This window comes from Meles meles, chromosome 18 (genome assembly GCF_922984935.1).
Source record: "Meles meles chromosome 18, mMelMel3.1 paternal haplotype, whole genome shotgun sequence".
Lineage (NCBI taxonomy): Eukaryota > Metazoa > Chordata > Mammalia > Carnivora > Mustelidae > Meles > Meles meles.
In genome coordinates, this window is record NC_060083.1 from 21,542,980 (window position 1) to 21,614,511 (window position 71,532).

At 46.5% G+C, this 71,532-nt stretch overlaps 1 protein-coding gene and 1 long non-coding RNA gene across 4 annotated transcripts; one reads left to right on the top strand and one right to left on the bottom strand.

Moving 5' to 3' along the window:
* Positions 1-20,677: 20,677 nt before the first annotated feature.
* On the bottom strand, positions 20,678-37,253 carry LYRM9 (LYR motif containing 9). 3 transcript variants are annotated; one of them, XM_045983807.1, is made up of 5 exons: positions 37,209-37,253; positions 31,566-31,785; positions 25,061-25,204; positions 23,365-23,457; positions 20,678-22,219 (listed from the first exon to the last, which is right to left on the bottom strand). In XM_045983807.1, the coding sequence occupies exons 3-5, from the start codon at positions 25,184-25,186 to the stop codon at positions 22,202-22,204; spliced, it is 237 nt and encodes a 78-aa protein (XP_045839763.1). In that variant the 5' UTR covers positions 25,187-25,204; positions 31,566-31,785; positions 37,209-37,253; the 3' UTR covers positions 20,678-22,201. The 3 variants fall into 3 exon arrangements, with proteins under 3 accessions (XP_045839763.1, XP_045839764.1, XP_045839765.1); XM_045983808.1 differs by lacking the exon at positions 31,566-31,785 and having other exon boundaries at positions 37,209-37,247; XM_045983809.1 differs by lacking the exons at positions 31,566-31,785; positions 37,209-37,253 and adding an exon at positions 25,796-25,945.
* A 29,028-nt stretch (positions 37,254-66,281) lies between these two features.
* LOC123929142 lies at positions 66,282-69,363 on the top strand. Its single transcript, XR_006815890.1, has 3 exons — positions 66,282-66,340; positions 66,956-67,139; positions 69,230-69,363. It is a non-coding gene; the product is annotated as an uncharacterized LOC123929142 (long non-coding RNA).
* The last annotated feature ends 2,169 nt before the right edge of the window (positions 69,364-71,532 follow it).

Here is a 71,532-nt window from a genome sequence, read left to right on the forward strand (position 1 = left end):
ATTTTCCAACCACATAATGCCAGGTGAATGTTTGCTCCTCCAAACAAAATCATTTGTAGCTGCTGCTGCTTTCCTTCTCCTTATGATGATGATGATGATAAATTATGAAGATGATGATATGATGATGATGATGATGATGATGATGATGATGATGATGATAAAACTCACATGGCATACCTACCATTTTTATTTTTGCCTTGGGTGCTAGGAAACTCAGAGTTAAAGTTCACGCTCAAACTATTTTATCCACATTCCTGATAGAATATTTCCTACTTTGCTATAATCGGCTTCTAGTCTCTCTTGAAACTCCTCATTTTCACTGTATTTAAAATTATAAAAGCCCCCACGTGTCCTTTTTTTTTATAAAGAGGCAGGATAAAATTGGTTAATTAAATCTGACTTCGGGGGTAAGGACCCATGTCATTTAAAAATAGAATTGAACACCTAATGTTCAGTGAAGCTTGGTGACTGCTATTGTTCAGAAAGAATTAGCTCTGGGTGGGGTTTGCATTACTGATTTGAATCTGTTTTCTTGGAGCTGATTTGAATTGATTGGTGAGGCTGAGGGATAGTCACTTCCTACCTCTTTTGTTTGAAAGGATTGTGTTTTGCATCACGGCCCAGGGCGGCAAGCAGGTGCAGAGGCTCAAAACAATCTTTTCTGCTCTTGGCAAAGCCCTTCTCAGAGCTGCACACATCCATGTTCTTACCTTTCAGCCAAACCTTGCTACAAGTAGCAGCTCTGAGAAAATCTCCATAGAACAAAAGGAGTCCAAGCCCTGGGAATTTAAAGAGGTTGGCTTCTTAAAAACAATTGCCAACTAACAAAGTAGCAGAACAGCTGAAGTATTTGGACTGGGCTCAGGTTTGGCTACAGGGAGGTGGGACTGTTTCTGGTTCATGGAATGAGTGAAAGCGGAACATGTTCACAGCGTTGTCTTAGGGCCCCATTATTTACCAAACCAATCTAGTGCAATTCAATCAGTCAGAACCCTCAGTTAATTGGAATCTTATCTACCCCATTCCTAAATGTAGATGCTCTATTTTTTAACCTAAAAGCCACATTGTTACATTTATGTCTGAGAGGTCACCAAAGTTCCAATATCCAGGGAATGTCCTCGACTCAACCCAAGTTCTCACATGGCAAACAGCATGGATATACTGAGCCTGCGGGTGTTACAGCATCCTCAGTCCCTGTAGGAGAAAGCACTTTTTTTCATTATCATTTTAGCAAGGGTTCAAAAGTGTGTCGACCAAAATAGAGTGGGCTTCTATTCAATTAAACCAAAAAGGGCAAGATGTCATCGCAATCTCTTCCATGAGCACTTCGGCCAAGCAAGCTTTGTGAAAATGCTTCCTTTCCAAATGCCGAAGGGTTCAAGTCCTTAAGGAAGTAATTAGGTCCTTGTAGTCCAGAGGAGTTACCGAGTATCGAGTATCGACTCTGTGTTCGGATGAAGGCAGACGGGTAAGACGTAGCACTGCTCTTTGTCCCCGCGGAGGACAATCAGGGCTGAACCCACAATGCCTAGAAGACCCTAGCAGCTCCAACCTCCTACACCGATGTTCACTGTGCACCTTCTATGTGCCAGGCTGGGAGAACAAACATGAATAAGGTGCTGTCCTGGCAGAGCCCACAGTCTAAAGGGACAGGCAGACATACAAACAGACCCCTATCTTCGCAGGAAAGTGCTCTGACCAAGGGTCCTGGTGCGGTGTGAGCACCGAGTGGGGCTGTCCTCCCACCCAGCCTGCAACTGGGGGTCAGGATGGCCTCTTGGAGGCAGAGACTGCGGGTTGAGGCTTAAATGCACCCCAGCAAAGTGCTGAGGGGCATGAGCTCTGGAGGCAGGGGAGGTGGGTTCAAACCCTCTGTCTACCACTTTTTAACCATGTGACCTTGGGCATGTTACTTAGCCTAACTTCTCCTTTCCCCATCCATAAAATAACAGCAGCACCCACCTCACAGTGTTGCTAAAGGATGAAATCAGAGAATCCACCAAGGCAGCCAGCACAGTGCCCAGCGCATAGTAGGAACTCGTAAACATCAGCTAGTCATACATTCGGCAAGGATTTAGTAAGTGCTATGCCAAATACTGTAATCCCTGCCTGGGACAGAATGGCAGGCAAGACACAGAAAAATCCCTGCCTTCTTGCTTGTATTGGTGTGGAGGACTCGGATGAAAAGGAAACAACTCAGGGAGCACACAGTCTGTTAGGAGGGGGTAAGTCTGCAAAGGAACACAAAGCAGGGCAGAGGGTTGGGAGTGCGAAGGGCTGTAGTTTTAAATTGGGGCATCGGGCAGGTTTTCATGGAGCAGATGAAAAATGAACAAGAAACAGGGAGGCGAGGGAGCAAATCATGCTAGCAGGAGGAGGGGACCATGCCAGCAGAAGGGACAGCAAGTGCAAAGGGCCTGTGTGAGATGTGCCTGGCTACATCAGAAAGAGCAAGGAAACGGGTATGGTTGGAGCAGAGGACAGGGAGAGTACTCTCTAGGAGATGGTGTGAGAGGTCATGGGGGCCAGATCACACAAGGCTCATGGGCATTTTAAGAACACTGGCTTTTCTCTGAAAAACACAAGGAGTCACTGGAAGGCCTTGAGCTGATGATCTGACTTATATTTTAAAAGAATCAACCTGGCCACTGAGGTCAAGAATAAATTATTAGGGAGGGGCATAAGGATCAAAGTGAGGAGAGGAGTTAGGAAGCTACTAAAATCATGCAGGTGACAGATGCTGATGGCTCGGGCCAAGGGGCAGCCGCAGAGGTGATAAGAAGTGGTCAGATTCTAGATATATTTTGCATGTAGAGCTAAGAAGAAATACTCATGAACTGCTTAGATACGGGGTACAAGAGAAAGAGAAGTAAGGAGCCTCCCCAAGGGTTTGGGCCTGAGCAACCAGAAGGGTGAAGGTGCTTGTAGCTGAGAAGGAGAACATAGTAGGCAGGTCAGGAGTGGGGAGATGAGGAAGTTGGATTCGAGAACCTCCTTAGTGGTGAGGAGGAAATGCCATCCAGGCAAGTACAGTGTGCTGGAAGGCAAGTGAGGGGTGGAGGGAGGGAGGGATTTGACGAACTGCTGCCATGGGTCAGCTAAGATAGGGACTGAGGACTAAGCATTGGATTCAGCAAAACGAGATCACTGATGACCTTCACGAGTCCACCACTAATTATTAAAGGTCACAGGCACTGTACCAACCAGGCTGGGAAATTCTGGTCCTGGGATGCAAAAGATGCTGGAAGGAAAAGCAAGCTCTTCACTCTGGCTTCTGCTGCTGTCTGAAGAGTCACAGAGGCGAACCTTATCCAGACCCACTAACCATAGATGCTGAATGTCCCATTGCTGCTACCAACAAGTCCATTTGTGTGAACACAGACAGGTAGCTGCTGGGAGTTCTGAAGCAGGTTCCCAGATTCCAAGTTCCCAGCCAATGCACTGGCTCCTAGAACACATCCTGAACACCAACCAACCAACCAATTTTTAACCATGTGAACCTGGGCATGTTACTTATCCTAACTTCTCCTTTCCTCATCCATAAAATAATAGCAGCACCCACCTCACAGTGTTGCTAAAGGATGAAATGAGAGAATCCACCATGCTCAGAAGCAAAGCAAAATAGTAGTGGAGAGGCGGCAGCAGTGACGTCACGAAAGTGTTAGGGACCTAATCCCTGTGACGTCCAGAAAGGAGCGGTAAGAATCATTACATAAGTTCCTGTAGGGCAGGCCACTCTGCTTCATGGCTGTACCCTGTGCCTGTCACCGAGCAGATGCACAGTAAATATTTGCTTGGTGACTCACTGCCATGTGCCCTGCATGTGATCTCATCTAATACCACACCTTGCAACAGAACAGGGGCCAACAGGAGGCATACTAAAATGACAGTTCAAACACACGGGCAGAGTACATTCTGGTGAATGTGGCCAACACAAAGGAGGAGAGGAACACACCACCTAACTCATTCTGAAGTTGAGATGGTATGGAAGAGGGGTAAGAGGCTATCGAGTAATGACAACACTTGTCAAGTGTCGTGCACCTAATATCGGCCAGGTGTGATGCCACGTGTCTGTAATTCCATCGCAATACTCCAAGGTCAGTCATATGATTCCCCATTCTACAGATAAGAAAAACAAGGCTGAATGAGACCGAGTTACTGATTCTAGACCAACGCACTGAACTCTGGCTGTACCTCAGAATACCTGGAAAAGTTATAAGACCATTAAAGTAGAAGACAGACTATCATGCAGGAAGAAGTCAAATAAAATTAAACCCTTAAAGGGTGCCTGGGTGGCTCAGTTGGTTAAGTGTCTGCCTTGGGCTCAGGTCATGATCCCAGGGTTCTGTTATCGAGCCCCACGTCGGGCTCCCTGCTCGGCGGGGAGTCTACTTCTCCCTCTCCCTCTGCAGCTCTCTCACTGCCACTCATGCTCTCTCTCGCTTGCTCACTCTTTCTCTCAAAAAAAAAAAAAAAACTTTAAAAAAAAAAAGAAAAAATAATTTTATGTTTATAGTATATTTAAAAGTTATATGAATATTAAATAAATTTTTAAAATTTACATCATTTAAAATATTCAGGAGGTTTTATTTATTCTAATGTTGCTATTTATTGCTGAAAACAATTTTCACTATATTGCCTTGTTGGCCTAGAGAAGCCTAGATAAAATGAATTAAATATTTTGAAATGAGGTGGTTGGCCATCATTACATGAAGAACGGGACTCTTCTAGGAAGAAGATAATGGTTTTATTTTTTTGCCTGTGGTGCCAGGATAAAATATTATTTTCACCACCAAATTTTTTTTTTTTTTTTTTCAATCTGAAGTTATCTTAGGATTCTTCCAACCTTAGACAGGAGGATATTGAGCACTCTGGTTTTTTTTTTTTTTCATTGATTACTTATTTATTTATTTATTAGAGACAGAGGGAGAGAGAGTATAAGCAGGGGGTTGGAACAGAGGGAGAGGAACAAACTCCCTACCGGGCAAGGAGCCCAACATGGGCTTGATTCCATGACCCTGAGTTCATGACCTAAGCCAAAGGCAGACAGACACTTAACCAACTGAGCCACCCATGTGCCCCAAGCACACTGTTCTAACATAATATAAATTATAATCTTAAAAATATTTACCTGTGTGAGAGGTACCTGGGTGGCACTGTGGGCTGAGCCTCCAACCCTTGGTTTCAGCTCAGGTCATATTCTCAGGGTCCTGAGCATGATCCCTGCATTGGGCTCTGTACATGGCCTGGAGTTGGCTTGAGAGTTTCTCTCTTTGTCCCTCCGCCCCTCCCACTTGTGTTCTCTCTCACTCTAAAAAAAATAAAAAATCTACCTGTGTATTTATAAAATTTATTTTCTTTTTTTAAAGATGTTATTTATTTATTTGAGAGAGAGAGGTATCACAAGCAGGGGGGCAGGCTCCCTGCTGAGCAGGGATCCTGACGTGGGGATAGATCCCAGGACCCTGAAATCATGATCTGAACTGAAGGCAGACACCTAACTGACTGAGCTACCCAGGCGCCCCTATAAAATTTATTTTCAATTCTTTTCTTGTACAGTACTTTATACTTAAAGCAGTTTGCTATTGGAAAAAATAATAGTACTTAAAAGGGCAAGAATCCCATTTTTTAATTTTTTTTAAGATTTTATTTATTTTAGAGAGAGAGCAGGGGGAGGAACAGGGGTGGGGTGGCGGTGGGGCAGCGGCGGGGCAGGGGTGAAGAATCTCAAGCAGAGTCTGCACTGAGCAGGGAGCCTGATGCAGGGCCTGATCTCATGACCGTGAGAGCAAGACCTAACTCACCCAGGTGCCCTTCATTTTTGAATTTTTATAAAAGCTTAGGAATGTGGAATGTTCTTCGATCTGCCTGTTTGTGTCCTGTTTAATACATATTGTCTTAATGAATTGGAAAATATTTCTAAAAATATGAAGAAAATAAAATCACCTTTTAAAAAATATCAGTAGCAGGCCTCTACCTACAAATTTCCATTGAACTGGTCTTGGGTGGGACCCAAGCCTCAGACTTCTGAAGCCCCTCCCTCTAGGTGATTCTAGTGTGTAGCCAGGAATAAAAACATTTGCAAGTAATATGGGGTAGCAAAGAACTCCCAAGCCTGGAGCCCGTTGCCCTAGTCCCTGCATGAGAACGTATGTTATCACACCATAATTCTAAAATTGTTTTTGTGGAGGCCAAGAAAAACAAGGCTGTACCCACCTCAAGTCTAGCCCTGACATAAGTGCAGCCATCTTGACGTTCCAGATTATCTCAGAATATTTCTTGGGTTCTGACTTTAAACAGTCCCTCTCTCCTTTAATTATTGATTTAAACCCCTGGACTGGAAAAGGGTTTTTTTTGTCAAATAGCAAAAAAACTTATTTGAGTTTCATTTTCTTTTTGTAACACTAATCATGTTTTGCTATTTTCTCCCATGTCTCCTCACCTGACTTCACCTCCTTCGCTGTCATAACTTCCACAGATGATCCTTTCCACTTGGGAAGATCACCTGAGCAGTGTCCCCTGGACTCAGCTGCCTCTGTCTTTCATAACTCCCCTACACATTCCCCAACTGACCAGTGTTGTCCCGAGTAGGTAGCAACAACTCTACGCCCCTATTCAGCAGGAAGAAGTTACAGAAGATGAGACCTTCCACCTTCAACAACCTTAAAGATACGAGAGTCAAATTGTTCAGGGGGGAATGATGCGGGAAACAGAGGCAGAAGAAAATCATTAAAATTCCTTACCTACTGACAAGCCCTCGAAACAGACAGAGTGGCTCTCCCCTGGGGACTCAACTACCCTCACCTTGAGGTTTTGCTAAGGACAATCCTAGCCTGACCGACCCCCTACTCCAACAGGTCCAACCAGGATCCTGTTAAGTCTACTTTAATAATTACTTTAGGAAACTTTACCTCTAAACCTCCAAGATAGTGTCAGCAATCATTCCCAAGCATATGACCCACTGATATACATCTAAAGGGTCTCAGGAGAAGATTTTTATTACTGGTAATAAATAACCTTTCTCCCAACAATAGCTAGCCCCTCAAGGTCCTGGAGACCTTGCTTCCAAAATTCCTTAGAGACTTACATCAACCCTAATCCCCTTTGTCCTCACCCACCGCAGAGTCCACTCCTACTCTGCCTTTAAAAACTCTGACTGTAATCCGGTTCAGGGTCCAAGTCCCTACTCCGCTGTGTCGGGTATATTGAGCCCAAGCTTAAGCTTGTTAAATAAACCCTCGTGTGGGGCACCTGGGTGGCTCAGTGGGTTAAGCCACTGCCTTCGGCTCAGGTCATGATCTCAGGGTCCTGAAATCGAGTCCCACATTGGGCTCTCCGCTCGGCAGGGAGCCTGCTTCCTCCTCTCTCTCTGCCTGCCTCTCTGCCTGCTTGTGATCTTTCTCTGTCAAATAAATAAAATCTTTAAAAAAAAAAACCCTCGTGTGATTGCATCGGTGTTGGCTCCTTGGTGGTCTCTCAGACGTGAAAACTCGAGTACAACAGTTTTGTGTGTGATTACCCCCAATAAGAGGCACTCCCCAGGGATAGGACTGGTGTCTGTTAGAATGTAGCAGGGTTCTGTCTATGCTAAACAGCTGTCTGATAACCAAATTTCTGTTCATGAAGACTTCCTCTGGGCTTGTCTTCAAATACCTGGCCACATTAGAAGGATCATAATCACCTGTAAGCATTACATGACAATGATCACAAGGAACGGTGGGAAGAAGTAGGGAGAACATCCTACCAGGCTATGGACACGGAGGGCTCCAGTAAGAGTAACAACTCAAAATTCCCTGCCCCTTATTCTATATGCACATATATTTCCAGAAGCTCCCTGGAGATTTTCCTGTGTGCCCATGGTTAAATCCTTTCCAGCTGAGCCCTGGCTTCTTCACAGAGCTGTCACAGGGCACCACCAGACACCACCACCACCTCCTGTCATAGCCAAGACCCAGGAACCCTGGAAGTACTATGGTGACAGGGTTTTCTGGTGCAAAGAGAAAAAGAATGCCTCTTTGCATTAACCCCTCTTTGCCTTACACTCCTTTGAGAGGGGGTTCCTAAGCAGTTCAAGGGAAACTGGGCAGGTGTGCAAATTTGAGAGATCATCAGAGTCTCTGCCCTATTTCCCTGCCTCAGTCATTCTTAAGGGCTCCTTTCTACCCATTCGTCACCTGTGGCTGTATCATCTTCACTTAGAACAAGTTCTCGGGGAGGTTCCATCCTTTGTGTAAATAGGGTTCTGGAAAGTCATCCCATTTGGTCTTCAAATATATCTGAACCCCAGGCTGGATTTCAGCCAGTATCACCACTCAAGTCACAGTCAGTATACACCAGTAACAGCTGTTGATAACCAGAGGGCAAGCAAGGTGCCTCCGGAATCTTAAGAGGCCCCTCCATGAGGCAAACTAATCAAATTGACACTTAATGGAAGGGATTGGCCATCTGTAAAAGCAATTTATTGACTGTATACTCCTTTCCCCAACCACCATCTGAATGTTAAGCATTGTGAAAGCAGGAATTTTGTCGGTTTTATTCGCTAATAGTCCCAAGACCTAGGACAGTTCCTGCACATAGCTGATACTTAGTCATTGATCTTATTGAGTAAATCCAATAAAGCAATATTCCAAAAGCAGGAGAAGGGAAGGAGGAGAAAAATGAACATTTCTTGAAGACGGCAGTTTTCCAAATATTTCATATAATTTGGCATTGAGTGCTCACAACACCTTCAGAGGTGGGTATAATCACCCCCATTTTACACATGAAGAAACAGAAGCTCAGAGAGATCATGTGGCTCAGATTTGAGCTCAGATGTTTGACAAGCACTGATCAATTTTCTGTCCTCATAGTTTCACTGTTTCCAAAATGTCAAATGGAATCAGTCAGCAAACAGACTTGAGTCTGGCTTCTTTGACTTAGCATAAGGCATCTGACTTTCACCCACGTTGTTGGGTGTATCAGGAATCCACTTGTTTTCATTGTGAAGTGGTATTTCATTGTATGCATGTGCCACAGTTCGTCTATCTACTGGTCACTCACGGACTATTTAGGTTGTTTCTAGTTTGGGGCAGTTACAAATAACACAGCTGTAATCATTCACATAAAGGTTTTGTGTGCTCCTCACGACCATTTCTGTAGGAGTGAGACTTCTGGGTCACGTGCTGGAGGCGTGTTAACTTTATAAGGAACTACCGAAGTGATTTCTAAAGTGGCTGTAGCATTTTTGCCTTGCCACCAGCAAGGTATAAAGGTTCCAGTTCCTCTGCATCCTCATCGGCAGTTGCATGGTCAATACTTTTTATTTTCATTTTACTTTTTGTATTTTTTTAAAGATTTTATTTATTTATTTATTTATTTGACAGAGATCATAAGTAGGCAGAGAGGCAGGCAGAGAGAGAGAGGAGGAAGCAGGCTCCCCGCTGAGCAGAGATCCCGATGTGGGGCTCGATCCCAGGACCCTGGGATCATGACCCGAGCCGAAAGCAGAGGCTTTAACCCACTGAGCCACCCAGGCGCCCCTACTTTTTGTATTTTTTAAGTAGGCTCCACACCCAGTGCAGAGACCAACACAGGCCCAAACTCATGACCCTGAGATCAAGACCTGAGCTGAGATCAGGAGTCAGCTGCTTAGCTGATTGGGCCACACAGACACGGCAGTATTATCAGTACTTTTTATTTCAGGCATTCTAAAAGATGGGTAGTCCTGTAACACTCTGGTTTTGATCTGCATTTCATTAATTACTAATGAAGTTGAGCATCTTTTCATGTACTTATCCACCTATCTTGCCATCCATATTTTTTGCCACTCGCACGCATATCTTTGCTGAAGTAGCTGTTCAAGTCTTTTGCCCTTTTTAAATTGTGTTGTTTGCTTTGTTACTGTTCAGTTTTTAAGAGACCTTTATCTACAAGTCATTTATCAGTTATGCAATCTGCAATGATTTTTCCCAAGTTTATGACTTGTCTTCCCATTTTGCCAACAGTGTCTTTTGAAGAAGTCCAATTGACATTTTTTTTTTCCCTTTTACAGATCATACTTTTGGTGTTGTATCTAAGAAATCTTTGCCTAACTCAAAATCACAAAGATGTTCTCTTACAATTTTTTCTAGAAGCTTTATAGTTCTACATTTTGCATTTTGGTTCCTGATCCATTTTAATTGGTGCAGATAATGAGAGGTGTAGATAGAGGTCCGACTATTTGTATGTAGATGTTCATTTGCCCCGGTATCATCCGTTGAAGACTATTGTCCATTTTGATCTAATACTACAGTTTTCCCCTTGTAAATTTCATCTTTCCTACCACATGCCAGTGGGTCACCCATTCATCCAACCATCATCATTCACTTCCTATTGCTTACCTGATTCCAACTATGCTGGTCCTCTTGCTGGTCCTCTAACACACACCTTAATGGACCTGCCTCAATGTCTTTGCGATTCCCTTAGCCCATTCTTCCAAATGCTGTTCTTCCAAATAGCCACATAGCTCACTTCCTCATTTCATTCAGGTCTCTGCTCAAATATTATCTTACTTAAAAGAACTTCTGGAAGACTCCCAATCCTACTACTACTTTACCCTGCTTTATTTCTTTTCATAGCATGTATCACAATCTGACATATTATACATTTATAGTTTATGTATTTGTTGACTGTATAGTCCTTTCCCCAACCACCATCAGAATGTTAAGCATTGCAAAAGCAGGAATTCTGTCTGTTTTATTCGCTAATAGATTCCCAGGACCTAGGACAGTTCCTGCACATAGTTGATATTTAATAGTCATTGATCTCATTGAATAAATCCAATTAAGAAATATTTACTGAGTGTCTCTTAGGTACCAGGCACAGTGCTAAGCTCTGGAGATACAATAAAGAGCAAAACAGACATGGTCTCTGCCTTCCTGGAGCTCACAGATCGGAAGGAAAGACTGACATTAAATGAACAATATGAAATAAATGGATACTAGCTTCTAGAAATAAAATGGATACTAGCTTCTGGGCCTGGAAGAACTACATGGTGCTGGGGAGCTTATAACCCAGTTGTAGAGAGTTGGTCCTGGACATCGGGGAAGGGTGCCCAAAAGGAAGTGGTTGACTGAACTGAGTCCTGAGGATTAAAAGTGGTTAATTAGGTGAGGAGAGTGGAGAATGGGCCTTCTAAGCATCTGGCAACCATGTACAAAGATCATGGGAGAGGAAGAAGCTTGGTATGGATGAGAAACTACAGAAAGGTAGATGTGCCTGAAGGTAGTGAGTCAGGTGAGGAGAGAGGAAGGCAATGAGTCTCAGAGTCATGCAAGGTGGCTGGTAGGAGGTTGCTCCTTCCTAAGAGCAAAGGGAAGCCATTAGAGGTTGGCTCTACCTTTTTAACCACCCTATGCACAGCAAACAAAATAAACACTCAAACACACTTGCGTATTGAAAATGCCCTTACACTTTGCTGACGGGAATGTAAACTGATCCAACTTTTACACAGGGCAATTTCACCATATTGGTTCAAAATTACGAAGGTATTTACCTCTTCACCCAGCAATTCCCTTCTAGGAACTTATCTTACAGATCGCCTTGCCCATGTATGTGATGGCATTTATCCAGGGTTAGTCACTGCAGCTGTAATAGCAGGAGACTGGAAGCAAACCAGGAGTCTCTCAATAGGAGATCACAAAAAATCATGATGTGTCCACACAGTGGACTAAAACCAACCATAAAAAAGAATAATGAGGATTTTTATGCAATTTTTGAAAAAATTCCAAGATTATTAAGTTTTTAAAAAAATGATGGTTCAGGATTGAGTTTATAAATGACTAACATTTATGTGAATAAAAAAAAAAAGCCCAGGAAAAAAAATGGGTATAGCTTTTCTGTGTCCAGTATTTCTCTGGAAAGAGGTGTAAGAAACCGGTATTGTTGCTTGCCTCCAGGCCTTGGGTAGGGGAGTGGATTGGAGGGGGATTTTTACAGTGTACCTCTTTAATTTTGAACCATGCAAATATCTTACCTATTCTACAACTTTAAAAATGTACATGATAATTATTAATTGATTAAATGAATTAGAAATTAATTCATTGGGGCGCTTGGGTGGCTCAGTGGGTTAAAGCCTCTGCCTTCGGCTCAGGTCATGATCCCAGGTCATGGGATCAAGCCTCACATCAGGCTCTCTGCTCAGCAGGGATAAACCTTTATATGTATATCTTTAATAAAGATATATATATATATATAATCTTTAATATAATAAAATAAAACCTTTAAAAAATAAAATCTTTTAAAAAAAGAAATTAATTTGTTAAATAAATGCCTTCCAATCAATACTCCCTTGTACTATTAGAGGAAAAGGAGTTAGGGAATCCTGGCTCCCACCCCACTTCCTGATTCCCAGCATGATCCTCAAGGGGAACCCACCAACAGAGGAATCCTTGGGGCCTTTGGAGCAGGCAGTGGGGTGAAAATGTTTATTTCATTCAATTGGCATCAGGGCCCCCCTCTTTGCCCCTGAAACCAGTGCCTTGTGGCTCCACAGAGACACATTCGTTTGGGGCTTTCTCGAGCTTGTTTAATTAGGTTCTTTGCTGAAAAGCTGCACCATTCGTCTCTGAAGTGGCAACTGGCCTCCAGAGATGCGATCTCCTCTCCACAAGAACTTTTATTAAAAAGGCTGATATTCATGCCATGCTTTTCTGCAAAAATAATAAGCATCCAAAAGTATTTGCGGTATCAGGGAAAGCAGCACAAGGGGGGGTAAGGCCAGAATGCCTTGAGCTCCCCATTTGCCACAACCCAAAGAGCTGGTCTGTGAGTCCTGATTAAATTCCAGTGGTTGACAGCGCAGGTTCATGTCCCGGACCATTCGATTTCATCACCCTGGCTTGATAACGAAGATGAAAGGGAGACCAAGGGGTTCGCCTCCAGAAGGAGTTCCCTGTTTCTCTGGTGCTAATGAAAGAAAGCAGCTGTGAGCTCTGCCCTGGAGTCCCCTCTGGCAAGTTAAGACGTGGACCAGACAGGTGGATCGGGGAGGGGAGGAGTCAGGGGAGGAGAAGAGAAAAGAATGAGGACAAGGTGGAATAGGGATCTCGGACTCCCCGTCTCTATTTGTGTTGTAATGCAGTTATTTCTCTAACAACCCTACGGAGAAAGATTACTGTCCTCTGCCCTACCCCATTCTACAAAGGAGGAAGCTGGGGCTCAGAAAAGTGCAGTACTTTGCCTAAGGTCTCACAACTAGCCAAGTGCCCAGGTCGGGATATGAGCCCAGACCTCTCTGATGCTATGTTCTTGCTTTCGGGGTGATGTTAGTATATCAGAAGCACCCTCTTTTAAAATCAGAAATGAACCTTTAAAAACCTATGCCATTTTGGGGCTGCCCGGGTGGCTCAGTTGGTTGAGCATCTGACTCTTGATTTCAGCTCAGGTCATGAGCTCAGGGTGGGGAGATGGAGCCCTGTGTTGGGCTCTACGATCAGCAGGCAGTCTGCTTGAGATTCTCTCTCCCTCTCCCCGTGCACTGCACCCCTACCCTGGCTCATACTCCCCTGTCTGTCTCCAAAATAAATACATACATCTTTAAAAAAAAAAACTGTGCAATTTTTCTTTTCAATATTGCATCTCAAAATAATATTTGGCATCTGTAAATAACTTCTATTCCAAAAACAAAGATGACAAATTCTTCCTTTTTTTTTCCCCTTTCCTTCTCAATGAGCTGAATGGGGAGCTCTAGTTCTTTTAACAGTCAAAAAGACAAAGAGGAGGCCAATGGTGTGCCGAGCAACACAGCTACCTTTTATTGTGACTACTGTGACCCATACCTCACCCTGGACGTTCCGTCTGTGAGGAAGACATGCTGCCACGGTAGAAACACAAAGAGAAGGAGAAAGCCTGCTATCAGAAATGGATGGAAGAGCAGGCTCAGAGCCCGACCAACAAAACGACTGCTGCATTACCGCAAGGAAGGACTCCTCCACCATTCTCTGCTCCTCCTCCTGCAGGGCAATGATCCCACCTCCCCCCAGTATCCCCTGTCCTCCTTGCCCTGGTAGGATGCCAGCACCCGCTATGGGAGGCCCTCCTCCTGCTGGGATGATGCCAGTGGGACTAGCTCCTGGGATGAGACTGCCTATGGGAGGCCACATGCCATTGATACCTGGGCCCCCAATGATGAGACTGTCCCATGATGGTGCCAAGTTGACCAGGAATGACTCGACCAGACAGATAAGGAGAGAAAGGGGCCTCTTTAAATCCATTTTATATTATTTGTTCCACTTCCCCAGGAGACCACGGTGCAATGACTCTGCGTGTTTCCTAACAGCATGACAAGGAAGACTTGCTCCCCCTTGAGAGAACGGTTTTGGCAGGGCAGTAGTGGGACAATAAAAAAAATTTTTTTCATTTGCATTATGAAATGTGAAAATAAAATTGCCAACTGTTTTACTTAAAAAAAAAAAAAAAAAAGACGAAGAGGAAATAACCAGGAGCCCCAGTGCAGGCAGAGCCCCTCCTAAAGCAGAATCCTGTTGCTTGGGATACTTGGGCCATTCCAACCCACTGAGCCACCCAGGCGCCCCGTACTTGGGCCATTCCAAATGGCAAAAGCTTTCCATGGGGACATTTGGAGTCAAGATGAGGATACCTTCCATGGTGGGACTTTCCATAAAGTGTTTCTTTTACCTCTTCTGAAGACCAAACCCAGAAAAACAACCTCATATTACCAGTGTATGGACTTAGGTTAGATATAAGCAAGAACTTTCTGACAAGTGATGGATGTTGGTTCATAAAATGGGTGATGAAGAAAAGACAGGCTAGGAATAAGTCGGCAAGATACCAGACATATAATCCAAACTCGGGATGATGTCTGCTTGATTTCTTGACTATCTCTCACCATCTCCTGCAAACACTCTGCCACCTGGTCTGAGTCCCATCACAGCCCTGCATCTCTTTATGCCTCTGAGCCTTTGCTCTTGCTGATCCCTCTATGTGAAATGCCTTTCCCTTTCTCTGACTGTCCTAATTCTGTTTACCTTTCAAGATCTAGCTCAAGTTCCTGGATCTGCTTAAAGCTTTTTCTGTCCACTCCAACCCATATGCCTCTACCCTGCTTGGAATTCTAGATAGTCTAGAGCTTAGTCATGATCATCTGGCTAGAGGATAGCTGGTCCCTGCATCAGGTGGGAGGGAGGGAAAGGCTTATGGGCAGCAGAAGCAGCAACTGCCACAGGTGTCCACTCTGCTGAGAGCCGGCCATACCACCCACCTGGCGACTGGTCACGCTGCTGAAAGCCACCACGTACAACCCTCAGACCATCATCTGCATTCTCTGGTCCCCTTTCCTGGGGCAAGAGTGCCCTGAAAGCACACGCAGATATCTGCCAACTACATTTCCCAAATCACACTCAATTATGAAGCTGATGTTCTGGGACAAGCCAGTTGTACGTTGATTTGGAGCACAGCCCTCATAAAGAGCCGTGTCACCATAGGAAGGATGCTCTCACACTTGTTTGCATTTCATCCTCATAACAAGTCCATAAAGCCCATTTCATAGGTAAGAAAACTGAGGACTGGGCAGGGCGAATGGTTGGCAGCAGCTTACGTGGCTAGAAGAGAGCAAGAATGGCACTAGCGGCAAACCTCTCAGACTGTGGGCCGGGGTACTTTTCAACTACTGGGATGGGTCCATGGTGGACATGACCCAAGTTGTCAGTTGACAAATGACTAGCTGCCAACCGACGTCAGTACCAGTTAAACTTCAGTCTCTGATCCTGACATAGAAACCCTCCTTCTCACTCATGTCTTGGTCTTGCGTTTGCATTCTACCGTCCACAGACCTGATACAGGCGTATCCGGGTCACCTCCAGCATCTGCTGCAGTTCACGCCAAAGGCAAGAGACAGACGGGCTCGGCAATGGACGTCCCTGTGTGATGTGCCTCCTGCCATTTCAGATGAGCTGAGAAATCCCAGAGCTGTCTGTCCCCTGGCCCCCTTGGATTATCTCCAACCTGCCCTCCTTCAGCTCCTTCTCTGCCAGACCCTGAGAACTTGGCTCCAGAATGCTCCACAAAGTACTACCTCCGTTCTCTGGTCTTCCCAGAACCTGACTCTTGGGTTTCTCTCATTGACTTTGACTTTGTCTTGCCTCCTGGTACTGGAAAATAGGAGTGGATTAGAATGGGTCTTTTTGTAAATTAATTAATGTTTGTAAGGTACTTAGAACAATGACTGGCATTGTAAGTACAATGTAAGTGTTTGCTATCATCTTCAGCGCAATTATCCTAATGATCATCTACTACCTGCTTAGTATAACACATTCTGACCACTTAAGCCAGCTTTCCTGATGCCTTGGGATAAAGTCCCAAATCCATAGCATAGCTCCTGTTAGGCTCTCCTAGGTCATCTCCTATGACTCTCCCCCTTGTGATCCAAGACACCTGGACTTCCTTTAAGCTTACAAATATGCCAAGCTGTATTCTCCACTGAAGTGCTCTTTGTTTCCTATCCTCCTCACCTTCCAACCCCCATCCCCCCACAAATCTGTCTTTCCAGTCTCAACTGGACTGTAAGCCTCATGAGAATAGGGGTCATATTTAAAGACACATTGCTGTATCCTCAGTGCCCAACACAATGTTTTCAATGAACAGGAGCCCAAAAACCTACTAAATTCCATTGAATTGAATCAAAATGGACTGAAAAATGATGATGACATTGATGTCAGTGAAAGCAATGACCTTAAAGCTTAATATGCTATTATTTATTTACTATGGATGCCATGACCGATTCAAAACCAAATTCAATAATAAAAAGATGACGAACAGAGGAAACAGATAACAGAATCAATGGTTTCTTGTCCAACAGCATCTACAACTATTGCTATCCTAAAAGAAGACAGTAATTAAAGTTGAAAGGAGGAGATGAGGCTCGAGGCATTAGGGATCAATGCCAACAGGCAAGTTACTCATCCCTGACTGGTCAACCCAGAGGGTGAACTTTGCCCTGTGCACAAGCATATTGCCTGGCACTATTGGTGATGTCATCTGAGGACTTTTGAGAACGTCCTTGCCAACCCAAACAAATCTGAAATGACCACCAAGGGAAGTAAAGGGAGTAACAGCTCACCTGCCTTCTCCCAATGACAGTTTCTGTCTACCAGAACCCAAGGTTCAACTAACTTCTGGTCAACAAGGACCTAGCCAATCCCTCTCTCTGCCCGAAACAGCTCACGGAGTAACTGCAGTTTCCACCATGAGCACTGGAGGGCTTGCCCCACTTGATCCATCAGCCTGGTCATTCTTCCCAGTTTTCAACACTGAGAGCTTTTTACCCACTGTGGGGCGTGAAGAAGTCATCAAGAGAAGCCTGGTAGAAAAAAAAAAAAGAGAAGCCTGGTAGAAAAATTCGACTTCAGATACCACTGAAGGGAAAAGACAATTGCTCCTTTCAACTGAGATAATCGAGAAGGTGAGAATTTTCTAGAAATTGGTGGTATTTAAGTGATACCCTCTAGACACACTGATTTGTTTGGTTTTCTCCTGGCATTTGACGTCTTCTTGGCAGTCTTATTGAGATATATTTCATATACCATACAATTCACACATTTAAACTGTGTAATTCTGGGGTACCTGGGTGGCTCAGTCACTAAGCGTCTGCTTTTGGCTCAGGTCATGATCCCAAGGTCCTGGGACTGAGCCCCACATTGGGGTCCCTGCTCAGTGGGAAGCCTGCTTCCTCTCCCCCTCCCCGTTTGTGTTCCCTCTCTCGCTGTGTCTCTGTCAAAAAAATAAATATTTTTTTTAAAAGTAAAAAAATAAATACATAAACTGTACAATTCAGTGGTTTGCTTTTGTTTTGTTTTTTTTAAGTAGGCTCCACACCCAGCATGGAGCCCAACAAGGGCCTTGAATTCATGACCCTAAGATCAAGACCTGAGCTGACATCAAGAGACAGACACTTAACCAACTGAGCCACCCAGGTGCCCCCAATTCGGTCGGTTTTAATATATTCACAGAGCTGCATAGCCATCACCCCGATCTAATTTTAAACTGTTTTCATCACTCCAAGAAGAAACCCTGTGCTAGTGAGCAGTCACTCCCCTTCCAGAGAACACCTGTCCCTCTCAGCCCTGGGCTAATCTACTTCCTGTCTCCATAGATTCTCCTGTTATGGATATTTCATATAAATGGAATCGTACACTATATTTTTGTCTTTTGTGACTGGCTTCTTACACTTAGCACAGTGTTTTCAAGGTATATCCATTTTGTAGGGTGTATGAGTACTTCATGTTTTTTATTACCACATAATATTCTACAGCATGACTACGCTACATTTTATCCATCTGTGGTTGATGGACATTAGGCTGCTTTTCTTTTCCCCCTTTTTGGCTATTATAAATTAAGCCACAAACATTTGTGTACAAGTTTTTTCTGTGAACATAGGTCATTCCCCTTGGGTATACATACACAGATTTATGTACCGAATTGCTGGGTCATATGCTAACTCTATACTTAACATTTTGAGAAACTTCTGAACTGTTTTCCAAAGCAGCTGCACCATTTTATATTCCCACCAGCAGTGTCTAAGGGTTGCACGTTCCTCCCCGCAGTGGTTTCTGATGTAGCCAAGTATGCAAGGGAAAGACACAGCATCCCGAGCCAGAGCTAGCATGAAATCAACACTGCAGCCAAGATGAAGAAAGGGCTGAGAATGTTCCTTTACCTCCACACCTGGAAGCTGGAAGCTGAGGCTGATGTAGCAAGTTGGCCCCTTGGACAAGTCCTCTTATCTCTCCAATTTGAAAATTTTAAGGATTTATGGTAAGGGGCAGGTGGTAATGTCAGAAAAAAAACATCTTTTCAAAGTGATTCACCAGTTTCGTCAGACCCGTTAGCAACAAATGTGTGTGTAAAAGCGGGCTAATGTCTATAAATAGGAAAATTTTAGGGGCAAAAAACTTTTTCCTTGAAAAGGTTATAAAAAAGACTTCTAGATTCCTCGGGGTCATCATGGGTGCCTAAAACAAAATCTCTCCACATGTTTCCAGAAACCATACAGATCAGAACGGGGAGCAAATTAAACCATCCACAATCTCACCTAGATGGAGACATAGATGTAATTTTTGATACATACGAGGTGCTCAGTGTCTGTCCAATTAGTGAATTAGTGAATACATAAATGAATGGCAACACTACAGAGGAAATGAACCTATGAAGGATGGTTAACATGACAGAGGACAGATCCAACCAGTTTTCCATAAGAAAATAGGGTTCTGTGGATAAAGAAGTTTATTTAGCTCACATCTCAAATAATTGTGTGCTTTTCCTCCAGACAACTGTCCTCCTTATGTGTGCAGTACAGGTGCTGTATGTATGTGTGCTTTTCAGCTCATTGCACAGAATATTTTTACACTCAAGTGTTGAGACTTAACAAAATTAAGCATTTTGCTGTTTCATCAGGGACGTTCATGAGTAAGCTGGTGGTGAAAATCCCTATCCTGATTCAAGCTTAGGCACCAGAAGTTTTACTCATCATTGCTTCTGTGCCATCACTGCAAATGTTCATGGACTGGCAAAGACAGTGTCTTAGTATTATTATGAACATAGTTTTGACTTTGAGGATCCCATCAGAGGGTTTGGGGGATTCCCAGGAGGTCATGGACCACACCTGAAAATCAATACTCCAGATATAATCTGAATAAAGCAGAATACAAGAAGGATTTTCACGTCCCTTCTTCTTGATCCCATGTCTTTCTTAATTTGGCCTAAGACTGCATTCATTTTTCAAGGAACCAGAGTCATCTGATTGGTCTGCATTCAGCAGTTAACATGAAAAAAATCTTGGAAGGTGTAATGCTATGGGGAGCAAATAACATCTTTGTAGAAATAATGCCTAAGCTCAGTCTTGACAGAGAAAAGATGTTTTTCAGGTGAATAAGTAAGTGAAGAAGGGCACTGCAGACAGGAGGAGCCGCTTGGGCAAACACACATGGAACGAGCAGGCTGGAGTGCTGGGAGAGTGAGGAATCCATGTGCAAGGTGCAAGGGTGCCAGAGGATGTCATGGACAGGGCGGGAGTGAGGTCAGCACTGGGGACAGGAAATGCACATCAATTCCCAAAAATTTTTCCCTGTCATTCAACAAAGGTAGTCTGGGTTTTTTTGGGTTTTTTTTTGTTTTGTTTTGTTTTGTTTTGTTTTGTTTTTTTGCCCTGGATGCTCATGTTAATCCCCATCCCCCAGGGAAGCAAGATGGACAGAGGGACAGGTTCATTTAAAGAAGTTGGGAGAAGTTTGGGTCTTAATTCCCAACAATCTGTGCTTTGGAATAGGTCCTTTCTCTGCCTCAAGACAAACTTCTCGGAGGATGTCTGTGGGAGGCAGCCAGGCCTGCCCATCGTGCAGTAAGGATAAGTGTTCCCCCCTCCAAATCAGCCCGAGCATCAGGGATAAGGAGAGGACCCGCACATCCCCAGACACACAACCAGTACTTGGCCAAGAAATAATCACAACCTACCAGTTTCCCCCATTATTAGAAAACAATAAAAATCTCAACAGAAGAGAGCCATCTCCTCTGAAGATCCATCTCCTCCTGGGCAGCTTTCTATAGGCCTGTCTCTAAGTCCTCAACACCTAGTATCACAGCACACAGTAAGGAACAACATGTGTTTGGGGAATGAATGAGCACAGCATTCAAGATACCAGAGCTCTCAGAAATCGATATATTTACTTCATTATTTGCTCATCAGTCAAGTGCATACAGATGTCCCTGAGTCACTTTAAGTCCTATAATTCATTGCGGGGTCATGAACGTGTTGGCTCATCCCTCTGGCTGAGAGTCCTTGGGGATACTCAAGTCCAGTGTGGCTTCTCCACCTTCAGCTGCTCCTCCTGCTCTGCCCAGCCCCCCCAGTCCTTCCTGGATGCTTTTCTTCCCTTTGCTGCCCCCTCCTCCCTCCCAAATCTGTAGTGTTTGGTAGATTCAGACAGAACTTGCTTAGTCGCCTGGTGACCGTGAAATGGAGTTCAACCTGTCCATGCTTCCATCTGCCCATTGGCAAAGGAGTTCTCCCTAACCATGGTACCCGGCCACGGCAGCGCAGCGGGCTCCCCGAGCCGGCTTCTGCAAGAAGCGCCTGGCCTGCGTTAGAGCTCAGTGCTCCTTGCTGCAGCCCTGGCAGGTGGGCGGGGGCATCACTGCACTGGAGATGGGGAAACCAAGGCTGAAGCAGGCCAGGTAAGGTCCCCTAAGAGCAAACTGTATGGAACCCAGCCTGTCTCTCCACGGGTATCAGTCACCATACCCCACAGGAATGCTTGCTCCCCACCTCCCTCCTTGCCTCCCTGCCTCCACCCTTCCTTCCAAGATGGTGGCAAAGCAGGGAAGGGCCAGCATGCCAGATCGCAGGTTCACAGAAGCCTGCACACTTGGGTGTCCGCTGGAGCTGCTCTGCCCTTCTTGTTCCATGCAGCCCGCATTTCACCACTTCAGGGACACTAAAGACTCCCTGAAGGCACGGACCAGGGCTTCACGGAAGGACAGGGCCTGGAGGAATGGCTGCTTGGTGCAGTGCTGGGCATGGGGGGGGGGGGGCATGAGGGTTCAGGGACAACAAGCAAGACGGGACAGGCCCGCACACCACTTGGGCCCAACAAGGAGTGCACCAGAGAGACATGTGGAGCACTGCAGGCGGGGAGGAAGGAGCGGTAGAGGACAGCCTCCTCAGGGAGGGGACATTTACTTGCACCCCCATGTACCCTGTCCTGCATGAAGCTCTTCAACTTCCTCATACTTAATCTTCACACGGGAAGACGCTGAGCTCAAAGACAAGACCCTTGAAAAGCCGCAGAACTGAGATTCAAATCCAGACCTGACTGGTTCAAAATCCCATGCACTGTCCTCTCTGGACAGCCGGAGGGGATGCCCACTCTGGGTCTCCAAGGACAACATCCAGAATACATGTGGCACCTTCAGAACGAAGTGACAAAATGTATTCTCCCCCAAATCTCCCGTGGCAACGGCCAGGAAAGCAAACATAAAGGATGCCAGGAACACACACGTGGCAAGAAGAGCGGCTGAGCTGACGTCAGTTTCTCCTACCCCTGATTTCCTGCTCTCAGGCAACGAGACCAATGGATATTCCAAAGTGGCTGCTGCTGCTGAGTTACAGGAGAAGCAAGGTCTCTGCACTTTAATGTCTTCGGGACAGCTTCATTCTCCAGGCCCCAGTGTCTCAGTTTTGTTTTTTATACTGTAAGGCAGAGAGAATCATTAGAAGTGGGTGAGGGAAGCCAATGGGGAAGGGAGGACCTAGGAAATCCTGAGAACCATGTCCTTTGGGGCCCTAGCTGCCTCCTGCAGGGGCTTCTCGGAGGTGGTGAGGCAGGCACCAGACAGTCAGATCTCTAGCTGGTACAGGGACCCTTTCTTCCTTAATGGAAAAGGAACCTGACGGGGTAGGAGGGCACACATAAGAAAGACAAAGAAGGGCGCCTAGGTGACTCAGTTGGTTAAGCAACTGCCTTCAGCTCAGGCCATGATCCCCCAGTCTGGGATCGAGTCCCACATCAGGCTCCCAGCTCCGTAGGGAGTCTGCTTCTCCCTCTGACCTTCTTCCCTCTCATGCTCTCTCTCTCAAATAAATAAATAAAATCTTTAAAAAAAAAAAAAAGAAGAAAGACAGACATGGGAATGTCACCAGGAATGTGGGGTGTGCCCATCCTGTTCTTTAAGCTACATCTTGGTTCAAAGAAAAAAAAAATCTTAGGTAGAGGAGGACCCTCAGAAGTCATCAAGTCCAATCACTGAGTTTTAAAAATGAACCCCGGCCCCCACATCTGGAGATCCTGATTTAGAAGGATGGGGGGATGGGGCACGCTCCACCCAGCTCTCTGGGTTGTTCTAACACCAGTGGGTAAGGACCAGCAAGTTAATTTGTATTCCTGACTCCCTCCCTTCCTCTACCAAAATAGATGCTTGAATGTTTCCTCAATAACCCTACCTCAGTATGAATACCTCTGGCTACGGGGAGCTCACTATGCCCCCAAACAGCCTTCCTGTCTGAGCCATCACAAGGCTGCTGCTAGTTCAGGCACTGTTGCTTCCAAGAAGACCTTTCTCTTCCTTCTTCCTGCTACCCTGCCTTAGCTTATTCAGCACTGTTGGTGTTTAGAGACTCAGACCTCCCCACCCCTGGCAGAAAACAGATGCAACCAGAAAGGCATCTGCCACCACCTCTGGGCTTCTGGAGGAGGGGAGTGGCTGGTTGGGGCCTTAGGGTGCCTCTGCCTGGCTGATCCGGCTCACGCATAGGGCAGGGGTGACCCCTGGTGGCCACAGGGATTACTGCTGTCAAACCCCCCAGAGGGTAGGAAGAGCCGGGAGCCAAGCACTCACTTTGTTCATGATCCAGTCTGCATCTTCAATGGCTCTTTTAATAATCTGCTGGATTCTCTCAGGATTGTCTTCATCTGAATGAACCCGGAAACTCTGGAAGTTTAAGCATTAAAAAAAAGATGACAAGACAAATTTTGCAGCACCAGCATCTTCAGAGCACCAGGCACAGGCCAGACACACCATGGCCACTCTCCACTGGGCATGGCTCTTAGCCCTCCAGGGACAGTTAGAAGGATCCCTCCTACAGATGAGGAAACAGAGGCTTGGATGCCCTAACCAGCCACTATGCGTGGCGGCGGCATTCAAATCCCAGTCCATTCTAACTACACAGCCTGTCCTCCTGCCCGCAGAGCAGCAGCACAATGGAAGACTGGCCCCCAAGGTGGGCCCAAAGGTGAACAAGCAGCAGGAGCCCAAAGAAACTTCCATCTCTCGGTTCCGTTTGCTCCCCGCAGGGCACAATAGGAAGGAACAGTGTTGGAAGGCCAAGCAGAGTGGGGGCTGGGGACAAGTGACTAGAAACTCCAGCCAGGCCCAGTGTAGAGCAGCGTGGGGCTGCTGTTTGCCTTTGACCAGAGAAGTAATGTGAGATTCAGGTTCCCCGATGTGGCACTCAGAGCGCTTCACAAGGGTACCTGGTACCTCTTCTGCCCAGTCACTCTCAACCTTTTTGTCTTCAGGAGCACCTCAAATGCTCACTCTGCGAAGCCCTCCCTGACGCCCTCTGACAACTAGCTGCTTTCTCCTCCATATTTTCACAGCCTGGCTGTTGCTACCTCGACTTTTTTTTTTTTTTTTTTTTTTTTAACTTTCCACATTACATTTGTATTCATTTAAGTTTTTTATTTTTTATTTTTATTTTTTATTATTTTTTATTTGGAAGTAACCTCTAACCTACAGAAGCTTTTCTCTACCAGAATCACCAGTCATAAACATCTCACATTTGCTTTACCATTCTCTCTTTATATAGGTTTGTACTCAATTTTCTGGGAACATTTCGAAGTTGCAGACATCATGCCCTTGACCCCTAAATGCTTCCATGTGTTTTAACAAGGAGATTACAAAACCACAGTAGTCAAATTCAGAAAATGCCACATTAGTATAATACTATCATCTCATCTACAGCCCATATTCTAATTTCAGGAAGGTTTCCAATAATGTCCTTTTTAAGCACTGGTTGTTTGTTTTTTTTTTTTTTCTGGCCCAGAACAAATCCACTCATTATATTTCATGGTCATATCTTTTCAGTCTTCTTGGAAGCAGAGCAGGTCTGCCTTTCTCGGTGCTTCCTGACCCTGCCATGTTGGAGGAGCCGAGGCCACTGGTGTGGAGATGGTCCCTCCGTCTGGATTTACCTGATGTTTTCTCATGAGTACATTCAGGCTGTGCATTACTGGCAGGAACGCCTGTCAAAATGATGCTATGTCCTATACTCTACTTTAATTATCCATTTAGCTGCCTTATTTGAGCCCTGGCACAGAGCTGATGTGCTAGAGGATAAGCGTCTGTTTTCTGAGCAGAAATCAGAGAGAGGAGCTGGGGTATGGTTTTTGGTGGCTCTTACTAGTCTGCCACTCCTCCCTTCCACTACCACCCAAAAGACCCTCCCTGTCCTCTACCCCCAACTCTGAAAGAGTCCTCTTATTATGTGACACCTCCCCACTGCCACCCCGAGCTCAGTATCCCCTGCTCCCACCTGCCTGACAGCATGTTTGTAATGCTCCTGGATGCCCTTGGTTGGCAGCTGCTGGCAACAGCGCAGCAGATATCGGTAGAGCTGCAGCGGCCTCTGGACCAGCTCTGCCCCTGGTAGTGGGGCCATCTGCAAGTCCCTCTGTCCCTGGAAAACACAGAGCATTATTTCAAAGGCATCAAGCCAACCCCTGGCCCTGAGCCCCCTGTTCCACGGCTCTGTGAGCAGGTCTGATACAACATAGAGGCCCAGACCCCTTCGTGCCACACCACACAGAACCCAGACCCGGAGCTTGGGTGGGGCATTCTGTCCTGCAGAAGCCTCAGCCCACGGTAGGCCTGCTGGGACCAGAGGCGAAATCACACAGCCTCATTCTTTCTGGAAGCCAACTTGTGGAGGGTGGGTGAGGTGGTGTCATGGACAGGCAGAGTAGGGGAGATGAACAAGAAGATCCTGCACGGTAGACTGAGAAACCAGCAGACTACAGCCAACAAAGAGAAGGGCCAGCAGCGACGTCACCTGAGAGCTGGTTAGAAACACTCTCGCCCCAGATCTGCTGGACCGAACCTGCCTTTTAACCAGATGGGCCACAGGCTCCTGCCTGGACCTCTACCACAGAGTCTTGCCTGGTGTCTGTTCCCACCTTTAGCCTGTTACTCCCCAGTCTCCTCCATGCTGATGCTAGAATGCCCTCTGGAGCCAGTGGCCTTGGCTCAACCCCCCCAAACCAGCAAGTACCTCGCCTCTTGGTCTCTTGGCACAAGCAGCGCCTTTAGCGTCAAGCTCCCCTCCTCTTCTCCGCCATGGGGGGAACTCATGTTCATCCTTCCAGCTCCAGCCCCGTGTCACTTCCTCTGGGAAGCCCTTCCTGACTGTCCTGCCCTGAGGAGCTACAGTGCCCTGTTTTGGAGCTGTTACAGTGCTTCCCACACTGCTGAGGATTCATCTGCTGCCAGGCCTGTGGAGCCTGGCCCGGGCCCTGGGGCTTCGTGCCCTGTTTGTTGAACTGGACTGAATGGAATCTGTTATCTGCTCTGTACAGATCGCCCCTCTCTGAGAGAGAAGCTCACAGTGTACCAAACGAAGGAGACCAAGATTAAGTGACTGGTCTTAGTTTTAAAGTGACATAAAAAGAAAAACAAACAAGAAAAAAAAAGAAGAAGACGACAACTCCCTCCCCCTCAAAAAAAAAAAAAAAAAAAAAAAGAGAGAGAGAGAACCAGAATACTAAATCTATCAGAGGTTCTTAAAACTACGAAAGGAAATTCATTAAGTAGCCGGTTTCAGAGGCTCCTTCATTCCATTTCCAGCATATTATCGTCCTGGCAACAATAACTGTCTGTCTCTACAGCTAAGTTTGCCAATGCCTCCTGGTACTCTGGGCTCCCGCCATGACACCGGGGCGGGCAGGTGGTGGTCTGCCCCCGCCTCAACCTTCCCCCCTTCTGCTAACAGCCCCGATGTGTGACTGGCGATCCGCCTCTCCCTGGGTCTCTGCCCACAGGTCAGGGTGGAGTTCCACCCCAGGTCTGACCAATCAGAGCTCTGCATCCACGTGGTCGCAGGGATTGGGTCACAGGTGGGCACATGACGGAAGCTGGCCCAATCAGAACGCATCCCACTGCCTCTGCATGGGTGGCCGGGAAGGCCTCCATTTTTTTTCCCTCGATACTTGCTGCTTCAGGGATTTGCGCCTCTCTCCAGGACGCCATCTTGTCTCCTCTGGAAGCCTGAGACTGAAGCCATACAGCAGCAGGCAGAGCTGAGGGTGTGAGGGAACCAAGTCTGAAGAATTCGTCTGAACCATCCACCCGAATTCAATCCCACCCCTAGACTTTGTAATGACTTGACCCAATTAATAATGCCCTTTGCCAAAGCAGCTTGGGTTTGTTACTCTGTCACTTGCAACCCAGAGAGTCTTAACTGACGGACAGATCTTGACCTCTCAAACTCTGCTTCCACAGTGAGGTCTGATGGTTCCAGCTCTAAGGAACAGTACAAACAAGGCAAGGCCCCTAAGGTTCTCCTGCCATGAATATCAACCTGCCAGTCTGACTAGCTGTACTGAAGCACATCCCCCCCCCCCAAAAAAAGAGAGGAACCCCATACAATGAGGGCAAAGACCTTCAAGGACCACTAGAGAGGACATACCACCGAAGTCCCCACCTGATGGGCAGACTCCACTGGCAGGCTTCCCCAAACTATATAAAGTGCTAATCAAATATTGTAAAATGCTAGTCGTGTAACAGATGGTTACCATCTGCAGGCTTCAAAATTAACATTTGGAAAGAGCACAACTTTGTTTCAGTAGATAAAAACCCAAGCAATACTTAGAAACCAACCCAGCAAGTATGGGCGGGAGATTATTTTCAGCTCAATTATAATACTTAGTCATTCTCAGTAATAAGTAGCAGAGAATGCATGTGTGGGTCCACTCAGAAGAGTTAAACTAAAAATGTTTTAATTTAATTTAAAGTGTGGGTTTGCTATTAAGGGGCAATGAACTTCACAGCACCATTGCTAAAACTGTAGTCAAACTCTGCGGCCCCTAACCATCGCCTGGCATATCTTGCTCTTTGCACTTGACTTTAGCCTATTCTGGTCTCCCTGCCTCTGGGAAGGTACCTCGGTCTTCTCAGGCAACCAAACCAAAACCATCACTAAGCCAATCTAGACTTCCCTTTCTGCCTCAATCCCACGCCACTGTTTCTAAGTCTTATCAAATTCTACCTCTGAATGCCCCCTCACATCTGTCCCCTCCTCTCTATTCCCACTGCACATCCTTGCTTCAGGCTCTTATCAGAGCTCCCATGGACAAAAGCCAGATTTCCAAGCAGGTCTCCCTATCTTCCAATCTATTCACCACTCAACAGCCATTGAATCTTTCCAAAATGTAAATCTCAGCATGGCATGTTCCTGCCTAAAACCCCAGATCTGATATCCACCCCTAACCCTGTCACTCATGACAACTCTCCCCAAATGTAGGAAAACTGTGAAATTATTTTAAGCAGTATATGGGCCAACATCTTTTTATTGTAATGATTTTATATTTATTTTCATGTGTAATAAAAAAAAATCCCGTAATTTCATAGGTAGTGTGGCTTAAATGTTTTAAAAAGGAATAGGCGTAAAACTGGTATTTTTAAATATATACAGCAAAGAAGAACGCAGTTGAGATGTGGATATGAGAAAAATCGTGAAAGTGGTACTAACTTTGGAAAGCACCGGCCTATGGAACAAAGTCCATATTCCTTCCTCCGAGGCCCCGGCCCACCCCCATCCCTTCTCCCACCACTCCCCCCAGAGTCCAGGCAAACTGAGCTCTGAGTGGCACACTCCATGAGTCTATGTCCTGTTTGCCTTTTATAGTCTCCGCACTGTGACAAAATGCCTGGCATATAGTAGCTGCATTAGAGTTCTCCAGAGACACAGAACCAATAGAATATACAGAGAGAATATATCTATGTTATATTCATGTGTATACTATTTATAAGGAACTGGCTCACATGATTACTGAGGCTGGCAAGTTTGAAATCTCACAGAGCAGGTGCCCCAGTTTGAGTCCATGTCAAACCAGGAAGAGCCAATGTCCCAGGCTGAAGGCCACCAGCCAAGAGAATCCTCTCTCACTCAGGGGAGGGTCAGTCTATTGTTGTATTCAGGACTTCAAGTGCTTGGAGGAGGCCCGCCCACGTTAAGGAGGGCAATCTGCTTTACTCAGTCTCCTGATTTAAATGTTAATCTCATCCAGGGGCATCTGGGTGGCACAGTCAGTTCAGCATCCAACTCTTGGTTTCCGCTCAAATCATGAGCTCAGGTCATGAGAACAAGCCCTGGGTTGGACTCAACGCTCAGTGCAGAGTCTGCTTGAAAGACTTCCTCTTCCTCAGCAGCCCCCGCCTCTCTCTCTCTCCCCTTTTTAAAAAATAAATGTTGTTAATCCCATCCAAAACACTCTCACAGACGCACCCAGAATGTTTGGCCAAATCTCTGGGCATCTCATGGCCCGGTCAAGTTGACATATAAATGGAACCATGACAGTAGATGTTTAATATTTACGTGTCAAATGAATCCTCCCACTCTTGCCCACAGTCTGTGCGGGTCTCCTGATCCTACAACACTCAGCTGTTAGGTCCAGCACCTCCCCCTGGAAGCTTTCACTGACCCACCATTCCTGCTACCATGTTCAATGGGAGATCTCTGGAGTACCTCAAACGGTTCGGGCTTCATCATGTGTTTCCTGCATTACTGGGAGGGTACCTGCCTGCCCTTGGCCCCCTTCCAGCCATCTCCCACATGGCAGCCACAACGCCTTGTCAAACGCCTTACTTCAAACCCTCCCACAGCTGGATGTGATGGGCTATTGTGAATTATTATTAACGATGAATTTTCTCAGGTAGAACAACAGTGTGTCGTGTAGGAGAATGTCCTCATTCTCGGGAGACGTGAGTGGAAGGAAGTGTTTAGGGGTGACGGGTCATCACGTCTGCAACTTACTTTCACATGGTTCCACAAGAGGCGACACAAAAAGAGAAAAGATGGGGTGAGAAAGATGTGGTGAAATGTTAAGATCGTGCTTAGAGGGCAGGAATAGGGGTGGACCTTGTGCTATTATTTCAACTTCCCTGAATTTTGAAATTTTTTTTGGTAACGAAGTTATTTTAGAAAAACCCTTCCACGGCCTTCTCCTTACCTAAGGGATAAAGTCTTAAACTCATGAGGCTGGCACTGACTCCTAAAGCCTTCTTGCCCACCCAGATTCACCCCTCGGCACGCCTCCACCCGCCAGGCACAGTGACATACCACCTGTGGTTCCTTTAGTAATAATAACAAATCCTGAGCACTTAGGATGACTATGATCACAGCCTTACTGAGTATGTAGCATGGGAGAGACAATATTCTAAACGATGCACATGAATTCATTTCATCTTCACAATAATTCAACAAGGAGATTCCATTATGCTGTCCTTTTACGGATAAAGAAACGGAGGCAAGAAATTTGTCCAAGGTCACAGAGCTCTGAGCACAAAAGCCAGGATTTCCACCTGGGAAGTCGGGCTCCAGAGTCCAGGTGGGTGCTACTCTTCCTAACGGCACCCCCCTCCCCAATTTCTTTTTAAGGAATGACTTCTTCCCATTGAGACTGGCCTGCTGAGACTATTGTCTGTGGCTCCATCTCTCCTGGCCAACAAGGAGAACATGAGATGCAGGCGAGGCCAACTGAGTACTCCCCATCTCTGGAAATGGGCTCTCGAGCAAGGTTACAAAGAACCTGAAAATGAGTTCATGCACTCTAGCAATGGCTGCATGACGAGCCTCTTCCTGCTCTGAACTGTCCTTGTAGCTCCTGCCTCCTGGCCTTCCACAAATGTCTAGATTCCTGCCAGGTTCTCCAGCCTTCTCCCTTGATTCTGTGAACCCTTAACACTCTTCCAGGAAATTTCTTTTTGGTTAAGTCTTCCTGTCTCTTCTTCCTCCCCACACAGAACTAGACTCTCTCCCTGATCTGTTTGCCCACAGCCTGTTGTGTCTGCTTAGATCAGCGGGAATCACCCGGGCTCTGAGTGTTTGCCTCTCGATCTTCTCTGACCGGACAGAACTCTCTGGAGCCCAGGAACTGTGTCCGATTCCCCCATCTCTATTCTCTCAGTGCCAGCACAGTACAACCTGGTACCGAGCACACTCCTCCGTCAATGCTCCCTAGCTGATGAACCTCAGAATTTTCCAAGCCCTGAGTACTCCTGCCCATCACCTCTGACAGCAACATCCTCCCTTTCCTGCCCATCCATGCCAACCCTTTCCGGTCCTCTCAGCTTCCCTCCAGGTCACCTGCAGGAATTCCCTGCAGGCAACTGACGCCTCCTACCTGAGTCAGTCTGGAGAGGCCATCGGGCAAGAATATTTTCAAATCCCCTCCTCCATGAGATTCATCCTTGCCCAAGAGCTGACTGATGGGCTAAGAGAGGTGCCAGACATTTTTACAACCACCCTCGGACAAAAAGCATTATCATCCCATTTTGCAGATGTGAAAACTGAGGCTGATCATGAATACACAACCAGGGAGTGGCAGCGCTGGGATGTGGACTCTGACTCGACTCCAGTGCTCTAACCTCCTTGAGTTCTTGAAGGAAAGGATTCCCTCCTTTTCCTTGTCTCTGTTAGGCTCTCAGAGCCTCTCTCCTGGATTAATCCAACACCCCTTCTGACATGTCTCTTCTTCAGTCCCTCTCTATGTGCAGCCAGAATGAGCAACAGAAGACAAAAATCTCATCTTTGAGTCTCTTGCTTGATATCCTTTAATGGCACACACAGAACAAGCTCTAAGCTCATCAGTATGTGTGTGTGTGGTGGTGGTAGGGGTGTGTGTGGGGGGGGGGATGTGTGTGTGTATGGGGTGTGTGTGTGTGTCAAGGCTTTCCCTGTCAACTGCCAATCTCTATCCCGTTTGAAACCAAATTCCCCATTCCCTCCACCCTCGACCCAGCTCAGCCTCCTCTGTTGGGCGCACCTGGCATGCAGTGGTCCCTCAACAGAAGGGTGTCGGATTGAACCCTTCCTCTCTCCAACACCTTCCAGTTAACTCTCCCGCATCCGGAAGACTGAGTGCAGCACTGAACGTACATGGGCCCCGGATCATGGCAAGACCGATGGGAGGACTGAGTAAGGCGGCACACATGCCTGCCGGGCTCATGGCAGCAGCTCACTCAGTAGGGAGCCCTTCTCGGGGCCTGGAAAAGTAGCAAAAGGGAAAACAATACATTACGGTATCTTTAGGTGCTTCTATCTGAGACAAGACTGGGCTGCGGAAGGGAGCTGCTCACGCAAACTGACACTGGGAGAGGTGGCGGGTTTCACTGATTTAGTGACCTCCACCAACATCAGAGAGAAAAAAAAATCTTTTTTTCTTTGAAATCAAACTAAAGAGCATGTGAAATTTATTTAGCTTTTTCCCCAAATCAGAACTGAATTCTGGTTATTCATGCTGTCGCCTCCGATGAATTAGAAAGTTCTAAAAATACTGAAGGTGGCATGGCCTGACTCATGGCAGACGCTCTCGGTCAGAGGTGTTAACTGGATGAGCAGAAAAGTCATCCAAAGTAGGGAGTCTCAAAACCAGAGCACCGAAGGCAGCCTTTTCCTATCCAGGGTAAAAGAAATCTCTTCTCCACATCCCTGCCAGGGAGCCTTCCAGCTTTTCTCCCTTAACATGCTCCCTCATGGCTGGGAGCTCACGATCTCCCAAGTCTGAGCTCTCCACTTCATTCGTGGATCTGAGCTCTGCCCTCTGGGGCTCAAGTCTCTACCTGCTCCCCCCAGCCCAACGACCTCCAAGGCCATTCTGTCATTGTTCAGTTAGTGACCCCAGCCCCGAAGTCATTCTCTTTCAAGATCCCCGTCGTGAAGGTGCTATCCTCTCCTAGTGCCTCCCTGTCCCACTCACACTCTTCAGGACACACGCACCCTCAATATCAGTCTCCCTCTTAGACGTACTGTCCAGGGGGAAAGCCACAGTTCTGGATCCTGACCAACTTCGTGGGTTCTGGAGCTCAGGGGGCAATGTCCCCTCCTTTACCTGGCAGTCCAAGAAAGGCCGCTCAGACGGCATTCTCGGCTCAGGTCCTCACGTGACTCTGGCATTCAGTGCAGAGCAACATTTTTTTCCATGAACACTTCTTAAATCTGTTTCCCATCTTGTATTTTATTAGTTCTGTCCACAGTCACCATCAGCTACAATCTCTGGGGTACCTGACCCTGTCTGTTAGCCAGCTCCACTCAATTCAGCACAACAAAAGCACAAAACAATCCCATCCCAGGCATGAATGGGGTCCAGAGAGAGAGACAGGAGCCCCAGTGAGCTGTGTCAGTCACCCACACAATGTCATTCAGAGCACCTAGCACGTGTATGGCTCTGGGCTCGGTCCTAGGACCAGAGACGGATGGCCTGGCATGTTACCTAGCTGTCCCATCTCGAGCTTTCTACATGGCTGATGCCATGTCGTACGACCTACCGTTCAGGGAGTGCCAGGAAGTGCCAGGAAGGTGTTGAGCGCTTCATGTGTTACCCTGTGCACCCTCACAATAATCTTCTGGGGTATGAATCATTAGTCCCATTTTATAGATGATGAAACGGGGGCTCTGAGAGGGTAAGAAACTTGCCAGAGACCACACAACTATTAGATGGTAAGGCCAGGAATCAAACTGAGGACTGTTGCCCCTTGTCCCTGCCTGCTTTGAACACCACCTGCTACATCTGTATCGAGCCATCCACTGAATGCCTCCTGGATCCAGGCTAAGGACCCCACAGAGAACTCTCCCGGAGCTCATTCAGGACCAGGCCCACATGCATGAAAGCACTTGACTGTGCTATTATCCCATACTTATTTTTCAACCTTCTCCATAAAACTTTGCTCCATGCTTTTCTGAAACCCAAGGCCATCATCTATAGCTTCCCGCTGCATAAAGATGAATAAAAAAAAAAAAGTCACAAGGCTGATGTCAATTATACAGACAAAGAAAAGGGGGCAGCTAAGGAAATACTAAAAAAGTTCTTAGGAAACCCAAAGGAGACTATAACAGGATAAAGGAAAAGAGTGAGAATAAAGCCACAAAGGGAATTTCCTGGGAGCCAAGTGATATCACTGGTACAGATGCTGAGAAATAGGCCTACGGCCCCATTTAACCCCCCTGGCTCTTTCTCTACCCTGTGCCCTGACATAAGGCACCTAAAAATAAATGGGGAAAAGTCATATATTTAAAAAAAGAAAGGAAGGAAAGAATGGAACTACAGAACACATCCAGAAATTATGCCCTATTAAATACTGATACAAGGCTAAATTAAGCCTGTGCAGGCCATTGTTTAAATATGCAATGATTTCTCTGGATGGGGAAAGTCGCAATATAGAAGCAGAGTGGTTCTGCTCCCCCACCTCCGGGGCTCTAACTTGCACATGCACGTTCCAAGCTAGAAAACAGGGCAGCAATTTGTGCTCCTCCAGTCCCTCTCCTTCCTGGTCAAGGCTCTCAAGACCCACCCTCCCCGTCCTCAGTGTCCACCCCCGCCTCATTCACCTGGACAGTACCTGGGCTCCCAGCTTTGTAACAAGACCCTGCTCAGACTATCCGACTGTCACTCTCTCCAGTGGAACCGGAGGATACCTCCTCAAAAGCACACCGTGTCACTCACCTTCTCCAGAACCTCTGTGGGGCGTTTACCCTTCTCAAGTCTGCTTCCAACTTGTCTCGTCAAACTCATCTCCTGCTGTCTACACTCCCTATATTCTAGCCACATACTGAACTTAGAGGCTAAGTTTCTGGACCTTGGGATGAGGCAGTCTACGTTCAAATCCTGGCTCCATCACTGGCCAGCGGTGGGACCTGGGCAAGCTTCTCAATTTCCACCGCAGAGTCAGCTGCACATCTGCCCACGGGGCAACTAATGGTATCTCCCATACAGACTTGTTGTGAGGATTCATGAATGCTCCTAAGCCACTAAGAATGATGCTCGGCACATACGAGGCACTTGGTAACTATCATTAATTGCGTCTCTGAAACATGCTGTGCTCTTCAGCACTTCTCTTTTCCTTATGCTGGATTCTTCACCTGCCTCAAGAATTCCTCTTGATCCTTCAAGATGTAGCTCCCACGTCCCTTCCTCAAGGCTCACACCCCACACTGCCCATACTCCTCTGTAAGATCTCACACTGTAATCCTTTCTATAAATGTGTGTTGACTTCTATTTACCAAAGAGGACACTAAAGCCAGGAGGACAATGGCTGTCCTGGAATCACAAAGCCAACAGGTGGCAAAGCCAGGTCTCAGACTCGGGCCCTAGATCCTCAGCTCTTCCTCCCACACCTGCTGTCTCTCTCAGAGCCCAAGGAGCCACTCTAAACAGCCCATGTGTCCACTCAACCGCCCTGAGCCAGTTTGCCAGCTTCAAGTGAACCTGGTGAGCTAGCCCCATCAATGCAAACTGGAAAAATCAGACAAAAGGCAAACATGCTGATCTCAGAGCAGAGCAACCAGCAACATGAAGCAAGTCATTGTGACGTTCGGCAATGGCCTCCCACACACAGGCCACAACACTCCACTGTGGTTTGAGGGCAAAAGAAGGAAACCATTACTTAACCACCAGGTGTCTGCCACGTGGCTGGGTACTTCACGGGGGACTACTTACTCTACAACCCTAATACTCCCATTTTGCGGAGGATGAAAAAACTGAGGCTCCAGGTCACACAGAACTGGGTGAGAGCGCAGCTAGGCTTTGTACCTAGGTCTCTACCCTCCTAACAAGCTCTTTCTACACATACGCAGGGCTCATCTCAGAGGACCCTTGAGCTGAAAGCTCCCGATTTACCCTTCTCTCACTCTCTCCCTTCCTCCCTTACCCAACTGCTCTTCCAGGCACCCACATTGCTCTGCCCTAAAGGAATCCAGGTCTCACTTAGGAGGACTTTCCTACCACTCTGCAGTCCCTTCTATCTTTCTTCCTGGCACTTTTCACCACCTGACACGGATTTAATTCTCCATATTCCCCCACTGGAATGTAAACTCCGTACAGCAGGAAGTTAATTTATTTTGTTCACGGCTGTCTCCCTAATATAGTACGGTGCCTGATACATGGTAGGCATATGAGCACATGTACTGAAATAGTCACTGAGCATCAAGAAGGTCTAGGTACTGGGGTTACAGAAACAAACAGAAGGCCCTGACCCTATATACCTTACACATTAACACAAAACTAAAACTAACTATTCAGTTGTAATTGCTACAAAGGGGAATTCAGGTCCCTGAGAGAATGGCTCATGGGGTCCCTCACCCAGTCAAGGGTCAGAGGTTTCTTGAGAAAAGAACATTCAATCTGAGGTCTGAAGGAAGAGGAGGATTTGGTGAAGGGATGGTGAAGGCGGAAGGCATATTGCATGAAGGCTTAAGGGAGGAAGGGACTGCCAGGCCCCCCAGAGTGGGGGGAGGGGTGCCAAGGGAGAGCAAGAGCTAACAAGATGACGGCCAGGAAGTCTGGGTCAGATCCAGAAAAGGCTTGGTAGGAGGTGAAGAGTTAAGATTAGTCCCAAGGTCCATCAACTGATGAATGGATAAATAAAACATGGTACATTCATAGTGGAGTATTATTTTGTAATAAAAAGAAATGAAGTACTGATACGGGATACAAAATGGGTAAACCTTGAAAACATTACTGTAAGTGAAAGAAGCCAGTCATAAAAGACCAAATATTGGATGATTCCATTTACACGAAATGTGCAGAATGGGCAAATTCATAGAGACAGCAAGTAGAATAGGGAGTGCCCAGGGCGGGGGTGGGGGAATGGGAGTTTGAGAGTGACAGCTAAAGGAGAAATTTCTTTTGGGGACAATGAATGTGCTCTAAAATTGATTCTGGGTATGGATGCACAACTCTGACTATACTAAAAGACATTCGATGGTGCACTTTAAGTGAGTGAATTGTAAGTTATATAAAACAAACAAAAAGCCACTATGGTGACTGCTGTTGAAATGTGCAAGCCTGATGATTCACAGACCTGTAACCCTGAGGTAAATAATATATGTTAATAAAAATAATTTTAAAAAATAAAAATAAATAAAACAAAAGAGTCCTGAGGACCAAGGGGTTCCGCACTCCGCGGGACTTGACGCATCATGCAGACACATCTATGAGAACGTGAAGGTCACTCCAGGCAAGCGTGCTCCGGGGGAGCTAGCCTGGGGCAGATGGGCGGCGGAGGGGCCCCGTCTGCTTTTATAAACGGCCCAGCCGAGACTGAGCGCGGAGGTGGGTGCCAGACAGTGGGCATTTCGCAGAGGCGTCTGGAGTCCCCCGGGCTCGCTGCGGCCCTCCCCGCAAACTGGGGCCTGCCCCGCTCCCCCGAGCCTCCCGGCGAGGCCTGCGACGGGCCCGAGCGCGGCCGGGAGCGGCACACCGGGACACCTGGCCCTCCGAGGCCACGAGAGCCGACGCGGAGGGGACGGGGGCGACAGGAGGCCCGATGGGTCGTCCACTGGCCGCGCAAGACCGAGGACGGCCGAGGCCTCACACCCCTAGCTCACCCCGCCGCCCCGGGCTGCTCCGTCCCCCTTGCGCCCATTCGAGCGCGGCTTCGCTCCCTCCCTCCGAAAGCGCAGCTCGGCTCACCCGCCTCCACTGAGCAACGTCAACCCCGGACGCGACGGACGCCGCAGCCACAAGTGCGCCTGCGCCGCAGGATCGGCGCGGCACCGCCCCCGCCCGTCGGCTGTTCGTCGAGCGCCCTCTGCTGGCCGCATGCGTGGCTGGGGTCTGTTTATAAAGAAACCCTACAGGCGAAACAGGCTGGGTGCCCCTCGCCTGATCCAACCCCACCCAGATGAGAAAGAAGGCTGTCCCTCTAACAGTTGCCTTCTCTACCTTAAACATCCACTCTTCCTTCTGGCTGTTGCTACCTCGGATATAAGCCCTGAAGGCAGGCTCTCCCCCATGTTCTTGAATACGGATCGCTGCTAAAACATTAGGGGTGTTCAAGATTGGTGAAAAGGCTTGCTGGAGGACTTCCCCTAAACCACTCGTGCTGATGACAGGAATTGTATTTGTAAGGGAATCTGCGTTTTGAGTCATTTCATCAAATTGCAGTCCCATAACACCTGTCAAAAGAATAAATATGACAGTAATAGGCATGCTTCCTTTCAGTCCCATCTATAATTATAATTGAGGAAAAGAATACAGAATTTAAACTCAGAGCTACTGCCAGTATCATTCTTTGAAAATGAAATAATGCTGTTTTATTAAATAGGCTCTCCCCTCTCTCTAATGTTTAAAGCTAAAGTGCTTCTCTGAATTGATTTAAATACAAGTTTTATATCCTGAAAGAAATAAAGATGAGTCTTTATCTTAAGACAAACCCCCTGTTCAATGATGCTGCTGATCTTCTCTCAGCTGTCTGAAAGAGAGTTGGGTTGTTAGTGGATAATATTGTTTCTGTTCACGTCTCACTTCTCTAGGGCTTTTTAAACCCATTTGTAATGAAAAGGCTGATTTCCTTACACAGACTGACTCCATGTGTAGCTGATTTAACAGAACAACTTTTTCTTTTTTTCTTTTTCTTTCTTCTTCTTTTTTGAAAGGAAACTATTGCTCCCTGGTAGCATCTGAGAAGCTATTTTTCTTTTTCTAGACTAAGAGAAGCAGGGGCTATTTCTTAACAGAAGTGGGGTTTTTTGTTTTGGTTTTGGTTTAGGCTTTTCTCTCTTGTTTTTTGCTAACTCCCTTTACAGTTTTTCCTCTCCGGTTTTTGTTTTTTTCTCTTCGCCTAATACACTAACCTTCACCTACCATACAAATCATGTGGGCGTTGCCTCCCTGAAATATTCTGATAATTGCCTCAACCCTTCAATTTATTTTCAATATTTGTAGACTTGGACCAAATATATCTGAAAGATATAATTGTAACCTCATAAGTCAGCCCTCTTAGTTATACACACAGAGTTAGGGGCACATCATTAGTGAAGATCCAACCAATAAATCATTAAGCTTTTAAATCCCTTATTAGGAACAATCTGCAGTATCCCTATCCATTGCGGTTTTCAGCCTTGGGATCACTTGATTATTCTGAAGAAATTTCACAGTCCGTTCCTTGGCCCCCATCTCCCTTTTGTTCCTAGATCGCCGTGTTCCTGCATCAGAAACATTGTTCTAATACTTAGATCTCATAAAATATTTAAGATGCAAGCTGTTCACTCCACCTCAGAAAGACACCACATCCAGAATTACTTGTGCCTCTTCTGTCCTTATAAGTACATATAATTTTATGGTTCACAAAAATTCTTTATAAACATCCAAACAACAGGCAAAAATCATCCAAAGTTGAAAAACCTAGTTTTTCAAAAATAATTGGATTATAATACTCGGAACTTGACAGCAGCCTTAGATTCTTGACAGCTTCAGTAGTAAAACTAAAGCATTCTTGCCAGGCCAAACACTACAATGATGCCGGCCCCCTAACCTAATGAAAATCCAACCATTCTTACTATGTCATTTTCCTTTACATTGAAATTGTAGCAGGTGAACACCCTCGTGTCAGACAGTACAGGATGTTTTACAGATAAATGGAATTGAAAGACTTCCTTGAGAAATTTGTCACCCAAGAGCTGATTGTCCAGGGGACATGTTCTCACAGGGGAGTTTATCGACTTTCCCAAGAAATACATCGCCACATTTCTGGCATTTTGTCATTGAACCTGATAACTGCTGGTGTGTGTAACCAATATTTGTAGGAAAAGATACAAGTGGTGATACTTCTTCCAGTTGAAACCTGTTTTTAGCTTTCAAAGAGAAATGATACATTTGCATCCTCTGGTTAAATCAGGTTATTGTCTCAAAGGTTGACCATGTAAATAATTCAAATGAATTCATCACTGTACAATAGATTTAATAAGCATAATAAACACTTTGAAGAAAACACTTAGGACCCTCGGTCTGCCCTTGCCCTCACTCCCATTATTTCAGATTTCCCTGTGAACAGAATGAGTGTACGGTGTTGTTCCCTTCCATTTAAAATATGCAAAGTTGCTATTTACCAGTTTGCAATTTGCATGTTTCAAATCCTGCCAGACCACAGGGTGGGGGGCATGGGGTGACTGGTGAATGTGCCAAAAGGGGACACCAGGGCAAAATTGGAAAACCCAGTGAACAGATCATCTCCATCTCAGGCTGTTGCAGAACATAACCCTTTGTTTTTAAGACAACAAAAATATTGGGTATAAAAGGTTATGTGAATTCTCAGGCACCTACTATCTTTTCTTCTTTAATTGCTGGGCTGAAGAAGAGGATGAGCAGGGATTTCAAGGTTTTTGTAAAAAGGAGTACAAGAGGGATGCCTGGGTGCCTCAGTCCACTGAGCGTCTGACTCTAGATTTTGGCTCAGATCGTGATCTCAGGGTGGTGGGATCGAGCCCCACATGGAGCCAACATCAGGCTCTGTGCTCAGAGGGGAGTCTGCTTGGGATTCTCCCTCTCTCTCCCTCTGCCCCTGCCCTTGCTTCGCTCACTTCCTTTCAAATAAATAAATCAATCTTGGAAAAAAAAAAGAGAGAGAGAGAGAAAGAAAGAAAGAACGAAGGAGTACAAGAGAGAAAAGAGAACAGTGATGACTGTTTACAACATATACCAGGAGACTAATTTACAGCCTGGATTTTAGCCTTCCTGGACCTCTGTCCTGTGTTACTTTCTGCAGTTCCCTAATTCTAAACTCGCTGACTGGTATGTATCATTCAATGTCTCCTGGTGTGTTCTGTAGACATGTAGTCACTGCAGCCACACGTGAGAGCACATCGATGATCACATGTTCATCATCTCTGAATATGAGTCTGAAGATGAGTAAGATGGCCACAGATAAGAGTTCAACGCCCCAGTTAATAGAAATGGAGAATGCAAGATTTGATGGACTTGATTAAATAGGATTATTTGGGAAGAGAGGTGTAGAGGAAAAGGTAGGAAAGAGAAGAAGAGAGAAAAACAGGGCAGTGGATAATGAGAAAAGGTAGGAGGGGGGCACCGGGGTGGCTCAGTGGGTTAAGCCTCTGCCTTCAGCTCAGGTCATGATCCCAGGGTCCTGTGATCCAGCCCTGCATCGGGCTCTCTGCTCAGCAGGGAGCCTGCTTCCCCCTCTCTCTCTGCCTGCCTCTCTGCCTACTTGTGATCTCTCTCTGTCAAATAAATAAATAAATAAGAAAAAGTAGGAGGGAGTCATTACTTTGGTGCTGTCCCAAAAAGAAAGGCCTAATAAAGTTAAGTGGGGCATCATTAATTAAGGAAAATCATTATTCATTTCAGCCAGGAAATAGGGTATTCTGGTCAATCAAATATGTAGTTAATAGCTGCCTTCCACTTCAGCAAATATTTGTTGAGACTCCATCCGTGCAAAGCCCTGGGTCCCTGCAGAGGTCCCGGCAGAGACCCCCTCTCTCCTGCTCCTTTTCTCCCTTCCTTCTCTATTTCTTGTTGGGGGCAGATCCCATCTTGTCACTGGCCGGCCTCAGACCTCTCAATGGCCTCTCAGTGTCTCTGCGTAGATGGGTCAGACTTCTTACCTGCAGAGTCTGGCCTCTTGGGCTTCACTTCACGGCCCCAGTCCCGTTCTGTGGCCTTTCTGACCCTCAAATGCACCATTCTGCTCCTCCCTTAGACCCCAAGTCACAGGTGTCTTTCTCAACTTCCCTGATGTGCCTACTATTCCCGTTTGACATTGAGGCAGATAACCCTTCCCCTCTCCCCGCTCCGGAAGAATAGCCTGTACTTGCCCTGTGGCACGTATCATAGTTTATAACGGTAGATATGTTACTTTGGAATCCTCCAGAAGAAGACTTGGAGGCTGTTAGTGAGGGCGGTGAAAACAGCCCCGAGCTGACAGGTTTTACTTTCAATTTATGATCTAAACTCAAAGGCGTACTGGATCCTGCCTGGGAAGAGAATGACAGTCTGTCCGAGCGCCCACCCTCGCTCTCAGCGGATGACCTCGGTGAAAAGTTAGACACCGTCAGTGGGGGACTCCCTCCTCTTCTCACTCCCTCTTCTTTCCTGGAGAGTTGCCTTCTGCCTTTGAAAAACCAATCCCTCTGTGGGTTCTCTGGACCCTCTCCCCTCTGCCTTCCTAAAATCTTCACTTCTGCAGTTATTGCCTCTTTCCTGCTCCATTAATTTCCTTTTCTTCACCTGTTCATTCTAAGCAACATACTGATGTGGTCTAAGGGCTTTGCTACTCAACATGGGGTTCATGGACCAGGAGCTCTAGCCTCATTTTGGAGTTTGTTAGAAAGGCAGAATCTGGGGCGCCTGGGTGGCTCAGTTGGTTGAGTGTCTGCCTTCGGCTCAGATCATGATCCTGGGGTCCTGGGATGGAGCCCTGTGTCAGGCTCCCTGCTCAGCGGGGAGTCTGCCTCTCCCTCTCCCCTTTCCCATCCCCCTGCTCATTCTCTGTCTTTCTCACTCTCTCTCTCCCTCTCTTGTGCGCACGCTCCACTGTCTCCAAAAACAAATAAATAATCTTTAAAAAAAAAAAAAAAAGGGCAGAATCTTCCACCCTAGAGTATCAGAATCTGGATTTTAATGAGATTCCCAACATATGGTTCCTAGGCATACTAAAATTTGAAAAGCATTGGGCTATTCCTCCACTCTATTTTAGACACTTTTATCCATCCATTCAACAAATGTGTATAGAACATCTTCAAGGCACCAAGCAGACTGTCAGGTTCTGGAGATAAAGGAAAAAAACAAACCAAACCAAAACCAAAACCCACCACTAGAATCATATATGTGTGATGTCCCAAGGGCAGAGAACAACAAAGAAAGCAAGAAGATATGATCAGGTCATAAGTAAGTGCTTTGCAGAGAAATTAAATATGGCCACATGATAGTGACCAGATGGCTACTTTAGATGCCTCCAAAGAGGCGAAACTGACTCTGAGATCGAAATGACAAGAAGCCATCATTAGAGTTGTCTAGACAGGCTGCCTCACCTCCTCACTCATTCACCCATTCATCCTTCTGGCAGTACCATTGGATCCCACCGTCATGCCACCGAAATTGCTCTTCGCATAGTTTGGGATGGCTTCCATATCGTCCGAAGCAACGGTTCCTTCTCTGTCCTCAGCCTTTACTTCTCAGCAGCCTTTGGGTCCACTGACCACACCCTTCTTCGTGAAGCATTGTAAAATTAAGTTAGTCATCTGAGTAACATTTTCCTTACCATATAGTGTTCAATGTAGCTATTGTTAGGGGGAAAGGATGAAAGACTTTAATGAGGAAGAGAAGAGAGGGCGGAGAAGAGAAGGGGAAGGGGAATGAAAGAGATCCCTTTTGTTGCAGCATATGTGTGGAATCCCAAATCAGAAAAAAAAAATACATTTTAGTTCTAAAACCCCTTTGTGGGGCACCTGGGTGGCTCAGTTGGTTGGGCCTCTGCCTTCGGCTTGGGTCGTGATCCCGGGGTTCTGGGATTGAGCCCCACATCAGGCTCCCAGCTCGGCGAGGGCCTGCTTCTCCCTCTCCCCTGGGCTCATGCTCTCTGTCTCTCAAATAAATAAATGAAATCTTTAGAATAAATAAATAATAAATAAATAAATGAAATAAAAGCCCTTTGTTATGTCAGGTGCATCTGGAAAATGAGATAGATAACTGCTTTGATCCAGCTCACAAAGGAAAAAGCTGGTTCAACATGCCTCTAGGGCTGCCTCCGTGAACTCAGAGTTAGGTCTCAGGGAGTCCGGGTGGGAAGGAGACCTGGCAGGGGCTCTGGGGTTTCCCGCAGGACCACCAGTCTAAACTCCAGACTAGTCCTGGAGGGCAGGTTGGTGCTGTGAGGGGTATTGGGGGGTGGGCAAAATTGGAGAGGAGGAAAGTCACTCGCTGGAAAATGTATCGTCTCACAGGGGAGATGGATGGAAGTTACTCTTAGCTGCTGATGTGCAGAGAGACCTCATGAAGCACAGGGAAGGTAACTGAGGGATGTCAGTGTCTAGCATCCCAAAGTGTGGGGTCATTAAAGCAGAGGACGGTCTGGGTACCACACACATATGGTCATAACACTTGACCCAAGTATTTGTTTTTTATTACCAAATACTGTCAAGCCATTTGGAGCACACAGCCCTCATGGGATCCTAGTGCTGGATGCTGAAGCTTGGTTCTGGCCCGCGGCAATGAGGATAACACCTGCTGATGGGCGCGTGCACCCTTAGGGTCACGTGACACCCTGACACCCGGTGGGTCTAGACTCATCAGCCCTTGGCTTTCTGCTTATGGGGCTAGGGTCAATGGTAAAGAAAAACTCTACAGGTTAGAAGATAGTTCTGGGGCCCTGGGCAGCTCAGTGGCTAAATATCTGCCTTTGGCTCAGGTCATGATCCCAGGGTCCTGGGATCAAGGTCCTGGGATGGAGCCCCCCACATCAGTCTCCCTGCTTCTCCCTCTCCCCCTGCTACTCCCCCTGCTTGTGTTCCCTCTCTTGCTGTCTTGCTGTGTCTCTCTGTCGAATATATAAATAAAATCTTCAAAAAAAAAAAAAAAGAGAAAGAAGAAGAGGAAGATAGTTCCAGCTTCACATCCCTGCCCCACCCCCAATAGCCGGGGATGATTAGTACAATCAAAAGAAGAATATTGTGTGACATGCAGATATTTTACGATAGTCATATTTCAGTGCGGACAAGTCGAGTTTTACTGGATTGGCCATTCGTTTACTTGTCTGCTGCTGCCTTTGTGCTATGGTGGCAGAGTTGAGTCAGCTGGGAGAAAGACCTCATGTCCCCCAGAGCCTAAAATATTTACTCGCTGGCCCTTTAAAACACCAAAACAAAAACAAATCAAGTTTGTCAGTCTCTGGTCTATAGAAATCGGTGCGTGCCTCTTCTAGGTTCTGCTTGGGGGAGCCCTGTCCTCCCTGCGTAGCATTATCTGTGGGGCTTTCCTTCACATTCCTTCCTGGAATGGCTCTAGTAAACATCTTGTTCTTCATTTAAATGTCATGCTATCCCACCTCTGTGTTTTCCTCCTGCCGTTTCTCTTGTCTGGAAGCCACACCCGATACTCTCGATTTGCTTTTATATGAATTTTCCCAACCTTCAAGCAGGCCTTCCTGAATCTCTCAACTATAATTTATTTCTCCACCCTCTTTTGGCCATAATTCTTTCTGTACTGTCTCATGACAGACCAGTTTCCTACTTTGCATTATAATTATTTATGCACATGTTTTATTCCCCCTCTAGACTATAAACTCCTTGAAGAATGCATTGGCTCATTACAAAATTAGCATTCTGAGAACCCTTATTTGCATCACACACTAGATCTCTTGTCTTCAGCAAAAAGAAGTATACTTATGACACATATAATTGGCACTTATCACACAAATCAATGATAATGGGGAACAAGGGCAAGACGGTTAATTAAAACCCACAGAAAATTCCTCCAAAACTCATTTTTGCCCTTACCATTTTACCAACGTGATACACACTGGTTTGGAAAAAATGTCCTTTCCACCTACATTGTGGATGTGTTGGCCACGAGACAGTTAGTAGGAGCAAAAAGATCAGAAGTGAATAATAAACCACCAACCAAAATCATCGGGCCTCCAGTAATGGAAAGCTTTTGGGGCATCCTTCCAGGGGAGGTTATGAGCCTCTGAACTTTCCACCCTGAGGGCTCCATAAAGATTCGAATTTGTGTGTGTGACATTTGGAACTTAAGACATGGAACAATAATCTTTCAGTATGGCCTGGGTGCTCAAAACAATAGATAGATTCCAAGTGAAAGAGAAAGAAAGAAAGGAAACAGTCAAGTTCCCCACACATATACTTGATTAGGCAGGCCAAATATTCTCTTGCAAACATTAATTCAACAAGAAATGATAAGGCAATAAAATACATACGCAGTGTAACCCTGCTTTGCCAAAGCAGCATATGCGTTTGGGCTGATTCTCTGCACCCATGACTAGTGTACACAAATATTGTGTTAAACCTCTCCTCCTAATAGCCTCATTTCTCACATGCTCTTCAGAGGGAAAAATGTGATGCTAATTTAAGATGACTTATCCTGCTAAGCACATAAATAAAAAATAGTTCAGAATCCAGAACATGACAGAACTCCCCTTTCACGTCTAATTAAGTACTTTTAATTGGCAATTCAATTGGCAGACTGTATATTTTGTGCCAGAGAGTGGAAAGCAGAAGAGACCCCTAGCAAGATACAAAAGAGATGTGGGCCGTGGACAATTGCTCTACCGTATGTGATGCAGAGAAGTTATGTTAGGCATGGGGGGAAAAAAGGCAGCTATCTGTACATCTGGGAAGGAATTAGCAGCGAACAGGGCAAATGCTAGAGGATCTGATCATGATTATAAAATGTCATTTAGGAAGATATTTACATTGTTAATTAAGCAATGAAGCTGATAACTGCTGCTCTGTAAATTGTGCTAATTACCCCTGTGCCTTGGAAGGTTCTCTAATCAGCCAGATCAATAGGTTCCTGGTTTATGCTAATAATACAGCATCATCCTCCTTCTGAAGTGCTTTGCTTACAGCCTGCTGAACTCGGTACAGCTCCCGCCCACTGTCCTGTGCTAGAGGCAGCCAGTATTCATCTGTCTGCCCACATCACAGCAGTGAGGCTGATGCCCGCTCACCCCCAAGGCTCACAGCGAGAAAACAAGAATCCTACCATGCACTGCGTCCCCATCCATTGTTCAGGGGAGTACCCTGAGCCTTTGTGTTTCATGAGATTTGTACATGGTCACAGCCCCATTTTCTTCCAACAGTTAGAAAGAGCCCATAGTCCGGGGGGATAAGGGCCACGAAGGAAGACCTAGATTCGAGGGTCCACTCTGCCATTGACTTGATGGCATGACCTTGAAGCGGGACATGCCAGTCGTTTTGATGAGCATGTGTGTAGGCCAGGAGGATCAATTCGGTTCAGCTACTGGGTGGACTTCCAGAGGTTTTTGTCTGCTTTTGTTTTATGCTGAATTGAGTGGTTGTCAGTACGGACAGATTGGGCTTTTGAACCAGAAGAACCAACCTCTGTTGTCAGTTTCTCGAAGGCACCAGCATGACTCTAGGCGATACTGAAATATGTAACACAGGCCAAGACAGTGTCATGCCAAGTGTTCTCATGGGTTCGCCGGGCTCTTGGTCATCCAAAGGAATGGGGAGTGTGTGCATGAAGGAGACATAGAGACAACTGATGAACCTCATTGTAATTTACAGTTTCTCTTTCCTCCACCAAACCTCAAACAAACAAATAAAAAAATCACCAGCTGGTAGCCAAATGTCCTGGGCTGAAGATTAACTTATTTGCTTTCTCTCTCATTTCTTGGTAGGTGGCCAAATGAACAGTCAAAATCCCACTTGGAGGGGAGCAGGGTAGAAAACAGAATTAGCCAAGGGCTCGGGGAACTCATAGATTGATAGCCAGCCCCCAGGTAACTGTGAGGGGATGACCCAGGAGCCACGGCCAAGAGCGGGCTTGGCGGGGAAAAGCCAATGTGAGAGGGGTGCAGGAGCACAATTAGGGTTCGAAACAGCTGGGATCCATTTCTTCACTTGAGATATAAAACTCCTTCCGTGCACCTCCGCGTGGGGCTCCAGAGCTTTCATCGCCGGCCACCCAGCCCCCGCGGGCAGAGCCTCGGAGTTCAAGGCCAGCTCCTGGGCTGGGCTTTGGGATGGAGCCAATTTGTTGAGTTGTTTCAGTGCTTTGATGTGTAAACTAATCATCCGTCATTGTGCTCTAATTAAACCTAAGTGGTGCAATGGATTTGCTGTCACAGAGGCCAGGGCCCTTCCTGGATTGGGGGAGGGAAGGGCAGCATCTGCTGAAAAGCAACCCAGCCCCAGGAGAGCCAGAGCAAGGAAATGCCAGATATGAATATGAAAGAGCTGGAAACCCTGTCCTGGTCCGGGAGGGCCGGAGAAAATGTAACAAACCAGAAATCTACGTGTTTCTGATTTCCCGGGTGATGTTGCCCTCGGTATGAGCGTCTAGACATAACAAGCTCAGGTCAAGTGGGTAATCACAAGGTGACCTTACTGTTTGCCATGGTAACAGACCTCGCAGGGGCCAGCCGGCCCTGGCATTGTCAAAATGCAACCCAGTTTCATAAGGCAAATGAGCAATTTCCACCTCTACTCCTAAACAATATGACCGCCATGTAGAGGGAGGGCAGCTCCAGGACTCCTTAGAAAATGCTGATCTTTGGGACTATTTTCCTTTTCCCTCCAAATTTTGGCAGCCTAACTCAAAAACTATGCTTCTAATATTATGAAAGGGAGAGTGGACCCTCCTTAGGAAGGAGAGCCAGGGGGCAGGGAAGAAGATGGTGGTGGTACAGCTGACACTATGAGACGGGTCCTGGGAGGTCGGCCACCTAGACTCCGATCTGACTCTTCCTTGGCTCAAGTGCATTGCCAGAGAGGGCGGGCAAGAGGAGGTTTGGGTCCCTATCTGCTCCACCATTTTGTGAGTTCTCAACGTGGATAATGCTGATTTATTCATGCCCTTGGCCCAACGCAACTGACAAATAATCCCACTCCACAGGGTAATGGCGTCACGAAGAAGCTCGACCCTTCGTCTACCATGTATCCATTCAGCACTACTGATTGAACATCTCAGTACAAGTCATGCTATAAGCTTGAGGCTGTGCGAGATGCAAAGGAAAGAACTCAGGCTCTCAGAGGACAGATAAGATGACCACACATGACTGGACAATTGCAAGTAATTCCATAGTCAACGTACCTTGGAAAGAAAGAAATAGGTCAAGCATAGCCTATGGAACTGTATGGACACCTAGGACAGGGCAGCGTAGAAGAAGAAAGTTGTGGCAGCCGCTGCCCCCATCCCTGCCCTCCCCATGCCTCATAGTCTGCTCTCCCCTTCTCTGGTCATAGAAATGTAGTCTTCAATGGTTGCTCAGATACAAAACTACCTTTCCCAGACCACCTTATATAGCTAGCTCTGGCCCCACGACGAGGTCCCAAGAACGGGACCTGAATGGATGTGGTATGTTCTCTTTTCAGTTTGCACATTTAAAAAGATAGCAGCCTGTCTTCCCTTCCCTCTTCACCCCTTCCTGCGGGTGAGAACGCAGATGTGATTCAACCGTGCAAATGAAAGGCACGTACTGAGGGGGAGGGGGAGGTAGAAAGCGACTAGCTGGCAGGATCCCGGACAGCCTGCCTCCCAAAGGCTCTACAGCACTTTGGACCACTTCTACTCTTATTCATCCATGGAAGCAATACAATACACTATGTTATTGAAATCACTGATGTAGGGACACCTGGGCAGCTTACTCAGTTGACCATTTGCCTTGGGCTCAGGTCAGGATCCCAGGTCCTTGGATAGAGTCCTGCATTTGGCTCCTTGCTCAGCAGGAAGCCTGCTTCTCCCTCTGCCTGTCACTCCCCTTGCCTGTGCTTGCTTTCTCTCTCTCTCTGACAAATAAAATCTTTTTTGAAAAATCACTGATACAGGGGCACCTGGGCTGCTCAGTGGGTTAAGCATCTGCCTTTAGCTCAGGTCATGATCTCAGGGTCCTGGGATCGAGCCCCGCGTTGGGCTCTCTGCTCGGTGGGGAGCCTGCTTCTCCCCTTCTCTCTCTGCCTGCCTCTCTGCCTACTTGTGATCACTCTCTGTCAAATAAATAAATGAAATCCTTTTAAAAAAAGATCACTGATATATTAGCCTTTGCTGTCTCAGGTGTATCCTAACCAAAACAGAATGACACAAACCAAATAACAAAGAGGTGGTGCCTAGGAGAGGAAAACCATTATGAAAAACATTCAGTTAGTCCAAAAGTATATATATTTTTAATCAAGTACCCATTATGTGCCAGGCACTGTCTTGTCCCTGGGGATTCACGCGTGGATGAAGCCAAGTTTGACCTCAAGAAAGAAACACCCAAAACAATCATTTAATGTGGCAGTAACAGTGATAGAAATAATCACGGGGTGTCACGAGGGAGTGGGAAGTGGACACCTGTTTCGGCCTAAAGGAGAGACACATTTCTTTAACCTGGGCCTGGAAATACCAGGTTGGATTTTAGTGGTGCAAAGAGCACAGGAAGCCCTGCTGGCAAGAGGCTGCCTCCTTGACTGGCCTGTGTTGGTCCCCTGGCGGGAATGGATGCCTGGGGAGTTCTCCCCTCTCTCTTTCTCTCTCCAGGTCCTAACCATTCTCGCATGCATGGTTTCAAGTCCGACCTTCTCTGGAATACTGCTGAACCTCCCTCACCCCGAAGCTGAAGGAGTATATCCAACAAGACTGCACCACTAGCCTGATGGACTTCTCTCCCCATTGAGATGAAACTCCTCCAGCGCTGGAACGATGTTTTCTGAAATTCTGCGCATTGCACTCAGCACATCGCCCAGAGCCTGGAACTGGGAGCCCAGAGCAATGAAAAAAGAACTTGGACTTTGGACTGAGGCTGACCTGGGTTTAAGTCCCAACTGGCTGTGTGTGACCTTGAGCAAATTACTTATCCTTCCAGGCCTCACCTTCCTCATACATGAATATAGGAATAGCAGAACCTATCTGGAAGAACTGTTGTAGCTCCTAAATAAGATAGTGATTGTAAAAGTACCTAGCAGAGCGCCCAGCACAAAGATAATTTCTTCTCTTTTGTAAAATAATTATTTGTTGGGGCACTTGGCTGGCTCAGTCAGTAGAGCCGTGCAACTCTTGACGTTGGGGTGGTGAGCTCAAGCCCCACGTTGGGCATGGAGGTTACTTAAAAATAAACAAACAAGGGGCTCCTGGGTGGCTCAGTGGGTTGGGGCCTCTGCCTTTGGCTCAGGTCATGATCCTAGGGTCCAGGGATCGAATCCCACGTCAGGCTCTCTGCTCAGCAGGGAACCTGCTTCCCCCTCTCTCTCTGCCTGCCTCTCTGCCTACTTGTGATCTCTCTCTGTCAAATAAATAAATAAGATCTTTAAAAAAAAATAAACAAACAAGTAAATGTCCAAAAAACCCCTTTTACTTTGCACGTTATATTAATTAGAAACTGCACTATAGGGATACCTGAGTGGCTCAGTCCGTTAAGCGTCTGCCTTCAGCTCAGGTCATGATCCCAGCATCCTGGGACGGAGCCCCACGTAGGGCTCCCTGCTCCGTGGAGAGTCTGTTTCTCCCTCTGCCTCTGCCTCTGCCTGCTGCTCCTCCTGCTTGTGCTCACTCTCCCCCTTCCCCCCGCCCACAAATAAATAAAACCTTAAAAAAAAACCCACTGCAACGTACAAGCACTCTGCTTATTCACATTGACAACAGTCTGGGGAGTTTGGGAGATTCCCATCTATACAGCCTAGATTCAACTGGTTTAAGTGTTATCGTTGTTGCTGGTGCTAATCTGGAGAGATGTATGTTGAATGTGTGAGAGGCAGAGAAGGGGAGTTTGCTGGTCAGTCCTGGACCTTGTTTATAAAGTCGGTTATTTATTAAGCCTTTAACACTTGCCAGATTGGACCTACAAAGCAAAGATTGTTGTCAGCAACCCAAGCTGGGAAAACAGATCATTCATGCTCTGTGTGCCTCCTGGAGGCATTTCTCTTGCAGAAAAAGGAGATAAGGCACAGTATTTGCAATTGCCTGGCCTTGAGTTTTTTTGATCCTTCCCCAACACAGTCTCCTACCCACCCCCCCAAAAGCCTATCTGTGCCCTGGACTTCCCTGTGTCAATAAATGGTACCAGCATCCCCCGGTTCCCAAAGCCAGGTACCCAGAAGTTGTCCTTGCTTCTCCTTTCCCTCGTTCCAGATAGGTCCTTCAAGAAATCCTGTTAATTCTATCCCCACCTATCTCTTAAATCCATCCTCTTCTTTCCATCCCTCCATCAACCTGGTCCAAGCCCCTGTTGTCCATAGCTTGTTAGAAATGCAGAGTCTCAGGCCCTGAACTAAACCTAGGGAATCTGAATCTGCATCTTAATAAGAATAAGGTGATTCGTTTGCACATTAAAGTTCAAGAAGCACCCCAAATCCTGCAGGAAACTAACTGGTCTCCCCCTCTTCCTGGCTGCCTCTAATCCATTGTTTGGGATCAGATCTGCCAATCCCCACACTGCTCTGCATAATTATTTGACTCCACCCCTCCACGTGGCACCAGATTGAGATGTCTTACGGATTCTTTTTTTCTGCAAGACAAGGACAAGATTTCCAGCTTTCTCCCTGGGTTGCTGAGGGAAGGCATTTTAGCTGTTTCATTAGGGGATGGGGGACCTCTTTGAGGGTCCTAACTTTATGAAGGGTTTCAGTTCTAAGCCCTCTTTACAAGTAGGTCCGACCCAGTCCCTTGTCCCAGCACAAGCACAAAAACTCCAGCTCATACCCATTAGGGTTTGTATTCTGGAACTTTCCTCCAAGCCCATTCCCACCTCCAACCAGCCAGAATCCACTTGGAATGATCCTGCTGTGTCTTTAACTCCCCTCTAACCCTCTGGCCCAAGATTATTCGGATTTCTTTCAATCAAACTCAAATACACAGTTCAGTTTAGTTTTGTTTAGCTTTGTTTTTTAAATGAAGGCATTCCTATGTGTTTGTGCGGGGAAGGGATCTCTAATGGCCCAATTTCCCCCGTTACCAACCAGAGTCACCTTTTTAAAACTGAGATCAGATCCCGTTCAAAACAGATCAGTGGTTTCTCTTCACGTTTAGGAAAAATCCAAAATCCTGAGTAGGCAGTAACCCTACCCACTCAGCTCTTCAGCCATTTATGCCCACACAGCCATCCTTTCTGTATCCCCCATGCCAAGGGCTTTCTGGCCTCTGGGCCTTTGCACTGCCTCTGGTCTCTGCCTAGAAAGATGTGGCCCCACCTCACACTGCCGGTTCCTTCTGCCCTTCAGGTTCTAGCTCAGATGTCCCCTCCTAAGAGAAGGCTGTTCACCCCTTCTGCCCAACATGTTCAAGCTCAAGTGTCCTCCCAAGTCACTCTGAGGTAACTGTTCATCAAAACCTATAATCACCTTGTATGTTTGCACGTTTGCTTTATGTTGTCCTCTCTGGAATGTAATTCCACGAGGTCTCAACGGATGTAACGCCTCACAGGTGCTCATATTCGAGAAACGAAGCTGTGGAAAGAGCTGCGGTCTATAGTTGTGTCACCCACTACAACGGCCACTAACCACACGGGGCTTCCGAACATTCAAAATGTGGTTAGTCCAGACTGAGTTGTGTGCTCAATGCAAAATACACACTGGATTTCGAGGACTTAAGATGAAAAAAAGAATGTAAAAGGCGCCTAGTGGCTCAGTTGGTTAAGCATCTGCCTTCGGCTCGGGTCATGATCCTGGGTCCCACATCGGGCTCCCTGCTCAGTTGAGAGCCTGCTTCTCCCTCTCCCTCTGCCTGCTGCTCACTCCGCCTGCTTGTGCTCTCTCTCTGTGTCAAACAAATAAATAAAATCTAAAAAAAAAAAAGAATGTAAAATACCTCAATAATAAATTCTCATATTTTTACATGTTGAAATGATAATATTGGGGATCATTGTGTCAAATAAAACGTATTTTTAAAATTAACTTCACCTTCTTAAAAATAGAGGATTTTAAATGATGCTTGTGATATATTTCTATCGGACACTGCTGTCCTAAGAGTGAATGAAGTCCATGGAACCCAAGGCGATGGCAGGCATCAGTTGAACTCACACCATTCCTGTTTGTTGGAGTAGTCTCCTTCATGCCTTTGGGAGGCCCGGTGATTTGGGAAGCCATTCGTTTCCGACATCTAAGCTCATTCCTGACTGTGTTGAGGGATGGGCCACCTCGGTGGGGGGAAAAACAAACAGCCCCATCAGGCTTTGTTCTTAATACTACTCCTAAGTGCTGACCACACCCCTGCTGGGTCCAACCTCCAGGGGAAACAGTGGGGAACTGATTGACAGCCATTAAGAAAATGGAATCGAACATCTCAGATCAGACATCGGGGCAGAATCTTTATCAAGCAAGCCCTTGTCGGCTCTCCAGCTAAGAGGAAGGCTTGCTTGCCTTAAGCAACTTCCTATTTGGGATTATGTGATAGTCTCCTCTCCTATTTAATATTCCAGAATTAGAATTGTAAAAGGACGCTATTGTGTAACTGCTTGCCATTCATTAGGAGTGTAGGCAAGTTAGTTAACCTCCGTGTCCCTTGGTTTTCTCACATGTAGGGTAGTGATAATAATTGCACCTACCTCAGAGACGGTAAAGACAACGGGGAAAGCCAAGCAGTGCCCTTAGAACACTGTTCAGTACACACTAAGTGTTTGATAGAGATCAACTGCTGTCATCATGATTGCTATTCATGTTTCATATGAAAACTTACATAGGGGGCCTGGGTGGTTCAGTTAAGTGTCTGACTCTTTGTTTTGGCTCAGGTCATGATCTCAGGGTCCTGAGATCGAGCCCTGCGTTTGGCTCGGCGCTCTGGGCAGCATCTGCTTGTCCCTCTCCCTCTCTCTTTCTCTGTCTTGAATAAATAAATAAACAAAATCTTTTAAAAAAAAAATCTTAAACTAAAGCTGAGAGATGTGCTTCTTATCACCCCCACAAGCCCGAGAGCCTTTTCTGGAGACTGGTGATGAATCCATCCAGAAACATTTTACGAAGAGGGATTCAAATGAGGACTTTTCTGCTACTATAATGGTCATAAACCATTTTGGCTATCATGCATGCATACCCTTTTTCATAGCCCCCCCCCCGTTTTCTTTTGGGAAATAAAGCTCCCCTTGTTTTCTGTGGGTGGTAATTCCTAGCACCCCTCCCGATGTAAGCGCACGCCTCTCTCTGTGCCCAGGGACCGACTGCGGCAAGCACGTGATCTAAGCTGCTCCCTGGACCAATGTCCTTCTGGGCACTTTGCCTAAAGGAGAAGGGGCCAGTTCCAGGTTAGTCTCTGCAGTGGCAGTGGCCTCACCAGGCTGTCCCTGACATGAGACCATTGCTAGGGCTCTCGTGCTCCAGCTCTAGGGTCTTTTTCCTCTGAACCGGCCGCCTCCATGCTACTCTTCTCATCCTTTCCTTTCTGGGTAACATGATGAAAGTCAGCTTCTGTTGCGACCCAAAACGCCACTGATTAAACCCTTCTTCCTCCCTTTTCTCTCTCCCTATTCCCCACCCCACCCTTTCCTTCGGATGCCACCAGAATAGAGAGCAGAGCAGATGGTCAGAGGAATTGTACTTCTGCCGGTTCTTCCGTCAGATTTTGAGGGTGAGGGAGTGGTCTGTGCTCCATCAACAGCCCGAAATCATAGGTCTTCTCGCCTGCAGCTGAAATGTTATGACCGGAGCGACTGCATCCAACATGGGAAGTCAGCTTTGTAGTGAGAGAGACAGGGTTCAGGTCTCAGCTGCCCCTTCTTGGTTACATGACCCTGTGCAATTATTTTATTTCTCGGATGGTCTGTTTCCTTACACGTCTACCCACACACACTCACATCCACACACCCATGATGGTGAGGGTTGGTAAGGCTGGAAACTAGGGCAGGAGTTAATGTTGGATGCCAAGGCAGAATCACTTCAAGACTTCAACTGATTGGATGAGGCCCACCCACGTAATTGAGTGTAATGTCCTTCACTTAACTGATTGTAGCCACTAACCACACCATCAAAGCTCTCATAACACCTAGATCAGCGTTTGAGTAATACTAGAGCCTAACCAAGTTGATACATAAGAACCATCATAGGACTCATAAGACAATTTTGTATCCTTAAGGGTGAAATAAGAAATGCATATAAAGGGACACCTGCATGGCTCAGTTGTTATGCGTTGGCATTCAGCTCAGGTCATGATCCCAGGGTCCTGGGATTGAGTCCCACTGGGGCTCCCTGCTCGGCGGGGAGTCTGCTTCTCCCTCTCCCACTCCCTCCTGCTTGTGTTCCCTCTCTCCCTGTGTCTCTCTCTGTCAAATAAATATATAAAATCTAAAAAAAAAAAAAGAAAGAAAGAAAGAAAAGAAATGCATATAAAGTACTTAGCACAGTACCTAACATTTAGTAGATACTTAATTAGATGGTAGACACTATCACAGGCAGGAAAGAATAATGTCATTTATGCGACGTCTTGTACTCTGGACTGTTCTAAACAATACAAATATAACACAATACAATATAATTAATTTTTTTTAGTTTTTTTTTAAGGTTTTATTTATTTATTTATTTGACAGAAAGAGACAGTGAGAGAGGGAGCACAAGCAGGGGGAGTAGGATAGGGAGAAGTAGGCTTTTTCCTGAGCAGGGAGCACGATGTGGGACTCAATTCCAGGACCCCGGGATCATGACCTAAGCTGAAGGCAGACAGCTTAACGACTGAGCCACCCTGGCACCCCCAAATATTAATTCTTCATTTACTCTCCAGCAACCCTAGGGCTTAAGTGATACTCTTTAAATGACGAATTGGAGGTCCAGGGAGGCGAGGTAAGTTGCCTGAAGCCAAATAGCTGGTACAGTAAGCCGGGATGCATGGAACTGCCCCTCTGAATCAGCTCCCCCCCCCATCCCCGCTGAGCCATTTCCCCAGGATGTTACAACCCAACTCAAAATCCTCACCTACAGTGTGCCTTGCCTTGTCGTTTTAAGTAAAGCCTCACCCAATCCCACAAACATGGCCAGATTTAGATGCCAATATGTTTTACAATAATATTTTAGGGTAGAGTATCCTACCCAGTGACCCTCCCCGCTTCGCTCTCACCCCCTACCCACGATGATAAAAAGCCAACACCCTTCCATCTATGAAAACTTGGCAGCAGTCCCCGCACACATGACGAAGGGCTCCTTCTGCCCACTCCCACCAGGAGCCACACACAACAAATGAACTTTCCAAACAAAGAAATGTCAAGGCAGAAATAAAATCACTGGTTAATTGTGATTTTTCTGGAATGGATGATTATATAATATCCTGATCAAAAAGCTGGAACCACACTTGTATTCAGATAAAGGCTTGTTAGAAAAAAGATGGCCATAAAAGAAGGCTCGATACTGTGGTACTTCTCCCAAGGCCAGTCTCCACTGATATGGGCAGGTGTCCAGCAAGTGTCAAGGTGTCAAATTTTGGTCAAGTCCAGGACTCTAGGACTCCAGGAATGTCCCCTTGTGTCTACAGGTTCTTTCAGGGGACCCCAAATTCTACTTCCACTGCAGCCATTAAGGGCCTTCAAGCCGCCCCACTACCTATTTGCTGGAAACTTCTCTCACAGTAGGTGTTTCTTTGTGTTTCGAGAATGTGCTGAGAATTTATTATTTTTTTAAAGATTTTATTTATTTATTTGACAGAGATCACAAGTAGGCAGAGAGGCAGGCAGAAAAAGAGAGAGGAGGAAGCAGGGTCCCCGCTGAGCAGAGAGCCCAATGCAGGGCTCAATCCCAGGACCCCGGGATCATGACCCGAGCCGAAGGCAGAGGCTTTAACCCACTGAGCCACCCAGGCGCCCCCGTGCTGGGAATTTACAAATTAATTTATATTAATATTAATCTAGGGTGCTTGAGTGGCTCAGTCGGTTAAGTGGTTGCCTTTGGCTCAGGTTATGATCCTGGGGTCCTGGGGTTGAGCTCCATGTTGGGCTCCCTGCTCAGCGGGGAGCCTGCTTCTCCCTCTCCCTGCTGCTCTGCCCACGTGTGCTCTCTCTCCATCTCTCTGTCAAATAAATAAAATCTTTAAAAAAAATATTAATTTGTGCTGCTAGTCTGTAAGATTGAATGCCATGGTGAAGATGTTTAAAATCAAGGGCCAAGGAATTCTCTTTTTTTCAAGATTTTTTTTTTTGAAATTTGAGAAAGAGCAAGAGAGACACTTGGAAAAGTGAAAAGGAAAGGGAGAAGCAGACTGGCCGCTGAGCAAGGAGCTTGATGCGGGGCTTCCTCCCAGGACCCTGAGATCACGACCTGAGCCGAAGGCGACACCCAAATGACTGACCCACCCAGGCTCCCCAATGACCAAGAAATTCTTAAATGTGACTGCTTTTATTGGGGCAGAAGACAATTCCATATGGCAGGTGTGGGGTAGTCAATACATAAGCAGACATTCCTAGGTGTTACTTTCCTCTCGGCATAAGAAAGATCTCACACAGAGCCTGGGCCATGCCTGGGTGCAACCATGAAATACAGACAGCTCATCTTTGTCCAACCTCAATTCTTTCTTAAAGGCATTTTTTTAAAAGATTTTATTTATTTATTTGACACAGAGAGAGAGAGATCACAAGCAGACAGGCAGGGGGGCGGGAAGCAGGCTCCCTGCTGAGCAAAGAGCCGATGCGGGGCTGGAACCCAGGACCCTGGGATCATGACCTGAGCTGAAGGCAGAGACTTAACCCTCTGAGCCACCGAGGTGCCCCAGCCTCACATTTTGCAATCTCTCCTTGTTCCTCCCTGACGTCAGGCTTTGTCTCTTTTCCCCAGAACCTAGACTTGGGAGCCCCAGATCTCAACACTGGGGTTTCTGGTTGGGCAAAGAGCTCCCCTAGGTGACAATTCCAGAAGTTACTCTCTGCTTCCAGACCAAGCAGTGGAGATTTGGATTCCAGGCTGACAGGATCCTGAGATCCCGAGAATTAATTTGGTGGAGCTTGAATGATACCGGTTACGCCCTGGGGTTTGGTTTCTCTTGTGTCTGTATCTGTCAATGTCAATGTCAAATTAGGGAGAGAAATGAAATAGGACAAGCCAAGGGCAGCCTTTCTGGGAGTTATGCCAGGCTGGCAAGATAAGGCAGTGTGCTGGCAGGAGGTCACGACCAGGTCAGATGACAGAGAAAGAGGTGTGTGCAGGGAGAGAGATGGCGCTTTGAGTCCAGAGGACCAAGTTAAGGTCAGAGGTCGGAGGGGGGGAGGCGCGTGATAAACTGGTGTCAGCAATTCTGAAACCCAAACTGGAAAAGAAATGTGTGGTCTAAGTGTGAGCTCTAGGCCAGTCACGGAGAGAAATAATCGCAATGCAGCCACGCTTTCCAGGCCTGGGGATAGAAAAGAAATGGAGCACGTGAATAGTAAGGGAACACATATGTTTATTTATTTATTTTAAATTAGATTAAATTAACTTATTTATTTGACACAGAGAGAGAAAGAGCACAAGTAGGCAGAGAGGCAGGCAGAGGGAGAGGGAGAAGCAGACTCCCCACGAAGCAGGGAGTCAGACATGGAACTCAATGCCAGGACCCTGAGATCATGACGTGAGCCGAAGGCAGATGCTTAACATGACTGAGCACTGAGGCGCCCCAAGAGGACATATTTCTCTCATTCTCATTCCTGTCAGCGCCTTCAGCGGCACAAGGGTCCCTGCAAAGACTCTCCTAACCCACCTCCCAATCGTTTCCAGGAGGCCAGGGGGGTTCTCAAGTGGTAGCCGCTGAAATCAGTGGTAGGGCGACGGTGAGGCTCTCTGTTTTCCCTCTCCGGCCTCCGCTCTGCCAGGTTCCCTGGAGGAACCCCCCTGTCCTCACAGCAGTAAGCTCTCACTTCCTCACCAGCAGGGTGAGACCTCAGAGGCCATGCAAGCTGTCCCGCCACCGCACTCCATGTGCTCGGCTCTCTGTGGGACCCTCAGGAGAGTTACGTTCTGGTTTTCCACAGCGGCACCTCTATTAATGCATCTTTCCCTCCCTCCTTTCCCTTCCCTGTCCCACTTCCCTGTGTCTGTCCTGGCCTTTCTGGGACCCCTCCCAAATACTTCTCACTCTAAGTTGCCTAACTCAGGCTGTGCTTCCAGGTGACCCCATGGTACGTCACCATCCAGCCTATCTCCTTGCCCTGTCACTGGTGACTCTTGACCTAACAACCCGAGTAGCCTCTGATAACATCCATCAGAGCAGGTCCCCTGACTTGCTCAAAACTTCCCAATGGCTTCTCCTTACGTCTAGAGTGAGAAGGTAGAGACCAGCTAGGGAGCTGCAAATATTCTGGGCCTGGGTCATCTGGGTGTGTTTGCATGGGCATAAACATATATAAAAATGGGTCGGGTTGCACATTTAATATATACATACAGATAAGATGTGTGTAAATTACACCTCGATAAAAAAAAGTGAGAAGAAAAAAAAGAAGAGAAAGAGGACAATAGACCGAAGAGGAAACTAGAATTTTCTAGAACCAGCTCAGTTCTCACGTTAGGCCTAATTAATATCAGAGCTGCTATGGATATGTTGGCAAAGAATAAAAAGCTGAAGCTGAAAAAAGGCTCTCGCAATGATTTATTAATTGCAAAGGGAAAATGATAGCTTCATAGTAAAAAACAAAAGCCACCAAAGCTAATATCCCCAATACAGAACCAACATCCTATGTCCACTGATATGATGCCCTAAGAAGGACATAATATCACTTTACTGATGTTTCTGCCAAAAAATGCGGAAGCTGAATCTGATCATGAGAGAAAATCAGACAAGCACAAACGTAGGTACGTTATACCGCATAACTGGTCTTTAATCTTCAAAAATGTCAAAGTAAAAAATACAAAGACAGGCTGAGGAGCTATTCCAGATTAAAGAGATGTGATAATTTAATGCAGGGAGTGATCCTGAAATTCATCATAGACCTGGGAACATATCTATAAAGGATTTCATTATAGTAATTGGGAAAAAACTTGAATATGAATTACCAAGTAGATGACACTCTTGTATCAATATAAAATTTCTTGATTTTGATTCTCACCGTGGTTATGTGGTTGTTTTTAGGAAACATACACTGAAATATGCAGATATGAAAGGGACACGATGTCTCTAGCTTACTTCTTTATGGTTTAGAAAAAAAAAGCGGGAAAACAAACCAGTGGGGCAAAATGTAAACAACTGGTGAATCTGAGTGAAGGTCATGTGGGAATTCCTTGTCCTATTCTTACAACATTTCTGTAAGTTTCTTATTTGTTTCTCTACGCGCATTTCTGTAGTTTGAAATGACATCAAAACACAGTGATTCTAAAAATCTAAAGCAAAGCATGATGATTTAATGAACAAAACAACATCTGTCTATATAAATGTAAAGATTTTTTTAAAGAAGGGGATTGTGAATTATGTCTCCCTTTCCCTGTACCATTACTGTGGGAAGCACCGGGCCAAGGCCGGGTTTACCAAGGAAAGGGAACACCATTTCTGCCCAGGGTGATATGAATTTCCTGGCTTGAAACAGGAAATGAAAGAGGCACTCTTGGACCAGCATATCTGGACAAGCAAACAGAATACAACAGACAGCTGAAGGACCAGGCCCTCAGCTTCAGGGATTTCCTGGCTAACCTAATAAGACATTACAAAATTTTCTTTAGTAATAATAGCATTAAAAAAAAAAAAGTTTCTGCAGCAAAGAACTAGGCTGAGACCAAGGTCTGTTCATCCTGAAGTGACAATATCCCAGAGTTACACGCTAAATGTTAAAGTTACATGCCTTGGAGGAGTTTGTTTGCTCTGGGTTCAAATGCAGGCTCCACCGCTTACCACATGGATGGCCTTGGGGAAGCCCATTTGATCCCTGTGGGCCTCAGTGTACTCAGCCTTGAACCAAAGCTTTCAATAGTATCTACCTCTTAGCCTAGTGTGAGAAATAAATGAGAGAATGAGCAACAGGCACTCAGTACCATGGATGCCACATAGAAAGTGTTCAACGTGGAAACAAAAATATATTTAAAAAAAAAAAACACAAAACAATCCTGCGTGCCCAGGTTGCAGGGTCGGTTAAGCACCAGAGTCTTGGTTTTGGCTCAGGTTGTGATCTCAGGGTCGTTGAGATGGAGCCCCGCATTGGGCTTGCCATTCAACGCAGAGTCTGCTTGAGTTTCCCTCTTTCTATCTCTCTTCCTCAAAATAAATAAATAAATCTTTTAAAAATAATAATTATAATCCTAGGAGTCACACATGTTCAGAAAAATGGTTAGGGGCTGAAGCATTCCCTAAGAATAACTTATAATATTTATTGAATATTTACTCCATGCCTGGCACATGGAAGACTTCACATCATTTAATTTTCACAACCACCCAATGCGATAAGCATTGCTCCCATTTTACAGAGGAGAAAATAAGACCTAAGATGATTAAGCCACTTGCTGGAAGTCATGCAGCTAACAGAGTTAATCCACTCTAGAAAGTTAAGGCAACCTAGTTTGGTTCAAAGACAAAGGAGTGAAATGAACACAGCCAACTCTCTGTCTCTGAGGTTGTCCTTCAGCAGGTTACCTGGAGGGTCCTGACCTTTACTTGGGGATCAAGTGGGCTCCAGGGTCAAGGGGGCAGCAATGACTTTTGAAGAAAAAGCCATTGCCTGTGATACCCCAACCTGGGTTCTAGAAGCTTAGACCACAACCAGCGATGACTCAGAAATGGGTCTGGCTGCAGCAGGAAATGGTCTTCTTGGCACAGATAGAACAGCTCTCAACACTGGGCCCTGGCAGCCTCAGCAGAGATGCTGACAGGCATCAGCTGCCATGTATCTTTGGTTGGTATCAGCAGGAAACACCTGGTGACAAGCTGGAGTCCTAGAGCGGGAACACGGGGCTGGGGTGGGAGGGTACAACAAGAGGACCAGACCTAGTGACACATATTAAGACCACTGCCGGGGACTCCGATCCCAATGGGAGAGGAATCAACCACACCTGGACCTTCCCAGGGCAAGTGGCAGGAGACCAAGCAGTATTACTGCTGGGTAAGAGGATTGTATTTTTCACCCCAGAACAATGAGGCTGGACGATTAATTACAGCTTACATATCAGAGGAGAATTCTGACACTCACCTTATACTAGCCAGACAGTAGGCAATCACCAGACCATTCATTTTTCTTATTTCTTACATTAGTGAAAGGTTCAGGGTTTGTCTAATAACAGTCTTCATTTAGATCTTTGCAAACAGCGTTAACGAGAAATGTCCTTACAGGTCTGGGAGTATACTAGACCCAGAAGGGACTTTCTTGGGGTGAGACTTGCCCATTAAACCTCAAATACACTGACTTCTTCCTCTTGGCTGGGTAGGAAAAAAAAAAATCTCACGGGCTCTAACTTTTAAAACAGGACATTGCTGTTTTTAAGACCTGCATTACGGGTAAGAATAAAGACAATGCTTGCCCACTGGGGCCCAAGGACCACCATACCAGCTTCTTAACACACTATTTTATATGAAAGCTTTCTTTTGTACCTGGATGTGCCAAAGACCTCCCCTTATGCACAACGATCCAGGCATTGCTTTGTGGTCCAAAGGGGAGAGAGGCCTTACAATGGCAAAAAAACACAAATTCCAAAAAAGAAAACCGGTAACTTGCATTTGCCAACAGATCAGATATACCTTTGAAACCAGGGGCAGTTGGGATGCTCTGAAGAAGAAAGGGGAGCATGAGGTAGATCTATGAAGTGGTCATGATGGTGGGTCAGAAGAACGAAATACTGTAAATCATTTCTGTTGGTCTGGGTTTGTTTTTCTATAAGATTATTTATTTATTTGACAGAGATCACAAATAGGCAGAGAAGCAGGTGGGGGGTGGGGTGGGGGTGGAGGTGGGGAGCAGGCTCCCTGCTGAGCAGAGAGCCCGATGTGGGGCTCAATCCCAGGACCCTGAGACCATGACCTGAGCCAAAGACAGAGGCTTTTTTTTTTTTTTTTTATTTGACAGAGAGAAATCACAACGGCAGAGAGACAGGCAGAGAGCGAGGAGGAAGCAGGCTCCCTGCAGAGCAGAGAGCCCGACGCGGAGCTCGATCCCAGGACCCTGGGATCATGACCTGAGCCGAAGGCAGAGGCTTTAACCCACTGAGCCACCCAGGTGCCCCCCAAAGACAGAGGCTTAACCCACTGAGCCACCCAGGCTCCCTGTTGGTTTGATTTTAATGGAATAGGTGACGTGACTGATTTTGGAGTAGTTCGTTTCCTCATCCCCTTCTGTGATCCTGCACAAACAAGGATTCATTTGCAGCCTGGACTCTAGCCAAGGATAACTCTTGGGGAGGGGGTGCGGGATACAGGTGTGAGATGCGTCCACCATGCCCGATCCCCATGGCCACAGCGCGACTGGAAGCAGATGGTCCTTTGGTCCTTCAGCTAGGAGCCCCAGCTGGAGGGGATACAAAGAAGGAAACAGCCTTCCACATAGCAGCCCAGTTCTTAAAGTCTGAGCATTGAGCAATTAAAGAACCAAATTCTTGGTGCTTGGCTTTAATAATGAAGGTCTGGGAGGGAGAGGCAGCTCAGACAGCTTAGGGAAAACCAGTGGGAACCCAGAAAGAGGATTCTGGCTGACTGGGAACTGTTCCCACAGCCATTCCAGGCCACCAGAACCCCAATTCCTTAGAAGGGGGGATGGGCAGGTGCCTGCTGTGGGAGCCACTGTGAAGCTGGATCATTTATAGCCTATAAATATGTATCACACTCCACATCGAGGTCTCATTTCAGAGTGTGGTCTCCCTTACCCTTAACAAATCCTTTTGTCATTTTCAAAAAGTCTCAGCCTAGAGAAACCTTCTACTGTTACAAATGAGCATGTAGACCCACAGACCCAGGCCTGCTAGGGTCAAGATGCTGGTGGTGACAGAAGGCAAAACCCTCTAGCTCTTATCTTACAGAATATTGTTTTAACAAAACTAATCTCCATCAGGGTGTGCTAGGTACATGTATACAACATTTTTCTTATTTTTATTTTGTCACTCGTGTCTGTGTGTGTGTGTGTGTGTGTGTGTGTGTGTGTGTGTGCCAGTTAGGAATCTTTCAGTTGCCAATGACAGAAAACCCAATTTAAACTGGCTTAACCAACAAAGGGATTCTATTAGTTTATGTATTCCACAAATATTTATTGACAGCCTACTGTGTGTCAGGCAACTGAGAAATGTGGAGGTAGTATTAGCTTCAGGCAGAGCCTGATCCAGCAGCTTAAAATGTTTCACCGAGTTTGGTTTGTCTCTGTCTCTTGGCTCTACCTTTCATTTGTTCGTTCTTAAGCCCCACAGGTTAGCTGTTCCACTCTTACTTCTCACCAAGGAGCTCTCACCAGGAGCTTCACATTATAATGCCCTGTAGGTGAGTCTCCCTGGATATCTCCTTTAAAATTCTGAGGACTCACTGTGGCCAGGTGCCCGTTCCTGACCCTTCTGGGTGGCTGACGATAAGATATGCTGATTGGGGGCGCCTGGGTGGCTCAGTGGGCTAAAGCCTGGGCCTTTGACTCAGGTCATGATCCCAGGGTCCTGGGATGGAGCCCCACATCGGGCTCTCTGCTCGGCAGGGAGCCTGCCTCCCCCTCACTCTCTCTGACTGCCTCTCTGCCTACTTGTGATCTCTGTCTGTCAAATAAATAAATAAAATCTTAAAAAAAAAAAGAAGATGTGCTGATTGGCCTACACCAATGAAGATCCACCCCCTGGAGCTGGGAATGGGGGCCGCACACCCCCAACCACGTGGAATGTGGAGAGGGGGTGATAGATTCCCCAAGAGAGAATAGGGATGTTGTTGGCTAAGGAAAGGTAAATGAATGCTGGAGAAGCAAGCAACAAATGGTCATCTCTGCATTGTATCCCTGTCCCAGCTACATGGCTGAAAACACCAACCCGAGCCAACTGCCTGATTTGGAATCCTGGCCCCCAGCTCATGCATTGCATGACCTTGGGCAAGTTACTTAACTTCTCTGTGCCTCAGTTTCCACCTTTGTAAAGTGAGGGTAATGCTGATATCTGTCTCATAGGAGCATGGTGAGAATGATAGGAGTTAGTATTTGTAAAGCAGTTGGAATAATGACTGGAACTTAGCAAGCACTTCTAACCATTTGACAAATAAACGTGGTCAGAACCAGTATACGATGGTGCACACAGCAGGTGGCCCAATAAATGCTTGTAGAATGGATGGAGTGAGCCACAAAGCTGGCAGGAAGTCCCACTACTTTCTAGATTTTTCTCTCCCAGCCCCTTCCTCTTTTAGGGTTGGCCCTCCTGCCCCGGGGTCTGTTGTTCAGAAACTGTTTTCCCAGGAAAGTGGCAGCTGGGCAGAGATGGGTGCCCCCCTTCCCCGTGTTCCATGATAAGAGGGCACTGCCCCAGAAGGCATCGGTAGAGCAGCAGCCTTTCCTATAAATTGACAAGAAATCTGTAGGGTGGATCCTGGGGGCCCATCAAGGCACTTCTGGAATAAATGATCTACATGTGTCACGATCATCTGTATGACGATTCAGGGCTGGTTTCTCCCCAGCCTGTGACTTTTCACGCTTCTCAAGCTGTATAAAAATGAACTGTAATCAGGCTGATCTATAGATAGACAGTTCCTGTTTCTGAGCCTGCTGAATGAGGGTGGGTGTGTTTATACATTTGCATAAAGCTTATGGATGTAGAGGGCTCTGGTGTTTTGTGTTGCTTTTTTAAAGAGGGGATGGGGTATCCTCCCAGAAGTGGAGCCAGAGAAGGAGAGGTGGAAATAGGGGAGGCGAAATTTGGGAGAGATCACTCACTGCTTTTCCAAATAGGGAGAATAACACAACATAAAGTTTATCAGTGGTTTGTCTGCAAGGAAAGAAGGAGCTGGTTGAACAAAGAAACTGACCAACAGGTGAATGTGAGGGACAGAGGAAGGAGGGTATGATCTCATTTTCCTGTCTGCCCCCTCCCTGCCCTTTTCCTGTATGTGCATTAGGGGAAGATGGAATCGGCTCTGTTTTCTATGTACAGGGATATTTAGATATGCAAATGAGCACAGCTTGTTAATGAGCCAAGGGTGATTACACGGCGGGGAGCTGCCAGCCCCGCTGAACAATAGGTAAAGGGACACCAGGTGTCTGCGAGGGGGAAATGGATTATTCTGAACACCCTCCCCGTCCCTGCCTCAATGTCACAGACACGTCTGCCAGATTAAAGCGGTGGGTCAGTGTCTTCCTTCTGCTCATTCTAGCTCCCAGATTCTAAATCTAATAAGGTAAGACGAGAAGAAGTAGAAGACCAGGTAAGACTTGGGGGTCTAATTGGGAACTGCCCCAGAGGCTGCTGAGCTTGACTTGCAGCAAGAAGGGTGGACGGGCAGCCCATGAAACACGAGGCTTCCTCAGCCGGAAGAACCGCCTGCCAGGTGTGCGGCAGAACAGTGACAGAAGTCTGTCCCCGTGGAGTCGGCAGGTCCCTCGGTGCTTCTTCGGGCAGCATTTGGCTTGAAGATGGTGACTGGGAATCCACATGCTTTTCAGAAGTCAAGGCAAAGTTTTGCAGTGGGAAACAGGAAAAAAAAAGAGTCTGTTTTGGATTTCTGGGCCGAGAGGCTCAGTGTTATTGAAAAGGGCATGGACTTTGTAATGATACAGACCCGGGTTTGTTGAGCCCGTTCCATTGGCTCTGTTTTATCCATGGACCATGGCTGACTAGGTGCACAGCTAACTCTCCCCTGTTGATAATATGTGCCCTGTTCCATACTATTGTCCTGAAACTGCTGGAGGATTGCCTAGCACGGGAGGCAATTCTAGAAGAATCTTGTGCTCACTCACGCAGATGCCCAGCCTGGACATCCTGGTCGGGAGGAGTGTTCCAAGCCCTGCCCGCTCAAACAGGATCTGCAATGCACTCTCTGAGTTCTGAGTTCTGTGAGCAGCAGAACAGGACACCACCATTTCCTGTCAGTCTCTCGATCTTCATGATACCCAGATAAAAAGCAGGGGCTTCCCCCCCCCCAAAGGTGAGATGTCTCTGCTTGGACTCTTTCTTTCTGTCTTTTTTTTTTTTTTTTTTTTTAAGTAGGCTCCACCCATGTGTAGCCCAACACGGGGCTTGAACTCACAACCCTGATATCAAGACCTTAGCTGAGATCAAGAGTCAGACACTTAATTGATCAAGCCACCCAGGCGCCCCTCTGCTGGAACTTTTATAGACCCCCATGAGAGGCTTGAAACTGTCTTGGAACAGCAGAAGTCTTTGTTAGGTCCCCTCAAATCTCCTCCATCTGCCATGTGCCTGGATTGCTGCAGGACAAGGACACGTCCCTAACCTTCTGTTAAGGACATCGACTCTGCACCTTCTCACGACAGCATTACTCAACCCTGTCTATAAATATGGATGCTATGCTAACAAGACTTATTGCTAATTTAACGGCAGTGAAGTACAAGCTTGCATGCTGCATATATATGCAGAGAATGGTATTGAAAACGGGAAAGATAATGAGAGTTTAATAAATGGTCATTTGCTCCTTGTGCTGTGTATGTCAGGGGTTGGGGAGGGACAAAATAGAGCGGGGCCTTCCGGAAAGTGAAATTTAGATGGTGGGTCTACCAATGACGCTTCATTTGGATTCTAATATTGCCCAGGACTGAAGTTCATTCTCATTTACCTACGAGAGATCCTCTTCCCTGAAAATGCCCCCCCAGTGGAACATGAGTCAGAGAAAACAACTAGATCAGAGGTGTTTATCACGGGGACCAAATTTTAACTAGAAGTCATAGAATGCAGAGGTGAGGGCTCCAGAGACAAAAGCTGGGAATTAAAACAATTATCCGGATTGTTCAGGAGGGGGGAAAATTATCGTTTTTGCTTGAATAAGTGTCTGAACTATCCGAATAATTGTTCCCACCCTCTTTTTGGTCCAGTGGCGAAGACCTGGCCAATAGACCCAGTAGCAAAGAATGAAAGTTGTGGGTAGCAAAGAGAGAGAGGACAGGAAGGCTGGTTAAGCCTGAAGCCCCCTGGGTCCCCAGAGTGGGCAGAGGCCAGGCCAGTGAGGAGCTGGGGCGGGGGGTCCCTTGGAGTGGGTGGCAAGAAAGTAAACAAAGCTAAAACCAAGGCCCAACAAACCAGGAATGCAGCCTGAAGGGGACTGGATTTGGTGTGGGAAGTCAAGAAGTTGGAAGATCAAACAAAACGGGACCAGAAGCTGGGTGTGTGTGTGTGTGTGTGTGTGTGCGCGCATGTGTGCGCGCGTGCACACGCACGTTTAGGAAGAGTGAAACTGTGTATACCAGGGGTTACCAAACCGGATTGCACATCACACACCCCTGCCAGCTTTTCAGTACAGATTCTTGGGGTCCTCTGGTAGACCAGAAGAAGTGGAATTTGGGGGGCAGGGGTGCACTGCTGGTGTGCAAGTGGGAAGTATGATGTCATTCAATGGACCTTGGAAGTCTCCCCTTTTCAAAGACAGCTACTCTACTTAAATGCCCAGTAATCCATCCCTTGAGATTCATTCATTGCCTCCTTGTGTGTTCATTTGTCAAACACAAATTTCCCTTGGAAGGCAACCCAAGTTTCCAAGCCTGCCATGGTAATTAAGAAGAGCTAATTGTTGGGGGCGCCTGAGTGGCTCAGTGGGTTAAAGCCTCTGCCTTCAGCTCAGGTCATCATCCCAGGGTCCTGGGATTGAGCCCTGCATCAGGCTTCCTGCTCAGCGGGGAGCCTGCTTCCTTCTCTCTCTGCCTGCCCCTCTGCCTACTTGTGATCTCTATCAAATTAAAAAAAAAAAAAAATCTTAAAAAAAAAAAAAGAATAGCTAATTGCAGTGGATTTCAAATTCCACAAATCATTTTCTCCTTTCAAGAGACTGAACTTAATTTCCCTCTCCTTGAGTATGGGCTGGACTTAGTGACTCACTTCTAACAGAATATAACAGAAGTGATGGTGTGTAACCTCCAAGATGCGGTCATAAAGGGGATGGTAGCTTCTCTCTTGTTCTCCCTTCTGGATTGTTCCCTGGGGGAAGCCAGCTGCCATGTAATGAGGACACTCAAGCAGCCTGTGAAGGTGTCCCTGTGGTGAGGAACTATGTCTTTCTACCAACAGCCATGTGAAGAAGCCATCTTGGAAGCAGACGCTCCAGCCCCAGTCAAGCTTTCAGATGACACAGCCCCAGCTGACATCCAACGGCAACCACATGAGGGACCCTGAACCAAAACAAATCCCAGGGGAGCCACTCCTGATACCTAACCCTCGGGAACCGAGTTACCTAATAAATATTTGTTGTGTTAAGTTGCTAAATTTGGGGGTAATTTGTTGCTCAGCAAGAAAGAATACACCAATCATAGCTGAGATTTACTGAACATCTATAGACATTTATATATGTTAACCTATTTAAACCTCATAGCACTCCTATGACATAGTTACAATTATCAGCATTTTTAAGATGAAGAAACTAGGGGCGCCTGCGTGGTTCAGTGGGTTAAGACTCTGCCTTCAGCTCAGGTCATGATCCCAAGGTCCTGGGATCGAGCCCCACATTGGGCTCTCTGCTCAGTGGGGAGCCTGCTTCCTCCTCTCTCTCTGCCTGCCTCTCTGCCTACTTGTGATCTCTCTCTCTGTCAAATAAATAAATAAAATCTTTAAAAAAAAAGATGAAGAAACTAAAATTTTCAAAGTTAAATGCAGTGGATACTGGTTAGCCCCCTTTCCTGGGTAGGTGCCACCACTCCCCAAGTGCTGAAAGTGTTGACTTGTAGAGGCTCCTGGGTGGCACAGTTGGTTAAGTGTGCAACTCTTCGTTTTGGCTCAGGTCGTGATCTCAGGGTTGTGAGATCGAGCCCTGCATCAGTCTCCACACTCGGCATGGAGTCTGCTTGAGATTCTCTCTCCTTTTCTTTCTGCCCCTCCTTGCCTAAAATAAATAAAATAAATTTTTTTTTTTAAGTGTTGGCTTCTAATGACTCACAGCCTCCCCCTCTCCACAGAAATGTTCTTGGCCGAATGGAAATGGTCTCACCTGGCCTTTTCCCCTATCGTGACAGCCATCAGCCAATAACTAACAGTGACGAGCTGGAACTCTACAAGGTGGGACTAAACTCCATGTCACAATTTCGTGTCCAGAGCTACCTGTGGGGTCAGTTGCAAGACTCTAGCTGGGATTGGATCCTTGCTCAGATCCATGAGCCACGCCTCACCTGCCTCCCTCATCCCATTTTTTCCCAAAAGCACTCTCTCAATAAATCAAATGTGCTGAAATCCTGTCCCAGGCTCTGCCTTGAGGGAACCCAACCTAAGTAATTTGCCCAGAGTAAGCCAGCCTGGATTTGTACCCAGCCTGGCTAACTCCAGGTTCCATACTCTGATCGATGCCTCTGGTAGAGAAACTAATATCAGTAGATACTGAATTCTGGACCTCTAGTCTACCATCAGACAGGTGGTATCTGCTCAGTTTGGATTTTCAGAGGTGCTAGTCCTGCCTACACATGTCACAGATAACACCACATAAAACCCAACCCCCCTCCCCAGCTCCATGGTCTTCATCTCTTACCACCCCCTGTCCTCTGCCCTTAACAATCTGATCCTCACCCTTGCCATAAGTTTTAGCATCCTCCCTTGGAAAGAATTTAAACTTTCATCCCTGTAAGTGTTTGAATTGTGTCCCCCACAAAAAGATATGTCTCAGTCCTCACCCTGGGGCCCCTGTGAATGTGACCTTACTTAGAAATAGAGTCTTTGCAAATGTGATTAAGGTAAGAATCTCAAGATAAGATCATCCTGGATTTAGGGTGGGCCCTAAGTCCCAAAACTGGTGTCCTTATAAGAGAAAGGGTAGAATGGAAACAAAGAGACCCAGGGGGAGAGCCTGTGAGGACAGGCAGAGACTGGAGTGGAACCAGACCCGCAGGAGCTCAGAGAGAAGCAAGGAACGGATTCTCCTTTAGAACATCCAGAAGGAATCACCCCGGTGGATAGGTTGGTCCAGCCTTCCTGCCTCCAGAACTATGAGAGTAAGTTCCTGTTGTTTTAAGCACCCCCATGCCCTGGGTTGTGTCCATTTGTCATGGCAGCCACGGGAAGCCTCTTGGTTTACTAAGCACACGTTTATCTCACTTGGGTCTAACCACAACCTTGTGATGTTTCTTAGGTAGGTTATTATTACTCCCTTTATCCTTTCTTCTTCTTTTTTTTAACAGCTCAGGAAAAGGGCCCAGGAAATTTCTCCAAGGTCCCCCCAGGCGGATGGCATAGAGCCTGGAATTTGGATCTCTGGTTCCCAAATTCTGACCTCTTTAGTCCTCAAGAGGAGACTGGCAGGAGTAGGACAAGGACACTACTAAAGTCGGCCTGTTCACCGTCTACAATCCCTCACTTGACAGTGTCGATACTGAGTGGGGCAGGCAGGGAGG

What these genes read in the sequence shown, in the direction of transcription:
- LYRM9 (XM_045983807.1), bottom strand. Translation starts at nt 25,186, where the DNA reads ATGGCCCCACTACCAGGGGCAGAGCTGGTCCAGAGGCCGCTGCAGCTC. An exon ending in ACAAACATGCTGTCAGGCAG is followed by an intron (nt 23,458 to 25,060) that starts GTGGGAGCAGGG and finishes TTAAACTTCCAG; the next exon opens with AGTTTCCGGGTTCATTCAGA.